This window comes from Diprion similis, chromosome 13 (assembly GCF_021155765.1).
Source record: "Diprion similis isolate iyDipSimi1 chromosome 13, iyDipSimi1.1, whole genome shotgun sequence".
In the NCBI taxonomy this organism is placed as follows: Eukaryota; Metazoa; Arthropoda; class Insecta; order Hymenoptera; family Diprionidae; genus Diprion; species Diprion similis.
Genome location: NC_060117.1, coordinates 3,091,951 through 3,163,334, shown reverse-complemented (window position 1 = coordinate 3,163,334; position 71,384 = coordinate 3,091,951). Strand labels below are relative to the sequence as shown.

The following is a 71,384-nucleotide window of genomic DNA, read 5'->3' as shown; positions in this document are numbered from 1 at the left end:
ACTCAGAAAACACATGAAAAATAGCCTAGGACCAGCAGCAGAGAAATAACGACAGAAATCTGCAGTTTTTCGGCTGTAACTTTGCAGGTGTTGCTCGCAGCGTATCGGGACTGCGATCAATCGATTCCTCTCGCAAAATCACGTCGGAATAGTACCCTAAAGAATTAATTGCAGCACTTTTCAAAGTCGTCGAAATTTTCGCCAAAAATGCAAAGGGGTTAGCCTTGGATTTTTTTTGGCCGAAAAATCTTTTGTCTGGGAATCGATCCGTATGACGCTTTTTAGACTAATTCGACGCCCAGGAACTCAGAAAACACATGAAAAATAGCCTAGGACCAGCAGCAGAGAAATGACGATGAAAATCTGCAGTTTTTCGGCTGTAACTTTGCAGGTGTTGCTCGCAGCGTATCGGGACTGCGATTAATCGATTCCTCTCGCGAAATCACGTCGGAATAGTACCCTAAAGAATTAATTGCAGCACTTTTCAAAGTCGTCGAAATTTTCGCCAAAAATGCAAAGGGGTTAGCCTTGGATTTTTTTTGGCCGAAAAATCTTTTGTCTGGGAATCGATCCGTATGACGCTTTTTAGACTAATTCGACGCCCAGGAACTCAAAAAACACATGAAAAATAGCCTAGAACCAGCAGCAGAGAAATGACGATAGAAATCTGCAGTTTTTCGGCTGTAACTTTGCAGGTGTTGCTCGCAGCGTATCGGGACTGCGATCAATCGATTCCTCTCGCAAAATCACGTCGGTATAGTACTCTAAAGAATTAATTGCAGCACTTTTCAAAGTCGTCGAAATTTTCGCCAAAAATGCAAAGGGGTTAGCCTTGGATTTTTTTCGGCCGAAAAATCTTTTGTCTGGAAATCGATCCGTATGACGCTTTTTAGACTAATTCGACGCCCAGGAACTCAAAAAACACATGAAAAATAGCCTAGGACCAGCAGCAGAGAAATGACGACAGAAATCTGCAGTTTTTCGGCTGTAACTTTGCAGGTGTTGCTCGCAGCGTATCGGGACTGCGATCAATCGATTCCTCTCGCAAAATCACGTCGGAATAGTACCCTAAAGAATTAATTGCAGCACTTTTCAAAGTCGTCGAAATTTTCGCCAAAAATGCAAAGGGGTTAGCCTTGGATTTTTTTTGGCCGAAAAATCTTTTGTCTGGGAATCGATCCGTATGACGCTTTTTAGACCAATTCGACGCCCAGGAACTCAGAAAACACATGAAAAATAGCCTAGGACCAGCAGCAGAGAAATGACGATGAAAATCTGCAGTTTTTCGGCTGTAACTTTGCAGGTGTTGCTCGCAGCGTATCGGGACTGCGATTAATCGATTCCTCTCGCAAAATCACGTCGGAATAGTACCCTAAAGAAATAATTGCAGCACTTTTCAAAGTCGTCGAAATTTTCGCCAAAAATGCAAAGGGGTTAGCCTTGGATTTTTTTTGGCCGAAAAATCTTTTGTCTGGGAATCGATCCGTATGACGCTTTTCAGACTAATTCGACGCCCAGGAACTCAAAAAACACATGAAAAATAGCCTAGGACCAGCAGCAGAGAAATGACGACAGAAGTCTGCAGTTTTTCGGCTGTAACTTTGCAGGTGTTGCTCGCAGCGTATCGGGACTGCGATCAATCGATTCCTCTCGCAAAATCACGTCGGAATAGTACCCTAAAGAATTAATTGCTGCACTTTTCAAAGTCGTCGAAATTTTCGCCAAAAATGCAAAGGGGTTAGCCTTGGATTTTTTTTGGCCGAAAAATCTTTTGTCTGGGAATCGATCCGTATGACGCTTTTTAGACCAATTCGACGCCCAGGAACTCAGAAAACACATGAAAAATAGCCTAGGACCAGCAGCAGAGAAATGACGATGAAAATCTGCAGTTTTTCGGCTGTAACTTTGCAGGTGTTGCTCGCAGCGTATCGGGACTGCGATTAATCGATTCCTCTCGCAAAATCACGTCGGAATAGTACCCTAAAGAAATAATTGCAGGACTTTTCAAAGTCGTCGAAATTTTCGCCAAAAATGCAAAGGGGTTAGCCTTGGATTTTTTTTGGCCGAAAAATCTTTTGTCTGGGAATCGATCCGTATGACGCTTTTTAGACTAATTCGACGCCCAGGAACTCAGAAAACACATGAAAAATAGCCTAGGACCAGCAGCAGAGAAATGACGATGAAAATCTGCAGTTTTTCGGCTGTAACTTTGCAGGTGTTGCTCGCAGCGTATCGGGACTGCGATCAATCGATTCCTCTCGCAAAATCACGTCGGAATAGTACCCTAAAGAATTAATTGCAGCACTTTCCAAAGTCGTCGAAATTTTCGCCAAAAATGCAAAGGGGTTAGCCTTGGATTTTTTTTGGCCGAAAAATCTTTTGTCTGGGAATCGATCCGTATGACGCTTTTTAGACTAATTCGACGCCCAGGAACTCAGAAAACACATGAAAAATAGCCTAGGACCAGCAGCAGAGAAATGACGATGAAAATCTGCAGTTTTTCGGCTGTAACTTTGCAGGTGTTGCTCGCAGCGTATCGGGACTGCGATTAATCGATTCCTCTCGCAAAATCACGTCGAAATAGTACCCTAAAGAATTAATTGCAGCACTTTTCAAAGTCGTCAAAATTTTCGCCAAAAATGCTAAGGGGTTAGCCTTGGATTTTTTTTGGCCGAAAAATCTTTTGTCTGGGAATCGATCCGTATGACGCTTTTTAGACTAATTCGACGCCCAGGAACTCAGAAAACACATGAAAAATAGCCTAGGACCAGCAGCAGAGAAATGACGATGAAAATCTGCAGTTTTTCGGCTGTAACTTTGCAGGTGTTGCTCGCAGCGTATCGGGACTGCGATTAATCGATTCCTCTCGCGAAATCACGTCGGAATAGTACCCTAAAGAATTAATTGCATCACTTTTCAAAGTCGTCAAAATTTTCGCCAAAAATGCAAAGGGGTTAGCCTTGGATTTTTTTTGGCCGAAAAATCTTTTGTCTGGGAATCGATCCGTATGACGCTTTTTAGACTAATTCGACGCCCAGGAACTCAGAAAACACATGAAAAATAGCCTAGGACCAGCAGCAGAGAAATGACGATGAAAATCTGCAGTTTTTCGGCTGTAACTTTGCAGGTGTTGCTCGCAGCGTATCGGGACTGCGATTAATCGATTCCTCTCGCAATATCACGTCGGAATAGTACCCTAAAGAATTAATTGCAGCACTTTTCAAAGTCGTCAAAATTTTCGCCAAAAATGCAAAGGGGTTAGCCTTGGATTTTTTTTGGCCGAAAAATCTTTTGTCTGGGAATCGATCCGTATGACGCTTTTTAGACTAATTCGACGCCCAGGAACTCAAAAAACACATGAAAAATAGCCTAGGACCAGCAGCAGAGAAATGACGACAGAAATCTGCAGTTTTTCGGCTGTAACTTTGCAGGTGTTGCTCGCAGCGTATCGGGACTGCGATTAATCAATTCCTCTCGCAAAATCACGTCGGAATAGTACCCTAAAGAAATAATTGCAGCACTTTTCAAAGTCGTCGAAATTTTCGCCAAAAATGCAAAGGGGTTAGCCTTGGATTTTTTTTGGCCGAAAAATCTTTTGTCTGGGAATCGATCCGTATGACGCTTTTTAGACTAATTCGACGCCCAGGAACTCAGAAAACACATGAAAAATAGCCTAGGACCAGCAGCAGAGAAATGACGATGAAAATCTGCAGTTTTTCGGCTGTAACTTTGCAGGTGTTGCTCGCAGCGTATCGGGACTGCGATCAATCGATTCCTCTCGCAAAATCACGTCGGAATAGTACCCTAAAGAATTAATTGCAGCACTTTTCGAAGTCGTCGAAATTTTCGCCAAAAATGCAAAGGGGTTAGCCTTGGATTTTTTTTGGCCGAAAAATCTTTTGTCTGGGAATCGATCCGTATGACGCTTTTTAGACTAATTCGACGCCCAGGAACTCAGAAAACACATGAAAAATAGCCTAGGACCAGCAGCAGAGAAATGACGATGAAAATCTGCAGTTTTTCGGCTGTAACTTTGCAGGTGTTGCTCGCAGCGTATCGGGACTGCGATTAATCGATTCCTCTCGCAAAATCACGTCGGAACAGTACCCTAAAGAATCAATTGCAGCACTTTTCAAAGTCGTCGAAATTTTCGCCAAAATGCAAAGGGGTTAGCCTTGGATTTTTTTTGGCCGAAAAATCTTTTGTCTGGGAATCGATCCGTATGACGCTTTTTAGACTAATTCGACGCCCAGGAACTCAAAAAACACATGAAAAATAGCCTAGGACCAGCAGCAGAGAAATGACGACAGAAATCTGCAGTTTTTCGGCTGTAACTTTGCAGGTGTTGCTCGCAGCGTATCGGGACTGCGATCAATCGATTCCTCTCGCAAAATCACGTCGGAATAGTACCCTAAAGAATTAATTGCAGCACTTTCCAAAGTCGTCGAAATTTTCGCCAAAAATGCAAAGGGGTTAGCCTTGGATTTTTTTTGGCCGAAAAATCTTTTGTCTGGGAATCGATCCGTATGACGCTTTTTAGACTAATTCGACGCCCAGGAACTCAGAAAACACATGAAAAATAGCCTAGGACCAGCAGCAGAGAAATGACGATGAAAATCTGCAGTTTTTCGGCTGTAACTTTGCAGGTGTTGCTCGCAGCGTATCGGGACTGCGATTAATCGATTCCTCTCGCAAAATCACGTCGGAATAGTACCCTAAAGAATTAATTGCAGCACTTTTCAAAGTCGTCGAAATTTTCGCCAAAAATGCAAAGGGGTTAGCCTTGGATTTCTTTTGGCCGAAAAATCTTTTGTCTGGGAATCGATCCGTATGACGCTTTTTAGACTAATTCGACGCCCAGGAACTCAAAAAACACATGAAAAATAGCCTAGGACCAGCAGCAGAGAAATGACGACAGAAATCTGCAGTTTTTCGGCTGTAACTTTGCAGGTGTTGCTCGCAGCGTATCGGGACTGCGATCAATCGATTCCTCTCGCAAAATCACGTCGGAATAGTACCCTAAAGAATTAATTGCAGCACTTTCCAAAGTCGTCGAAATTTTCGCCAAAAATGCAAAGGGGTTAGCCTTGGATTTTTTTTGGCCGAAAAATCTTTTGTCTGGGAATCGATCCGTATGACGCTTTTTAGACTAATTCGACGCCCAGGAACTCAAAAAACACATGAAAAATAGCCTAGGACCAGCAGCAGAGAAATGACGATGAAAATCTGCAGTTTTTCGGCTGTAACTTTGCAGGTGTTGCTCGCAGCGTATCGGGACTGCGATTAATCGATTCCTCTCGCAAAATCACGTCGGAATAGTACCCTAAAGAATTAATTGCAGCACTTTTCAAAGTCGTCGAAATTTTCGCCAAAAATGCAAAGGGGTTAGCCTTGGATTTCTTTTGGCCGAAAAATCTTTTGTCTGGGAATCGATCCGTATGACGCTTTTTAGACTAATTCGACGCCCAGGAACTCAAAAAACACATGAAAAATAGCCTAGGACCAGCAGCAGAGAAATGACGACAGAAATCTGCAGTTTTTCGGCTGTAACTTTGCAGGTGTTGCTCGCAGCGTATCTGGACTGCGATCAATCGATTCCTCTCGCAAAATCACGTCGGAATAGTACCCTAAAGAATTAATTGCAGCACTTTTCAAAGTCGTCGAAATTTTCGCCAAAAATGCAAATGGGTTAGCCTTGGATTTTTTTTGGCCGAAAAATCTTTTGTCTGGGAATCGATCCGTATGACGCTTTTTAGACTAATTCGACGCCCAGGAAATCAGAAAACACATGAAAAATAGCCTAGGACCAGCAGCAGAGAAATGACGATGAAAATCTGCAGTTTTTCGGCTGTAACTTTGCAGGTGTTGCTCGCAGCGTATCAGAACTGCGATCAATCGATTCCTCTCGCAAAATCACGTCGGAATAGTACCCTAAAGAATTGATTGCAGCACTTTTCATAGTCGTCGAAATTTTCGCCAAAAATGCAAATGGGTTAGCCTTGGATTTTTTTTGGCCGAAAAATCTTTTGTCTGGGAATCGATCCGTATGACGCTTTTTAGACTAATTCGACGCGCAGGAACTCAGAAAACACATGAAAAATAGCCTAGGACCAGCAGCAGAGAAATGACGATGAAAATCTGCAGTTTTTCGGCTGTAACTTTGCAGGTGTTGCTCGCAGCGTATCGGGACTGCGATTAATCGATTCCTCTCGCAAAATCACGTCGGAACAGTACCCTAAAGAATCAATTGCAGCACTTTTCAAAGTCGTCGAAATTTTCGCCAAAATCCAAAGGGGTTAGCCTTGGATTTTTTTTGGCCGAAAAATCTTTTGTCTGGGAATCGATCCGTATGACGCTTTTTAGACTAATTCGACGCCCAGGAACTCAAAAAACACATGAAAAATAGCCTAGGACCAGCAGCAGAGAAATGACGACAGAAATCTGCAGTTTTTCGGCTGTAACTTTGCAGGTGTTGCTCGCAGCGTATCGGGACTGCGATCAATCGATTCCTCTCGCAAAATCACGTCGGAATAGTACCCTAAAGAATTAATTGCAGCACTTTCCAAAGTCGTCGAAATTTTCGCCAAAAATGCAAAGGGGTTAGCCTTGGATTTTTTTTGGCCGAAAAATCTTTTGTCTGGGAATCGATCCGTATGACGCTTTTTAGACTAATTCGACGCCCAGGAACTCAGAAAACACATGAAAAATAGCCTAGGACCAGCAGCAGAGAAATGACGATGAAAATCTGCAGTTTTTCGGCTGTAACTTTGCAGGTGTTGCTCGCAGCGTATCGGGACTGCGATCCATCGATTCCTCTCGCAAAATCACGTCGGAATAGTACCCTAAAGAATTAATTGCAGCACTTTTCAAAGTCGTCGAAATTTTCGCCAAAAATGCAAAGGGGTTAGCCTTGGATTTTTTTTGGCCGAAAAATCTTTTGTCTGGGAATCGATCCGTATGACGCTTTTTAGACTAATTCGACGCCCAGGAACTCAGAAAACACATGAAAAATAGCCTAGGACCAGCAGCAGAGAAATGACGATGAAAATCTGCAGTTTTTCGGCTGTAACTTTGCAGGTGTTGCTCGCAGCGTATCGGGACTGCGATTAATCGATTCCTCTCGCAAAATCACGTCGGAACAGTACCCTAAAGAATCAATTGCAGCACTTTTCAAAGTCGTCGAAATTTTCGCCAAAATGCAAAGGGGTTAGCCTTGGATTTTTTTTGGCCGAAAAATCTTTTGTCTGGGAATCGATCCGTATGACGCTTTTTAGACTAATTCGACGCCCAGGAACTCAAAAAACACATGAAAAATAGCCTAGGACCAGCAGCAGAGAAATGACGACAGAAATCTGCAGTTTTTCGGCTGTAACTTTGCAGGTGTTGCTCGCAGCGTATCGGGACTGCGATCAATCGATTCCTCTCGCAAAATCACGTCGGAATAGTACCCTAAAGAATTAATTGCAGCACTTTCCAAAGTCGTCGAAATTTTCGCCAAAAATGCAAAGGGGTTAGCCTTGGATTTTTTTTGGCCGAAAAATCTTTTGTCTGGGAATCGATCCGTATGACGCTTTTTAGACTAATTCGACGCCCAGGAACTCAGAAAACACATGAAAAATAGCCTAGGACCAGCAGCAGAGAAATGACGATGAAAATCTGCAGTTTTTCGGCTGTAACTTTGCAGGTGTTGCTCGCAGCGTATCGGGACTGCGATCCATCGATTCCTCTCGCAAAATCACGTCGGAATAGTACCCTAAAGAATTAATTGCAGCACTTTTCAAAGTCGTCGAAATTTTCGCCAAAAATGCAAAGGGGTTAGCCTTGGATTTTTTTTGGCCGAAAAATCTTTTGTCTGGGAATCGATCCGTATGACGCTTTTTAGACTAATTCGACGCCCAGGAACTCAGAAAACACATGAAAAATAGCCTAGGACCAGCAGCAGAGAAATGACGATGAAAATCTGCAGTTTTTCGGCTGTAACTTTGCAGGTGTTGCTCGCAGCGTATCGGAACTGCGATCAATCGATTCCTCTCGCAAAATCACGTCGGAATAGTACCCTAAAGAATTAATTGCAGCACTTTTCAAAGTCGTCGAAATTTTCGCCAAAAATGCAAAGGGGTTAGCCTTGGATTTTTTTTGGCCGAAAAATCTTTTGTCTGGGAATCGATCCGTATGACGCTTTTCAGACTAATTCGACGCCCAGGAACTCAGAAAACACATGAAAAATAGCCTAGGACCAGCAGCAGAGAAATGACGATGAAAATCTGCAGTTTTTCGGCTGTAACTTTGCAGGTGTTGCTCGCAGCGTATCGGGACTGCGATTAATCGATTCCTCTCGCAAAATCACGTCGGAATAGTACCCTAACGAATTAATTGCAGCACTTTTCAAAGTCGTCGAAATTTTCGCCAAAAATGCAAAGGGGTTAGCCTTGGATTTTTTTTGGCCGAAAAATCTTTTGTCTGGGAATCGATCCGTATGACGCTTTTTAGACTAATTCGACGCCCAGGAACTCAGAAAACACATGAAAAATAGCCTAGGACCAGCAGCAGAGAAATGACGATGAAAATCTGCAGTTTTTCGGCTGTAACTTTGCAGGTGTTGCTCGCAGCGTATCGGGACTGCGATCAATCGATTCCTCTCCCAAAATCACGTCGGAATAGTACCCTAAAGAATTAATTGCAGCACTTTTCAAAGTCGTCGAAATTTTCGCCAAAAATGCAAAGGGGTTAGCCTTGGATTTCTTTTGGCCGAAAAATCTTTTGTCTGGGAATCGATCCGTATGACGCTTTTTAGACTAATTCGACGCCCAGGAACTCAGAAAACACATGAAAAATAGCCTAGGACCAGCAGCAGAGAAATGACGATGAAAATCTGCAGTTTTTCGGCTGTAACTTTGCAGGTGTTGCTCGCAGCGTATCGGGACTGCGATTAATCGATTCCTCTCGCGAAATCACGTCGGAATAGTACCCTAAAGAATTAATTGCAGCACTTTTCAAAGTCGTCGAAATTTTCGCCAAAAATGCAAAGGGGTTAGCCTTGGATTTTTTTCGGCCGAAAAATCTTTTGTCTGGAAATCGATCCGTATGACGCTTTTTAGACTAATTCGACGCCCAGGAACTCAAAAAACACATGAAAAATAGCCTAGGACCAGCAGCAGAGAAATGACGACAGAAATCTGCAGTTTTTCGGCTGTAACTTTGCAGGTGTTGCTCGCAGCGTATCGGGACTGCGATCAATCGATTCCTCTCGCAAAATCACGTCGGAATAGTACCCTAAAGAATTAATTGCAGCACTTTTCAAAGTCGTCGAAATTTTCGCCAAAAATGCAAAGGGGTTAGCCTTGGATTTTTTTCAGCCGAAAAATCTTTTGTCTGGGAATCGATCCGTATCATCCTTTTTAGACTAATTCGACGCCCAGGAACTCAGAAAACACATGAAAAATAGCCTAGGACCAGCAGCAGAGAAATGACGATGAAAATCTGCAGTTTTTCGGCTGTAACTTTGCAGGTGTTGCTCGCAGCGTATCGGGACTGCGATTAATCGATTCCTCTCGCAAAATCACGTCGGAATAGTACCCTAAAGAATTAATTGCAGCACTTTTCAAAGTCGTCGAAATTTTCGCCAAAAATGCAAAGGGGTTAGCCTTGGATTTTTTTTGGCCGAAAAATCTTTTGTCTGGGAATCGATCCGTATGACGCTTTTTAGACTAATTCGACGCCCAGGAACTCAAAAAACACATGAAAAATAGCCTAGGACCAGCAGCAGAGAAATGACGATGAAAATCTGCAGTTTTTCGGCTGTAACTTTGCAGGTGTTGCTCGCAGCGTATCGGGACTGCGATTAATCGATTCCTCTCGCAAAATCACGTCGAAATAGTACCCTAAAGAATTAATTGCAGCACTTTTCAAAGTCGTCAAAGTTTTTGCCAAAAATGCTAAGGGGTTAGCCTTGGATTTTTTTTGGCCGAAAAATCTTTTGTCTGGGAATCGATCCGTATGACGCTTTTTAGACTAATTCGACGCCCAGAAACTCAGAAAACACATGAAAAATAGCCTAGGACCAGCAGCAGAGAAATGACGATGAAAATCTGCAGTTTTTCGGCTGTAACTTTGCAGGTGTTGCTCGCAGCGTATCGGGACTGCGAATAATTGATTCCTCTCGCAAAATCACGTCGGAATAGTACCCTAATGAAATAATTGCAGCACTTTTCAAAGTCGTCGAAATTTTCGCCAAAAATGCAAAGGGGTTAGCCTTGGATTTTTTTCAGCCGAAAAATCTTTTGTCTGGGAATCGATCCGTATCACGCTTTTCAGACTAATTCGACGCCCAGAAACTCAGAAAACACATGAAAAATAGCCTAGGACCAGCAGCAGAGAAATGACGATGAAAATCTGCAGTTTTTCGGCTGTAACTTTGCAGGTGTTGCTCGCAGCGTATCGGGACTGCGATTAATCGATTCCTTTCGCAAAATCACGTCGGAATAGTACCCTAATGAATTAATTGCAGCACTTTTCAAAGTCGTCGAAATTTTCGCCAAAAATGCAAAGGGGTTAGCCTTGGATTTTTTTTGGCCGAAAAACCTTCTGTCTGGGAATCGATCCGTATGAAGCTTTTCAGAATCATTCGACGCCCAGGAACTCAGAAAACACATGAAAAATAGCCTAGGACCAGCAGCAGAGAAATGACGATGAAAATCTGCAGTTTTTCGGCTGTAACTTTGCAGGTGTTGCTCGCAGCGTATCGGGACTGCGTTTAATCGATTCCTCTCGCAAAATCACGTCGGAATAGTACCCTAAAGAATTAATTGCAGCACTTTTCAAAGTCGTCGAAATTTTCGCCAAAAATGCAAAGGGGTTAGCCTTGGATTTCTTTTGGCCGAAAAATCTTTTGTCTGGGAATCGATCCGTATGACGCTTTTTAGACTAATTCGACGCCCAGGAACTCAGAAAACACATGAAAAATAGCCTAGGACCAGCAGCAGAGAAATGACGATGAAAATCTGCAGTTTTTCGGCTGTAACTTTGCAGGTGTTGCTCGCAGCGTATCGGGACTGCGATTAATCGATTCCTCTCGCGAAATCACGTCGGAATAGTACCCTAAAGAGCTAATTGCAGCACTTTTCAAAGTCGTCGAAATTTTTGCCAAAAATGCAAAGGGGTTAGCCTTGGATTTTTTTTGGCCGAAAAATCTTTTGTCTGGGAATCGATCCGTATGACGCTTTGTAGACTAATTCGACGCCCAGGAACTCAGAAAACACATGATAAATAGCCTAGGACCAGCAGCAGAGAAATGACGATGAAAATCTGCAGTTTTTCGGCTGTAACTTTGCAGGTGTTGCTCGCAGCGTATCGGGACTGCGATTAATCGATTCCTCTCGCGAAATCACGTCGGAATAGTACCCTAAAGAATTAATTGCAGCACTTTTCAAAGTCGTCGAAATTTTCGCTAAAAATGCAAAGGGGTTAGCCTTGGATTTTTTTCGGCCGAAAAATCTTTTGTCTGGAAATCGATCCGTATGACGCTTTTTAGACTAATTCGACGCCCAGGAACTCAAAAAACACATGAAAAATAGCCTAGGACCAGCAGCAGAGAAATGACGACAGAAATCTGCAGTTTTTCGGCTGTAACTTTGCAGGTGTTGCTCGCAGCGTATCGGGACTGCGATCAATCGATTCCTCTCGCAAAATCACGTCGGAATAGTACCCTAAAGAATTAATTGCAGCACTTTTCAAAGTCGTCGAAATTTTCGCCAAAAATGCAAAGGGGTTAGCCTTGGATTTTTTTCAGCCGAAAAATCTTTTGTCTGGGAATCGATCCGTATCATCCTTTTTAGACTAATTCGACGCCCAGGAACTCAGAAAACACATGAAAAATAGCCTAGGACCAGCAGCAGAGAAATGACGATGAAAATCTGCAGTTTTTCGGCTGTAACTTTGCAGGTGTTGCTCGCAGCGTATCGGGACTGCGATTAATCGATTCCTCTCGCAAAATCACGTCGGAATAGTACCCTAAAGAATTAATTGCAGCACTTTTCAAAGTCGTCGAAATTTTCGCCAAAAATGCAAAGGGGTTAGCCTTGGATTTTTTTTGGCCGAAAAATCTTTTGTCTGGGAATCGATCCGTATGACGCTTTTTAGACTAATTCGACGCCCAGGAACTCAAAAAACACATGAAAAATAGCCTAGGACCAGCAGCAGAGAAATGACGATGAAAATCTGCAGTTTTTCGGCTGTAACGTTGCAGGTGTTGCTCGCAGCGTATCGGGACTGCGATTAATCGATTCCTCTCGCAAAATCACGTCGAAATAGTACCCTAAAGAATTAATTGCAGCACTTTTCAAAGTCGTCAAAGTTTTTGCCAAAAATGCTAAGGGGTTAGCCTTGGATTTTTTTCAGCCGAAAAATCTTTTGTCTGGGAATCGATCCGTATCACGCTTTTTAGACTAATTCGACGCCCAGGAACTCAGAAAACACATGAAAAATAGCCTAGGACCAGCAGCAGAGAAATGACGATGAAAATCTGCAGTTTTTCGGCTGTAACTTTGCAGGTGTTGCTCGCAGCGTATCGGGACTGCGATTAATCGATTCCTTTCGCAAAATCACGTCGGAATAGTACCCTAATGAATTAATTGCAGCACTTTTCAAAGTCGTCGAAATTTTCGCCAAAAATGCAAAGGGGTTAGCCTTGGATTTTTTTTGGCCGAAAAACCTTCTGTCTGGGAATCGATCCGTATGAAGCTTTTCAGAATCATTCGACGCCCAGGAACTCAGAAAACACATGAAAAATAGCCTAGGACCAGCAGCAGAGAAATGACGATGAAAATCTGCAGTTTTTCGGCTGTAACTTTGCAGGTGTTGCTCGCAGCGTATCGGGACTGCGTTTAATCGATTCCTCTCGCAAAATCACGTCGGAATAGTACCCTAAAGAATTAATTGCAGCACTTTTCAAAGTCGTCGAAATTTTCGCCAAAAATGCTAAGGGGTTAGCCTTGGATTTTTTTTGGCCGAAAAATCTTTTGTCTGGGAATCGATCCGTATGACGCTTTTTAGACTAATTCGACGCCCAGGAACTCAGAAAACACATGAAAAATAGCCTAGGACCAGCAGCAGAGAAATGACGATGAAAATCTGCAGTTTTTCGGCTGTAACTTTGCAGGTGTTGCTCGCAGCGTATCGGGACTGCGATTAATCGATTCCTCTCGCAAAATTACGTCAGAATAGTGCTCCAAGGGATTAATTGCAGCACTCCTCAAAGTCGTCGAATCTTGTGCCCAAAATCCAAAGGGTCCTTCTTCTTTGCTCATTTTTGGAGCCGAAAATTTCTACTTTCGTAATCGATTTTTATGACCAATCCTGGATTGATTGGACGCTAATGAACTCAGAAAACTTAGAATAGTTTCCACGGTAGCTCCGAATGATATACATAAGGGACAGGGAAGTCATGATCCATAAATCTCACGTGTATTTTCGTGTTTATTTAGAAGGTTTTGTCTGTTATTCATCATTGAATATTGATCTCCCTTGTCGTTCCCACATTCTATCCCTATCTCCAGTATTGTAATTATTCCCATCTCAATCCATTTTGTCACCTTTTACAGCGAAAAAAATATCTTCTTATGGAGTTTTTTCCATTGCTCTTCATTCCAATAATTAATCTTCAGTTACACGCAAAAAAGATTCGGAATACCTGAAGAAGAACAGCTGAGGAAATGCGAAAAAAATTGTACAAAATATCTCGAATTTTCGGATAAATTTTTTTCACCTAGTGTTTACCTCAACTTTAGTTATTGTTTTTCTTGGTAAAGTTACATCACTATAAGGCCTGAATCAACTTATAAGTCAGTGTCAGATTTGGCGACAAAAATTTTAACGGAACCTCTTTTTTTTCACGGGTTTATGGGATCGATCATATGTCGTTTAGAAATCGATTTCACGAAGCGGGTTTCTACCAATAGAACACTTAAAATTACAACAAAGATATTTCAGATAATGTGTGATTACCCGATCATTAAATTCGACATATTTTTCTTCGTTTTCGTAGGATTTGATGCGTATTCACCGATATGATAGACGCCTTTATTTATCTTTTATACGTTTCTGTACGTTTCCATGCCTTTTCTCTACATACTTTCAGATACACAGTCCTTAAGAAACTTTATAGCTTGTGTTGAAGACGTATACAAACATTTTCATACAAAACTTTGTCAAATAAGTATGTAAGATTAGCTTCATTCAGATCTTCATGTGGTCCTCAAGTAAGTCACCGAATCTCAGCAACCGGGTTGATTGTATTCCACTCCCACCGTTTCGACATCCGTTTCTGAAACCAATGCGTTTTTCATTTCATTTTCTTATAAATCGATGCAATTAAAAGCTGTCATAGGGATAAGAAATCGGAATACACCTACAAAATAAAATTTTCCCATAAAATCATGCCCCATTCTCAAATCATCAATAAGATAAATACTTATTAAGAAATTATTTTTTGTAATTCCGTTGTCAACTACATTTAAATTGATATCAAACTTTATCCTTGCACACGCAAGTTCAAAGTTTACCGAAAAATTATAATATTAATATCCAATTCGAGTTTAGAATTTTGAACTATAAATTCACACTCTCTTTCACCCCGTGAAAGGTTTTGTTTCCGTTTTAGTCCTTGGTTCCATGGTTTGCAATTTTACACTTGCCTCGTGACGTGTCAAAAGGATCTGCAGTGAAACAAAGTGCATTCTTGGCAAATCCACGGGAACTCGACAAACGTCTGATCCTCACCATTTTCGATTTTGTGTCATCCCCGTTATTATATAATACTCTGATTATCGTTTTCCGACGCACCTTCACACACGGGAACTTAACGAGCGTGTCATGGGAGCGTGTGATGATCACAATAGGCGGCTGCAGTGAGTTCTCGGGGGTGTAGGTGTCCTCGGTTTTCCCTAGCATTCTCTAATTGCGACGATTTAGAACAATTAAAGTCCAGTTACGAGCACGTGTGGGTTTGGAGGATCCACACAAAGCTCGTGGGTCAGCACGTTTCGGCGTCAGGCTCGCCTCTTTGCAATTTCACATTATTTTGTTTAATTTTTTTCACCATGCTTTCTACGTTTTTACGTCCGTCTCGTTCGCGTATATTTTTCTCTACCTGCTCGGTGGAATTTTTTACGACTTGGCATTCTTTTATACCTCTTCTACTACCATACACAACAATTATCCCCGGCTTTTGCGACGCGTCTGGACGTGCTTCGAAACGAAAACTCGTTACACTTTTGTTCAGGCGCAGGTTATAATAAGGCGGCAGACGCGCTCTGCGAAAATGACACGACTTTGAGCTCAGAATTGCACAAATTATTTTAGCAAACGTAATTTTTACACAATATTTTTTCACCCTATTATTGAGATCCAATGAATCGCAGAACGATGGCCAGCCGGAGATTATTGCTTCGCATATATCATGCTTCATTATATAAATCAACCAATTTCATTCTTCTCCTTGTTTATCAATTTTATCTTGTTAATAAAAAAGCTACAGTTTACATCTTGCTTTTGGTCTGTGGATATTTTTTCTTAATTTACTTGATTCAAATACAGTCATGGCCACACCTTGGATCACAATTTAGGATAAACAATTAAAGTTGCGATTGACAAAAATCAACGTTTGCTTAATTTTCGTGAAAAGAGGAAAGACAAAAATAATAATCAAAGTACGTTAGAAACTCGATTTTAATTAGAATACCAGCATATTTTTCTTCTTTAATACTTTTTAACGATAATGTAGTTTAAAAATAATAACAGTAAGACAGCCTAAAAATAATTAATAAAACTTCCTACAACAAAAAATCTGAAAGAGCGGATTAGAAATAATATATGGACTGAAATTTAAATGTTGAAATTCTGTCTTTGAGATTGACTGAAATACTTGAAGTTTTTGTCTCTTCTCTTTTAATTTCAATCAACAGAATTTAGTAAAATTTTCTGGTTAATAAATATCAATATCAATATTAGACTAGTATTTCGATATGTTCTAGGCTCCAGAAATTCCGAGGTTCACTTTAAACTTGCGTTCTAAAATCATACTCGCAATATTCGCTCTTATTTTCAAATCACGATATTCAATTATCCTGGAAGAGTAGTTTTTTCACGCACCTGGCAACGCTGTCCCAGCAACTCCTGCGAGTTCTTCTTTCCACTAGTTGAAGGAAGATTAATTTCCTTTCAAAATGAGCCATCCTGAAGGTATCCATAGTTATACCACACCAGCTAACGCTGATCGCAGATACGAAGTCGAGAGGGTCGACGTGGTCTGAGGCGATTAAACGGAGTGACTACGTCGGTTTTATTTCCTTTCATTACAACGCTGAACTCCTGATGCAAGATAGATCGTATCAAATTCTAAAACATGTAGTACATCGCTATTATATTCCTTACATGCAACACGACTCGCAATCGGAGCTGGATCAAAACCGAAGATTTAAATAAACAGAGAACATCTGCAGCGATGATTTTGAAACGGAATAAATAGCTATTTATGTGGCATGCCCGTAAGCCGCCTGTTTTTTTGGCAAGAATAAAGATTTCAGGACGAGCTGAAGGCGAGCCGGAAGCGAGCCGGAAGCGAGTACTGAAATTATTCGAGGCAAAAAACGGTTTACGGCCATGCCACATACAATATTTTTTAGGGTATGGGCATTGAAAAGCAAAACGAAGAGTGAGGTTATGTCGCGATCTGTTCGACGAAGCTACCTTATTCGGCAGTTTGGGATGCGCACTTCGAACTGCACATCGAAACTGCGGAATAAAGACTTTATTCCGCAACTTTGTTCGCTGACGTATAAAGCGTCACTTTATGGAACAAAAACTGCCACGAAAAGTGGACTTTTCAATGCCCTTACCGTAAAAAAAAACTTCTTTCTAATGTTCTGCAAATCCTATTGTCAGAATTTTTCTTTTCACATCGTTGGCAAGAAATAAGTTGGCTCCAAACTCAATTTTTTACTTTGTACATCTCGGATGTTATCTCATTTAAAAATCTATTCAGGCTAGACTAATTTCAGTTAACCGTAAAACGATTCTTCTTCTCAACCTTGCAAAAACATCAAGAACTTGACCGGTTAGTTTTTCTTTTTGCAAGACCGTTGGATACGTTAAGCTCTGGAGCATTTTAGCCGATGTTTAGTGCTCCGAATTGAGAAAATCGATCCAAGTTACGTACCGACGTTGTTTAAAAATAAAAAGCTGAATAGCTCGGCGCTACTTCATTCACGTCAAGTAGAACATGATAGATGAGCCAGTCGCTCGACCCCTCAACTATGCGAACCGAAATGACCACTTTTTGCTGGGAAATACGTACGAGCACATAATTGCACTAGCAAACCAACAGCCGCGCGATTTTACGGGGTTCTCCGTTTTTCGCCGTTGTTGTGTTTACAAGCCGTGTGTACCCTAATTGAACGCGTTAATTAATAACCCTCTTTGTGATAAACATAACGAATTACATGTCAGTCAAATTTTAATTATCTTTCAGAAATTTACGTGAATTTAGAAAAAGATTGCAATAATTTTTTGTTGAATTCCGGTTCATCTTATCATTTAGCAAACAGAATTGAAAATTGAAAAAAAGTAACTCTACTCGATATTTATCGTTCATCACTTGGAGCCGGTGGGAAATCGAGTCGAATAGAAGAAGACGAAAAAGAAAAAAAAAATTATTCAATTCAATTCAATTCCCTTTTACATAGATTTTCACTTACTGATGAATGGACTGTCCATTCGCGAGGAGAAAGGCTGTGGAGAGTTTTCCGTTTTTCCAATCACATCCGCCCCTTCTAGAAGAGCACAGAGCACGTTTGCATTCCGTTGCACTACGCCGGGTTGTTTTAATCCAGTGAGTGTGTTAGTCGATTCGTTTTGATGCAAGATTTCCTCTCAAATGATGGAAGAAGCAGGTGAGTGAACACCACGAGGTGAACCTCTGTCCGCAATCTCCATTAGCCGCGTTCGTTCTTGCCGCATGGTTTCTCGCATTTCGATAAGCTGAAAGAAGTTCAAACGCGTTGTGAGTATACGACATGTATATATATATATATATACATATATATATATATATATATATACAGATAGACACGAGGCTTTGATCAATTGATTGATGACGGGGCGAAAAGTGGGATAAAAAAGAACCGCCGAAGTCGATAAGAAAGGATGAAAAAAATATGGTCAAACGTGTCATATATTTCTTCCTTCAACATCCCTTAGACGAGAAGATAACAAAGAAATAAGACGTTCCCCACTTTTCTGTTTGAATTTATTTCTAGCAAAGGAACAAGGCTGTCTGAAGGGATGACAAAGACCACAAACCCTCGCCGCAGCTTCTCGTTGTTTCGCCTTAATCTCCCTCTGGAGGTCCGATATTCGATTATTTATAGTGCAGAATTTTTCGTCCGTGTAATCCGGAAGCACCTCGCTTTCGAAGGTTGGATAAAGCTGGTGCTCAGAATTTTGGCACAATTGTAAGCTCGCCGTGATCTGGGGGATGTTATTGCGCGACTAGGAAGAATAAAATTCCTAGTTACGAATTGTCAGATACTTTTTTTTTTATATAAGTAATTTATTTGATTCGAAAAAATCTTGAACAATTTTATTGAATTCAAAGGGACTTTTGTCTGAACTTTGAAAATTTGGAAAGAAAATGCGATACTGACTTTTGACCAGCACTGATCCATGTCGCTGTCGGAAGGTGTGCAAAACGCAACACGACGATGATCAGGTGACTGCATCAAGACGTTTTGACCCAGTTTCTGCAATGATAAAAAAATGCTGAGTGAAGTTAGATTTTTGGGTAAGTGGAAATTGAATATTGGAAAGGAGTCAACGTACGCTCAGCATGCTGTTGAGTTTCTCAATTCCGTTATTTAGGCAGTCGCGTTCCTTTCTAAGGTGATCAGCCTCGTTCCGAAGAGTCTCAAGGCGCTGGACCCTAATCTCAGCGTTGAAAATCATCTCCGAAAGTTTCTGCGACATCCTGAAGGTTGTCCTCACATTTTCGTCGACGTTAAGGATCATCACGTTGGTGAAGGTCGGTTCTAGGAACGTCGCCATCGCAGGCCTCAGGCTGGTCTGGCCTTCTACATAGCTGATGAAATCTGCGACTCGTTTTACTGCCAAACTTTGAAGGTGGATAAAGTACTTCATCTCTCTGTCAGCTCGCACGTAATCCCCGCAGTCCATAACCACGGTTCCCTCGTCCCATTCCTTCGCGCGAATGGATTCCTGCTCTTCCTTAGACGCTTCTTCAGCTTCGGTATACAGTTTTTTCACCTCTGCTACCAGCACCTCATTCCGCGCCTTTAGATCGTCGAATTCGCCTTTTACGCGGTCAGCGCTGATCTTCAGGGATTCGATTTCTTCCTTAGCTTCACGAAGATCCCCTTCAACCACTGCTAACTTTTCTATAAGGATTTCACAGTCCCTGGAATTGAGCTTCAGCCGCTCCTCGAGCTCATCAATCCTCGTTCTTCGATCGTTGAGCTCGATCTTCAACGTCTCGTTGACCAATACCAGTTTTCTGTACTCAGTTTTAAGCGCTTCACGTTCGGTCCTCAGCTTTCTGAGCTCATTATCGAGCTCTTGAATTCTCTTTTCAACAGAATCCTTCGACTTTAGTCCGTCCATGTCTTGTTTAAGCAGTTGATTCTCGCCTTCCATTATATCCAGCTTTTTCTTCAGCCTAGCTTCATTCTCCGCAACGTTCTTGAGCTCATCAATCTCCATCGTTAGTTGTTGATTTTTTTCCACCAGCCGATTAAGCTCTCTCCTTAGCTCGGTATTCTCCGCTTCAAATTCCTCCAATTTTATATCGAGCTCATTTTTCTCACACCTTAGACGACTGTTCTCCACTCTCAAGCTCTCCGATTCTTTGATGACACTTTCCTTGGTCGATCTTTCGACCGCGAGCTCATTCTCAAGCCTGACTGTCGAACGCAGATCTTTTATCAACGGATCCATCGAGAGCTCCTTCAGTTTAACCAGCTCCCCTTCAAGTGCTCTTATTTTTTTTTCAAGAGGCTTAGAGTCGCCGCTAGCTTCACCGATTCTACCTGTCGTTTCAGCTTCGCCGTTACCACAGCCGGAAACAAGCTTTTCCTTCTCAGCCAACGCGATTCTGAGCTTTGTTCTCACGCCTTCGATCTCAGACTTTCTAGCTCTGTCTCGCTGCTCATTTTCTTCCAAGATTCTCGCTATTTGTTCATTTCGGTCCGAAATGATGTTTCGCATCTGTTCAATATCCTCGACAAGCGCATCGCGTTCAATTTCAAGGCTAACTAGCTCGGGTTTGACTCGATTGAGCTCATTTCTAACGTCCTCCGCGTCTCTGGCGACCGAATCCGCCTCCCTTACGCGTTGCTGGAGTTCTCCAATTCGTTTCTCGAGTTGTTCACGCTCCTCGTTAACCCTCCGCACCTCCGCCTTCTCGAATTCAATATCATCCAATTCCCCTGCCTTAATTTTGTACGCGATTTTAGCGCCAAGAAGTTCGTTTCTCAGAGCGTTAATCGATGCCTCCCGATCCTCGAGCTCTTCTCGTTTAATATTCAGCTCGTCCTCGAGTTCCCCGAGCCGTTTAACGAGCCGGGAATCGTCCTCCAATTCTTTGATCCTTCGCTCGAGTTCCTTGACGCGAAAACCGAGTCGTTCGATGGTCTCCAGGTGGCCGGAGCAGCCGGTCTCGGCGTCCGATTCGAGGGCGGCAATCAGCCTTCGGCTCTCGGCACGCAGCCGGATGTTTTCGTCGATCGATTGGTCGAGCGTCTCCTTCACCCTGGTCGCCTCCCCCAGGAGGTCGACAACAGTTACGCAGCCCCTGGTAGCAACGTCGGCAATAAACCGTTCCACGATCTTGTCACCCTTCAGGATCTCCCTCAGCTTCGAACGCAGACGGCCCAACGCCGCGCAGGACGATTCCTCCTCCGCCTCCCTGACGCGCATCTTCAGGTACTCGACTTCTTCGCTGAGCCTTCGCCGCTCCTCCACCCCCGCTTCTCTCACCCGCGCCATCTTGTCCTTCAGCCGCTTCGCCCCTGAACAGGTGATGGCCTCCTCGGCCTCGACGAGCGCCTCCCTAAGTCGCTTGATCTCCTCCTCTAGTCGATCCTCGGACAATCTTAATCTTCCTATCTCTTCTCTTTGACGAATAACCACCGGGTCTGGCTTCAGCGTGTCTTCGACGTTTCCGCCGAGGCTCTGCAGCGCTGATTTCAGTCGCATCACTTTGCTCTCGAGCGCCAAACGCTCGTCCTGCCAATCGGTCACCTGGCGCATCAGCGAATTTAGCCGCCCCAGCGTCGCCGATGCCGCCATCGCCACCGCCTCACTGCTCGTCATCGTCAAGCCAGGGTGCAGCCCGCATTCACCAGACATTTTTCGTATCCTAGCTTCTTTCAAGTTTCAACCTTCGACGACGGGACGAGCTTCTTTGATTTCGGTCGAGCTTCATTTAATAGTTCCATTTAACGGATTTGTTACATATGGGCAGTGTTCACTTAGAATTTTGATGATTATTTACGGTTAAAATATTATCCTAGTTTTTGGTCAACGGAGAATTTCTCTATTATTTTTTTTTTTTTTTAGTTTATTTTTTGGTTACGTTTATCAAATGTCAAAGTTTGCCATGTTTGTTTCGCGATCCAGGGACTGAAACAAAGGAGAATGCGAGGTGTGGGAAAAGGGTAAAAAAAAAAAAAAAAAATTCAACAAGACTTCAACCTATAAAACAACAGTGATAAAAATCTATTATCTGGCGATTAATAAAAACATAAATATGATAAATTGACAAGTCGGTGATGGAACGATACTGAAAATGATATGAAAAACCAAAAACAAGAATATTCGAAACATCTTTACTCTTCACGCGAAGCTGAAGGCCAAGGATATACAAACGACTAACCTGTAAGGACTAGAAACGAGATGATGGCGGGTCGCACATGTCAGTGCGGATGCACCGACCCACCAAAAATGACGGGAAGCGATCCTCCGAACGAAGGATCCTGCGGGTGCAGTTACAATCCACTGGGAGAGGGTGGGAGGGATGCGGAAATAACGGACCTGTCTTACGCTCTGCGTAAACTGACCTCGATGAAATGCCAGATGAAGAAATGGAGGATGGAACGTCTGCAGCTTGAGAGTGAGGCGAGGGCGTTGAAGCAGGTGCTGCAGGCCCACGGTGGGCTGATGTTTCCAATTTCATAAATCTGTTGAGGTTTTGAATTTCTCCCAGAGAAATTTCCAGGATTTTATTACCACGCTTGCAGGTCTTAACGATGACATGGTGAGGCCTGATCCTCTGCTGGCTCATCTTCGAGAGGAGAATGCCAGGCTGGAAAACGAGAATGAAGAACTTCAGGACAAGGTCAAAGGACTCGAGGACACCATAACCGAGTACGAGTATGTCGAGTCACCCTGCGAACTCGTCAGCAAACTTCGCGAAAAGATGAAGAACATGAAGGAGGCTCATGCTGGTGAAAAACGGAGGCAGGTTTTTCACAAATGGAAATGACATGCTAAACGGTTTCACGAAGAGATCTTCAATTAGATTCAATTTTACAATTTAGAATTTATATAAGTCAGAAAACGTTGGAAATGAAAAGCTCTTCTAGAAACAAGCAAAGATCTTTTGGTATTGGATTACTCGTCCAATATTCATAATCACAAATCAGTAGGAAAATTTTAAAGCTCAAAAATCCGACGCCTTTCTTCTTCTACAGATTGAGAGAGATCATTTCCGGGCTCAAGATCCGACTCCAAGAGGCTGAGGCCGAGTCCTCTTGTGCAGCGTTGAATCGTCTGCGAGCCAAGCTTCGGGAGCTAACGGAAGGTGGTCAAGAGGCAGACCAGCGGGTGTCAAAAGTGGTCCAGCGTTCGATAGAGACGTTGGTCGAGCTGACGGATAACGTTGATGATCTAAAAGCAGAGATCGAGAGACTTCGTGCGGAGGTGAAGCGGCTACAGGACCTGCTGAACGCCTGCGAAGAACGGCGAAAAATGGCGACTGATGTCGCTGTTGAAACGACCCTAGCGGAAGTGAAACCGCCGGAAAAACCGCTGGGGGAAATGGACGTTTCAGAGTTGCTAAACAGAATCAAAGAGCTCGAAGCGCTCATAGCTCAGCTCAGGAAGCAGCTCGTGGACAAGGATGCCGCCATTAATGACCTCCAAAGTAAACTGTTCAACGTCACGTCGGACAATAAGAGGCTCAGCACTGACCTCGACCAAATGACGGTGAGCTACAGAGCCATCATGGACGAGGTGAAAGCTATGAAGGATGAGCTCAAAAAGAGGGACGCGAAGGTGAGACGAATTTGTGATTTGACTAGTGTTTAACGGTAGCTAGTGGTTGGTATAAAGCTGACTTCGAACTTTTGTAGGTTTCGGACCTCTTGCGTGAGCTCCAGACGTCGGCGATTGATATGCTGGGGTTGAACAGGCTGCAGAGTGAGATTGAATCGGTCAAGCCACAATTGTATAACCTTGAACTTGAGAGGGAACAACTGTTGTCAGAACTCGGTAAAGTTCGGGGCGTAGTTTCGGAGAGGAACGATCAGATAATAAAGATCCTGGAGGAAAGAGACAAGCATTCTCGAGCTCTGAGTAAAGTCGCGAGCACGATGCAGGCGGCGGCCGAAAGGGAGGCGGCGCTGAAACGCGAGATTGACGGGCTGAAGGATCGCATAGCTGAGCTGGAGAAGGAGATAGCTGAGCTAAGGAAAAAGCTGGCCGAGCTCGCGGCGGAGAACGAAAAGATTCCTGGGCTTGAGAGAAAAATTAAAGAGCTCGAAGACGAGCTGGCAAAGCTCAAAGGCGACCTGGCCGCTGCTAACGCGAAGATGAACGACCTTGAAAATGAAATAGCTCGGCTGAAGGCAGAAAAAGATGAATTGGCAAGGGTGCTAGCAAGGGCAAAGGAGGAGGTGGAGAAACTGAAACAGGAGCTTGCTGCTGAGAGATCTGCAAAAGAAGCGGCCATGAAAGAGCTCGAAGTCTGTAGAGCTGAGAACCAGAAACTGAGAGGAGACAACGAGCGAATGAGCAACGAACTAAACGCGGCAAAAGGCGAAATTGAGAGATTGAAAAACGAGCTTGACAAGGTTAAGGGCGAGTTGGATAAATCGAGAGCGGAGAACAGCGAGCTCAAGGATCTGCTCGCTGCAGCCAAGGCGGAAATCGATAAGCTCAGAAGCGAGGTCGAAGGGTGCAAGGCTGAAAATATGAAGCTCAAAGGTGAGATAGAGCGGCTAAATGAGGAAGTACAAAAGTTGAAGGCAGAGAATAGCGAGCTCAAGAAAGAGAGAGACGCGCTGCAGGCTGAGGTGGAAAAGCTGAAAGAAAAGATCGACGGAATGCAAGCTGAAATTGATAAGCTGAAGAACGATCTTGCCGCGTCTAAAAACGAGGTTGAAAAGCTCAAGAGCGAATTGGATGCTTTGAAATCAGAGAATGAGAAGCTGAAGAACAGTCTGGGCGAAGCCGAGGCGAAGATAAAGGCATTGCAAGCGGAGAACTCTGATCTTGCAAATAAGTTAGCGGAGCTGAAGAGCAAGATGGAAAATCTTGAGAAACAGCTTGCAGATGAAAAAGCTGCGAAAGAAGCGGCGCTGAAGGAGTTGGCAGCGCTAAAGTCCGACCTAAAAGCTTTACTCGGAGAAATGGACAAGCTCAAAGCAGAGCGGGACAAACTAAAAGCGGAAGTGGATGACCTGACGAAGCAGATGGCAGACTTGACGAATGAGCTCAATCAGATGAAATCAAAGTGCGCTGCCCTCACGGCAGAGAACGAGAAGTTAAAGGCAGAAGTTAACGGTCTTAAAACAGAGAATGAGAGGCTGAAGAACGATCTGGAGAAGCTCAAGGCTGAGCTTGAGGCAGTGAAATCAGAGAACGTGAAGTTGAAAGCGGAAAATGAGAAGCTGAAGAAAGATTTGAGCGATGCTGAGGCCAAGGTCAAGGTGCTAGAGGATAAGGTCAAGGCCCTCGAAGACAAGGTGAAGACGCTTGAAGACAAGGTGAAAACACTTGAAGACAAGGTCAAGGCATGTGAGGACGAAAAGGCGAAGCTTCGTCAGGAGATCGAGGGGCTCAAAAGCCAGATTGACAAACTCAACGGTGAGCTCGCAGCAGAGAAAGCGGCGAAAGAGGCGGCTTTGAAAGAACTAGCAGCGACCAAAGCTGAGCTAGCTGCGCTCAGAAGTGAGCTGGATAAAGTGAGAGCCGAGAACGCAAGGCTGACTGGTGAGCTCGAAAAGTTGAAGTCGGAGAATGAGAAGATGAAGGGAGAGCTTGACCGACTGAAAGCGGAAAACGCAAAGCTACAAGGCGACCTTGATGCACTAAAAGCGGAGAACTCGAAGCTCAAAGGAGACCTGGACAAGTTGAATTCCGAGCTCAGTGCGTTGCGAGCTGAGAACGACAAGCTGAAGGCTGAAAATTCGAAACTGAAGGACGATTTGGCGGCCGCGAAAGAGGAAGTTGCACGGCTGAAGAGTGATTTGGAAAAACTGAAATCCGAGAACGATGCTCTGAGAGCTGAGAACGACAAGATGAAGGGAGAGCTTGACCGATTGAAAGCGGAAAACGCGAAGCTACAAGGCGACCTTGACGCCCTAAAGGCGGAGAATTCGAAGCTCAAAGGAGACCTGGACAAGCTGAATTCCGAGCTAAGTGCGTTGCGAGCTGAGAACGAGAAGCTAAAGGCTGAAAATTCAAAATTGAAGGACGATTTGGCGGCCGCGAAAGAGGAGGTTGCACGGCTGAAGAGTGATTTGGAAAAACTGAAATCCGAGAACGACGCTCTGAGAGCTGAGAACGACAAGATGAAGGGAGAACTTGAAGAGCTCAAAGCAGAGGTTAACAAACTACGCGGGGAATTAGACGCCATGAAGGACGAGAATGCGAGGCTCAAGTCTGAGGTTGACAAACTAAAAAGCGATAATGAGAATCTAAAGAACGAGCTTGCGAAGGCCAACGCTGAGTTGGAAAATTCTAAGAAAGCAATTGACAAACCAAAAGGTTCCAAACTGTTTCCCAATCAGAATTACACTTACGCGTTTATCTTGTTGTCCCGTTGACCGAAACCCTTCGATGTTTCAGCTTCGGAAGCTGTTGGTCCTGTTCCTGAGAAACTCATACAATCTGTGCCAACGAAAGGTAACAATATAGACAAAGTAGAATACAGATAGTCCTTATTTTGGAACTCACGATAATGTCGAAAATCTGTTTTAGTCGCAGCTGCTGTTGGCAAGCCTGCAGTGAAGAAGGAACCGACCAGAACTCCAAAAGTCGAACGGCGAACTCCGGTTGCAAAGAGAGACCAAGGATCCCAAGGTCAGGGCTACGGTGATTACGCAAGCGCGAATGAACAGCTCAGAAAGAACATAAACAATCAAGACAGAGGTAAGGATGAAGATTTTGTTAAGAAAAAGAAGTGAGACTTCATGTAAGACGAAATTGGCTGAGTTGAAACTGAACAGAGAGAAATTTGAAGTCAAGTAATCGACTGGAGTGAGAAAGTTCCATTCACGTTTATTGAAAATTCATGTTCATTTTACTCACGTGTTAACCAATCAGCTGTTCAGCGGATACGAAACTTCGTGAAGTACGTGCTGGGAGAGAGAGAATCGCCTCCGGAGATGGCAGAGTCACAAACTCATCGTCTGTCATCGGTGATGAGGAACAAATTTGCGGAAGACATAATGGAGCTGCTTAAGGAGTCACAGTATCTCTCAGAGACTATATTCAACGCTGAAACGGACGTTCAGAGGCTTCTTAAGATCCTTGAAGAGCTGGAAAAGTTGAGAGAGGAGAACGCCGCTCTCCGAGATAAACTCGAAGTGAGTATTACACAGAGCTCAAGGACTCACCAGTCGCCTTATTCTTCGATTTCCCTTTTTCTTCAGGAGGCATCCGAGCAGCCCGAAGGCTTCGGAGACGCTTTCGACGCCGAATCATGGCTTAAGGTGAGAACCACCTTCCAATTGATGTTCTTCATCATCCCCTTCTAACTCCCCGATTCCATTTTCCAGACGCTGACGTTGACCGAGCTCGCCGAGTTGCACGACAGGATCTGCCTCGTGACGTCAAGCATGGTCCAGCAGGACATAAACCCTGAAGACTACGTCGACGACTCGACGTCACCCGACGGAGTCTGCAGACCATGTTCAAGTCTGCAGGACGCGGACGATGAGACGATCGGCGGTGACTATGACGCGTTGAATAAGAGGATAGCTGCACTTCAGATGCAGATTAACGAGAAGCAGAACGAGGCAGCAGCCAAGGTCCAGGAGATGCGGAAGGCCATGTGGCGCGAGCAGGACCGGCTGATACGACTCTCGGAGGAGATGAATACCCAGAAAAGGAACAACCTGACGATGAAGATGAAGATCGGTGGTGAGCTCGACCCTTTCGGAGTTCCCGAAGGAGTCAACGTCCTTTGCGGTGCGAGTCAGAGCTCCGGAGAGCGGAGCAATTATCCTGGGACGAAAAGGATCCAGCGGTCCTTCACCATCGGCGAGAAAGATAACGAAGATTCGAATTCCGGCTACGTTAGGTCGAAGAGAAAAAGCTCTCTCCAAGCTCCGCCACCATGCGCTCTTCCGGTTAAACATGCAGCCATCCCTTGCTGCCAGAAGCCGTGCTGTCCCTCTTCCCTGAACCCGAAGACTCTCTTCCCAAAGAAGAGGAAGCAGGATGATAACGATGATGTGCAGGAGGTCGCGGTTCTTTGTGGGGAAAATCGACAGGCCATGAATACTTAGAACGAAGGGTTTTCCATTGTTCTTCGCGTGGGGTAAATTAAGAAATCAACTGAAATAGGTACAACAAAAAAACAAACAAAAAAAATTGAAAAATTGTATCAAATGAGTGATTGAATAAAATGTAAATTAATAATTAATAATGTATCCAATTTTTTTTTCAAACCATTGTTTGAAATTGAAAAAAAAAGTCCTCAACCACGTACGTCAAGTCGTTTTTCAAACAGAAAATTCTTAATCTTGTTAAAAGTTTTTGTTATTCTATTCGCAGTTGCGAAATATAAATGAATCAGTGATATTCTGCTAACTTCTGCAATTTTTTTTTAATGCGATTATCACACAATGAAAGCCAAATGTGGCGTGAAAAAAGAGTGAGAGAAGAACGAAAAATCGAGAAGAGATGAAAAAAAAAACCAAAGGTAAAAAAAAATAACTAAAGAAATAAACAAACGACCGCGAATGGTGGTCGGATTTGGATTGTTAGGTATACACTATACGTAAAACGGAAAGGGCAGTTTTACACTAAAATCAGGAGCTTAAAATAGACTTTGGTGGTAATCCGGTGGCGTTGCAGAACATGCAGCAAATGCGCAAGCGAGCATTTGGTCCACACCGCGAATGGTATTATACCATGTACCCTGCACTATACACATACATATATATGGAATACATGTACAGGGTGATTCAATTGAAACGGTGAGAATGGGAGGAGCTTAGTTGATGAACTAGACCGTATCCCTCAGCAAGTCAATTGCAACTCCAATACTGTGAGGATCTTGGTTATGTTGGCTTCGAAGTAAGGTTCGAAGTCCACATACCTGAGGTTTTGAGTGGTAATGAGAAATAAAGTGACGATATGACGACGATTGAGGGATGAAGACATTTGGATTGTTGACATTTCGTGCTTTCGTCTTTTCTTTGTTGTCAAATCTTAATTATTGTTTCTCATTCGCAGTGGTTCCGTACATGTAGGCTTCAAGCCTTACTTTGATCAAGACAATCGAGCTCCTTCCATTCTCAGCGCTGCAATTGACTCACTCTGTATATATATATATATTATATACTGTATATATGTACACACAATGCGTGTTATCCGGTTGATTTCGTGCGGGATTTCGAATTTTCCGTGGTTAAATTCGGAAAAGCTCCCCGCAGCGAGGTCGGAACGGCGTTTTGCCACCGATTAAATGGACGAACGAATGCTCTTCGTGCAGATGAGACTGTGTGCCGGGTACTATTGTACCTCTGCGTCTGTGTATTATCACATATCGATCTACGTGTGAGTACGACGGATATCCATATATTGTCCAAACAAATTGATCGCTCACCAATTATAGCCGCAAACGTCGCATATACATATACCTACATGGATAGATGATATTATCTCTGCCCACCTAATGTCCATACATTTTATACGAGGAGGAATTTGCGAAAAGTCAACGAGCCGCGTTTAACCGAGTAGGTAATCGGTGAATTTTTGGTCACTCAATTTTCTGGGGCTATTCGATCAATCTATGAGCAATAAATATGGCCAAATTAATTCAAGTATCGATTTATTATTGTAAACTTGATAAAGTTTTCATTGTGATGTTTTTTTTTTGCGGTTGTTTTGTTGTCTTTCTTTTTTCATTTTCTTCATTTTCTTCTTGCGTAATTGTAATTATACAATCGCAAGATTCGAATCTAAATAACTGCGAGAGTTCGAGTTTGGAGAGTTGTTAAATTTCCAAGTGCGGAAGTTTAAATATAGCAGAACAACCAAAATTTTCCAGATTAAAAACCGCAAGATCGTTAGATCGTAAATCGGAAGAATAGAAAAATTGCGAGCTAGTCAAAAAATCGCGTAATTCTAAAAGTGCAAAATTACAGAACAACTAAACTGCAAAACATCGGATCATCGAAGGATCTCAAAAAATATAAAATCCTGAAATTCGCACAATTCGAAAACTTCTTTAAATCTTACAACTGAAATCGACTTAAATTACAAGGAAAAATATTTATTCAAAAATTTGCAAAATCTGTACATAAGAAGTAAAAATTGAACCACGCCCAAAACTATATACGATAAATAAATTTTTGATCATACCATTTGTACGAAAATATATATTGACCTGCAGGTACGTGTTTGTACTCATATAATAATATACATATACATATATATATATATATATATACATTCAACGCGATGATTTAATCGTTTTAATTTGAAATGACGCGGCGCGTCGCGACGGTACAAGATTAATTAGATCAACCCCGAAAAACCCAACTAGATTCACCCTCGTATTATATGGATGGGTGAATGTGTGCAGGCACGTGTGGGTGTTTATATGAGTTTTACCTGAACGAGGAAAAGCAGCCAACGGCCAGTGGCCACCGGCAGCAGGTCGTAAAAGTTAAATATGTTCGACGCGTGCATCCAGCTGCAGCTGCACAACGATGAAATGTGTTCATTTGGATTCATAATTTCTGCCCGATATCCGCCTCCGCTCCAGCGACGTGTCGCGATTGGTAATCCGTTGAAATACGATTTGCAACGTCCTGCAGTGATAAACTAACTCGAACCAACCAACGGCGAAAAATCGAGATCCGGGGAATCGAAAAGTAAAAATAATATTTTTCATCGAGTTTACGATCAATTTTAGCGGATTGTATATGGCGATGATAAAATTAAAAGTAAAATAATGCCTGGAATATATATTTTTCACACTGATTGGGGTGATTTTGGGAAACGTGTTTTTTTTTTTTTTTTTTTGTTTTTTTTTTTCTGCCGGAGAAGAAGACTAGAGTGGAATAAAAAAATTTAATGCCACTTTACCCCAAAATTTTTCCAAATATCAAGAATTTGAAGGTGCCCACTTTGCCCCCAGGGGCCCACTTTTACCCAAAATTTTTTAAGATATTAATCATTTTAAGATGCCCACTTTGCCCCACCTTTCCCTATTAGGTAGTATGTGATTCAGAGCAACGTGAATATTTTTTTATCAAATTGAAACGAAAAACCACACCGATGTGGAAAGAAAAAAAAAAAATTAGGAACAGATTTTGAAAAAATGAAAAATAGGAAAAAATAAGAGTGAAACAAATCCTGCATCGCAATCGTGACACGTGATCAGTATTTTCGTTGCATAATCTCGTCGTTCCCACGATGTAAAAAACAAGCGTGTGTGTAACGAGATGGAGAATCTGATTTAAACTAATTTCCCATGGAACACACGCTTCACATGAGTATACATAATATACGTAAAGAAAATAAGAGGGGGGGGGGGGGGGGGGGGGGGAATGATTTGCCATGCAGGATTATTATTCGTGACAAATGTAAATGGAAAATGACGTAACGGATCACATAGACATCGAAGGTGTTGCGGAGAAACCGAAAGTAATTATTTCGTGTCATTTTATTTAGGTCTGCCTGTATTTTTTATTCGCATGTCGGGAAATGATTCACGATTTTTCCAGAAAAAGTCCGTAATAATCACGCCCACGGTGTATAAAAACGTACGCCTACACGGCGAGCCTTCATCTAGACTTTGTCATCGTACGAAATACCTGCGCCTACGACGAATTCGACGGTTTATTGAAGCGGGGTTTTGTTGAGTCAAGTGCGAAAATAATTACGGTGTATAGATATATAAGTTTTTTTATTTTTTCGATATCTGTGGGAGAGGATTCCGTGCTTGAATGCTTCAGGGGCCAATTTTCAAGTATTAGGTAGAGATTTTGCCATGCTTAAAATAAATTTTTTTTCTCCTAATTTAAGGCGGTTTCGGTTGTAAGATTTAAGACAGTTTTGGAATTGGGCGAATTTCTGGTTTTTATATTTTTTTTGATCCTTTGATGATCCGATGTTTTGTTGTTTAGTTGTTTTGTAATTTTGCGCTTTTAGGATTGCGCGATTTTGGCTAGCTCGCAATTTTTCTATTCTTACGATTTACGATCTAACGATCTTGCGATTTTTAATCTGAAAAATTTTTGTTGTTCTGCTCTCTTTAAACTTTCGCTATTTTTTAGTTTCGAATCTTGCTACTCTCGAAATTCTATGATTAAGTTGTAATGCAATCTTGTGATTGTGTAATTACAATTACGCATTCATATTGAAGACAAAGAAAAATTGAAGTCTTCAGAAAAATAGGCAAAATATGAAAAATCAATGAAACGTTGATAGACAGAAGCGATTTGAATATCGTCAGCAAATTTGCAGCTAAACTGTGTTAAAAACTAGTTTATAAAAATACAATTTCATTTGTTGCTACAACGAGAAAGAATAAAAAACAATATCACAGTCAATGTTTAGGACAATTCATTGTTTAACAATTACCCAAAACCAGATAAAAATTCTATAACTCTGATCGATCACAAAAATCGACCCTAAGAGGTAAAAGAATATTTCTCTGCAGGAATATCGAAACTTCAATGCAAATATATTTCACGAAAAATTTTCTAACGACACAAAAATCTGGAAAAATTCTCCGAAAAGAAATTAATTAAAGTAAATAAATTAACAGCAAAGGTAAAATAAATACAGCGAGCAGGAATGATCCTGTTTGGATTAATCATCTTTTCAACCCTGAGCTGGGAAAGTCAGGTAAGCTGAAAGCAGTAATAAATTAATGAGTAAATCAACGATTTCTCTCAAATGTTTATCACACTTATTTACTAACTTGTTTAATTATCATCATTATTAATGTTTCTTCCGTTGCAATAATTATTCTTGCCACACACGAACAGGGTATATTCTACCACATTCAAGATTGCGAGATTGAAGTAATCGACGAGGAATGGTTCGACGTTGATGCGACCTCTTGTGAGCTGGAGCTTTTGAACGATACGTTTAATGCCATAAAACTGGATTTCAGGGTAATCAAGGACCTTCCAGAGGATACGTATGTGAGTGAAATTTATTCTGGATTTAGTGCAAGGATTAATTTAATTAATTGGGATAACTGATAATTTTTTTTAACTTCCTCAATCTCGTTATAAAAATAAAAATAATATTTAGGGAGTAAAAAAATGAAACAATAATTTTTTTTTTTTTTTTGTATTCAACGATTCTCATCTTTCCCTTTGTACTCAGGGAGAATTTGACGTGTTCATACGTAGAGCTGGAAATTATAAGACGAGCACAGGTATTTACGTTAAAGAAAATCTTTGCAATTTTGTCAACGAGGAAGTAATGTTAGGGGATTTGTTTAAAACGGTTGGTATAACCGAGAATACTTGCCCCTTGAAAAAGGTGAGTTTATATATTATAATTATTATTTGATAATTTTAAAAAAATTTGCTCTAAATCCTGTACAAATTCAAATTCAAGTTGGAAAAATTTATACAATATTTGTATCAAGTTCAGAATCGAAATATTGACATTAAAATAAAAATGAAATTTCCAATTCGATCCCGATTTCGATATCAAAATATTGAAAGTGAAACTAATTTTTTTCCGCAGGGTAATTATAAAACGGAGGACTCGTGGTACCCGTCGAGAAAACTTATGCCAAAGACGGTGGATGGAATTGACTACAAAACGATGTTCGCGATTTCTGCAAACGGAAAGCGCATATTTATTCTCGCGGTATACGCTGAGATAGCTTCATCGGAATGGGAAACCGACGATGATGACGAAGAATAGATCAAAGATCAAATTAACCAATCGATCGCACGTAAATAGTAATAAAAGGAAAGTTTGTTGAACTTCAATTTAAAATTTTTTAATATTATTATATAGAGTATGAGAAAATTGTCGTGAAAATATGCAATTTTTTAAATTTCACTTTTACGTAATTCTGCAATTATTTTTATCTCATCAATAAATTGTAAAACAATTTGTGAATATTTCTTCTGTTCCTTTTTTTAGTTTAATTTACAAAACTGGTTGATTATCTGTTTTTAATAATTAATTACGTAAAGAAACTTGCAATTATCCTAAAAATAATTATTAATTATTATGAGTATAATTACAATTTTATTTTGTATTTAACAATTATTTCGATTATGAATACAATATTCTGTTGTAATTATTAATTAATTTCAATGTAATTACAATTAAACTACACAATCATTAATTACTCTAGTAATGTAATTACAAATTTAATTAATTAGTTGCAACGCTGATATAAATACGTTTAAGAGAAAACATGAAAATAAAAATAAATTAATAGCAAAAAAAAAAAAAAAAAAAAAAAAATCTTTACAGATTCAAAGTAAAAGAAAAATACAAAATGCAATAACAATCGGTTGTTAATTGAATAAAAAGATTCCTACTTTTTGTATAATTCGTGTAACGAAATATCCACTATAATATACGATTAAAGGGATGACAGAGAAGGTGGCGGAAGTGGGGGTTGGGGGTTGGATTCGGAGGGTGCAAGGATGGTTAAAACTTCCTCGATTTGTAATATCGGCGTCCCCCTTCCTCCTCCTCCTCCTCCTCCTCTTCTCCGTTTCTCTCATACGCGTTATTCCACATCGAACGAACAAACGAACAAACAAACCGTTCCATTTCCCCGGTGGAATTTGGCGCGGCAGTTATCACGGATCGTTCCAAAACGGAAGAGGAGAGAAACGGGGGTGAGAGAGACGGAGGGAGGGAGGGAGGGAGGGAGGGAGGGAGGGAAGCAGAAGAGCAGAAACTGTTCGGGGATTTCCGTCCCCCGTTTCTACCACACGAGAGGCTTACATGGGATTCGTATGTGGTGCGGACACATATGTAAAGGCATCGTGTAAACGTACGCAAGTATGCTGCACGCACCGTAACGTAAAATTATTCAGAAATACGAGCCCCGAAATCTCAAGGGAGACTCTTTGGTTCCCGAGGAACACGAGGATCGTCTCCAGGTTGTCCATAGAAATGAGAGGTAAAAACGAGGAAGAGTTAAAAAGAGAAAATTATCGACGAAAATTTCCGGTAATTACGTCAAGGGGTTACGTACAGTTGAAATTTTTAAAAAGTTGATTTTTCTTCTATTTCGTTTTTGTAATTTTGCACATATTTAAGTACAGATACAGAAAATTTCTTGTCGATTCGGCAAATATTGAAAAGTCGATGTAAGTTGAAAGAGAAAAACTTTTTTTTTACTGTGTGTAAAGTGCTTTTGAAATTTTAAACGCGTTTTTCTGAAAAATATGTTTTCAAAATCGGTGAGCAGGATTTATCGGTAATGGCTTTTTAAATATATTTTTTGAGTAATGGAGAGAAAGATTTTTTCTCACCGATAAATATTTTTTTTTTTTTTTCATTTTGTAAATAATTTAAGGTCTGAATTCTTGTCAAAAATCGATTTCTTTCTTTGAAAAATGGCCATTTTGTCAAAAATTATTATTTTACTTATTCCTTCGAGCAGCTTTGAAAATAATTATATTTACAAATAAAAAAATGTTAAAACACAGTCAAAAGTTACACAATAATTTGTGTAAAAGTTTTTATTTCGATAAATTAAAAGGTCTTCTCATTTCTCAATTCAGTTGGAAAAATTGTTGGGAAAATTTAGTAAAATTTGGACGTAATAAAGAGAAATATTAGAGATAAGAAAAGAACGAAAGAAAGAAAAAAAAAAAACAAAATACGAAACAACAAACGAATTACGATTTGTATATAGAGATAGAAAATATATTTTAAAATTGGACAAATTGAGTTGACCGGAAGCCGGAGAATTTCTTTTTTTTCAACGTAACTGTGTTACGAGTGAACGAAATTAAAAATAAATGAAACAATGATGATTCGAAATTGAGTTTTGTAGGGTAAAAAAAAAAAAAATGAGATAAAAAAAAAAAGGAAAGAAAGAAAATGCGACTTTTCTTGCCATCAAGAAGGGTTCGTTAAGTCAGGGTTGAGATGAATATAAGAGGAGTGAAAATGACAGAGAGGAATCGGGGAGAAAGATGAAAGTGAAATGAATTTGTGTATATAGATATATAACACGTCCATTGACAGGTGTAATATAACGAACGAAGTGAAGAGACAAAGAGAAATCTTCAACGAATAATGAAAATCCGTCGCACGATTCTCGCTCTTCGCTTTTCGAACCATGCTGCTTTCGCGAAGTAGAAGTACGTTTCTCGCAATGTCATGTATATATATATATATATAACTCAGAGGGTACAATTAAGCTTTCGCCCCCTCTTAAATACATCGAAAGTCAGCCGGAATGAGGGTTGAAAAGGTATTTATTAAGGTTTCTTTTTACGTAATATAAATCGGTCAGATTTAGTTATATATATTACAATAAAGACAGGGCTCGAGAAATTGATTGCAAAAGTATTTGAACCGTGATACGATTTTCCCAAATCACCGTATAGAAGGCGGAGATTGTTTTTTTTTTTTTTTTCTTTCTATAATCTTGTCAAAAATTAAAAGAATCAATGACGTGAACGAAAAAATTGCTTCGAGTTGTGAAAGATTAAAAATTACTACAAAAATGACGAATTGAAATGGAACAATTTGGAGAAAAAAATGTTTTTTTTTATGTTTTATAGAGACGAATTCTTTTAGATTACTCGTTTCTACAGAATTGCGATCTGAAGTTCGTTTCTACAGAATTCGACCGTAGAAGTTCGTTTCTTATACATTTAATTGTCAATTTCGACATTTTGATTTGATTCGATTTAATCTACTTTAATTTAATTTAAATCATTTGACCGCCACTTGTAAAAACGAACTTGTGGAAGTAAAACGGACTTACAGACTCAAATTCTGTAGAAATTAATGATTGGAAATAATATCTCGGTAGAAACAGACTTTTAGTAATTGGAGGCCAAAAATTATTATGTAGAAATGAATTTTGTTGCAAAATGTCTTCTGTAGAAACGATCCTGCCCGTAAAAAAGCATCATCGTCCGGATATATCCTGGGTTTTGTAATATTATGATTATCATCGTCGTCGGTATAGGAAGGCAGAAAGAAAATGTAAAACAAAGTAGATATAGGTATAAAAAGAACGACGACGAAGAAGCAAGAAAAAGAAGGAAAAAGAAGAGAAAGAAAAACTTCAACATCCGCGGTGGGATATTCCCTCGATTGTATATAAAATAGGACCTGGGATCTCTCACTTGGGTCAATTTGTTTTTGTATTAATAAAACATCGGCGAGCTTTATGAGTCGCGTTTAAGCTTATATATATATACTGTCCTAAGTACGCACAGACATCAGGGTGAATTTTAGGTGGATGCTGGGAAAAGGGTCTCTTAAGAGAGGCGATCGTCGCTGAAGAATGATGAAAAAAAAAAAAAGATAAGAAGAAGAAGAAGGAGGAGGAGGAGGAGGAAGATGAGAAAAACAGACAAACAAGAACTAGAAAGTAAAACAAAACGGAAGTGAAACGAATGCTTTCTTTCCTTTGTCGATATAAATTCGGAAAAAAAATTTTCTTCCATTACTGTTACTAAGATAATAATTTATTTTTTAATCATTAGTTGTTTAATGTTTTGGATTTTATTGTACAATTATTTCTTCGTAGTGTCTGATATTCTACGTTTGCTGGTGTTATTTTCATAAAAGCAGCGGGATAAGATTTATTCAAAAAATTATTAGGCAAAAACGAATTATCAAGGATGAGAAAAAAAATTTTTACAATTTTTTATACTTGTTTCTTTACAAAAATTTATCAATTATTTCTATTGCAAAACGAATCTTACCTGTATAGGTTATAAACATTTGAAAATATAACTCGTTCAGTCACATAATTTTCAACTAAATATTTTCGCCTGAATTTTGTTCCTCTAAGAATTTTGGGATCGCTGAACAAGAATCTAAAGTCAAAATTTAAAAATTTCTAAATACAAGATGGTGGATCCAAAATAGCGAATATAAAATCTAAAAAAACCATCAAAAAAATCGTTGATTCTGGAACTAAAACCTGCTACTCGAGGGTTTTTTGAGTCACTGATCACGAATCTGAGGTCAGAATTTCACAATTTTTAAATCAAAAATGCAAAGTCGCACTGTGACTGAAAGGGTTAAAAAAAAAAACAAATTTTGATATTATATTCCAGGGAAAAAGAGTGGGTGGCGGCGGAGGAAAGGGGGGGAGGGAGGGGGGGGGGAGGGGCAAGAACTATTCAGCTGCGCGTAATGAGCCCATGAAATAGCGACGGGACAGGTGAAAGGGGTTGGCATAAGAGGAAGCGATCGTCAGGGAGAGGGAAAGTGAGCGTTAACCAGCCGGAGGGTGACGGAAAGGCTCGAAATGCCCCGAGGAAAACCGAAACACGAACAAACCCCCTCAGTTTGCTTGCCGCTACGCAGCAGCAGCAGCCGCAGCAGCAGCAGCAGCAGCAGCAGCAGCAACAGTAGCAGCAGCTTGGAATTTCGGTGCCGGATATATTAGCGTTGCGAATTTTGAATACGCGAGTGTTGACGGTAAAAATAAAAAAAAAAAAAAAAAGAATCAACCATTTTTTGCACAGAAGATAAAAATTGTTTTTATCTTTTTCATCAGCCTTTTCTCCGTTCCGTTATACACTTGAAAAAACTTTACAAGAACACGAAAATAAGGGATGAATAAATTGAAATAAATGGTAGAGAGAAGTTGTGTGAATATATATATATATATATATGGGTATAAAAAAAAAAATAAAAGTAAATAAATAAATAATACACATATTCGTACGGGAATGAATTGGATGAATTTAATATACAAAGTTTTTTTTATTAATCTGTGCGTGTTGTGAGAAACGTATAAGTTGGTGTTAAAAACAACCGGGGTAAAAAAATAAAAAAATAAATAAATATAAAGAATGAAAAATTAGTGATAAATTGAAAGATCGTCGACGTGTGAAATTGACGTCGTGTTCCGTTTTTTTCGTAACTTTTTTTTCTTCTTAGTCTTCTTTGAGAAATTTAAAGAATTCTTTTTACAAAGACACAGAGCAGCTGAATTTATAACCCATGAAAACTGAGCTTAAGTGTTATTTTTCACAGATCTAAGATCACGGTGACAAATAGATCGTTTGAACAGCAGCGGTGAAAAGCCGGCCTGTCAGCCAGTCAAGTTTGCTTAATTGATGGTTGATTAGATCGCCCGAATAATGACGGCAAGAACAGCGATAATAATAGTAATAATAACAGCGACGGAAATAGCGATGTTATGATAACGAGCAAAGTCTAATTAATAATTTCCCCGTACGCACGGTCAATTAGTTATTTTTTCCCGTATCTTACATCGAAAGAAAGAGAGAATCGATAAAGAAAAACATTATTCAACATGCAGTGGAGAATTTTTTTTTTTTTTTTTTTCCTAAACAATAATTATTAAAATAAATATGATAGTTCATTAATAATAATAAGTTAGCAATAATTAACGATGTGTGAATATACTTCGTAAAATATACGTCGTGTGCGTGCGAATTACGCGAGTGTGCAGAGTGAATGAAGGTGTTAATTTATTCTCGTCATTATTATCCTCGTCGTCGTCGTCGTTGTTCTTAGTTGTGATATTGATATGAAGAAGCTTTTATTAGTGAGCATATTTTTTTTTGCAAATGCCGAAGTTCTCATAACCGACGTCGACCAACCGAGTGAGTATTGATTGCTATATTCGTTTAATCTATCGAAATCAATCGTTTTTTGCCAATTCAGAAATAGAGAAATAAAGTGAAGTTTCAGTGCAAAAATAGAAAAAAAAAAAAAAATGAAAAGAATAATGGTTAATTGGTCGAAGTATATACCGTAGATTATTGCTCAGTTTTTAACGAATACGATTTATCGATTTTCACCTACGCTTTAGCGTTCTTTAACTTTCGGATATTGTTTTATTTTTATTATTATTATTGTTTTTCTTTTTTCTTTTTTTTTTTTCACTTCATTTCGATTGAATTTATTCGGTCAAATTTTTGCAGATTATAATTAATTGTTGTTTTTGCGCTTGGATAGAATTGTATGAAATTTTCGAAAGATTATTATGAATAATAAGAATATATTTGGCAAAACGTTATTTTCGCGAATTTGTCGACTCGCGAAATTCCCTGCGATTCTCCGTAGGAATTTCAGACCCGACGGTTTTCCCTCTCGTCCGAAGAATCTTGGAATTTCTCTAGGACGTTAAAGGATAGTTAAAATACTTTCGCTGAGGAATTCGCGAATACAGAAACGGTTTGGAATAAAAAAGAAACGATTTTCAAAGCCGCAAGAAAAATTACAAAAGAATGAAAGAAAATAGAAAAAATAAAAAAAAAAACACTCGAGTTTCATTTTTTTTTTTTGGTTTCAAAACTTTGAAATGCGCTTACAGTTTCACGTTTGAAAAATTTCTTTTTTTTTTTGTTACATATTATTATTCAATCAATATTCATAGATATAGGCAGATTTTTTTTCTTTCTCTTTTTCCGCATTTTGAACAGACTTTTTTTGGAGAAATAATTTCACAGATTTGTTCATAGGGTGAAAAAAAAAGAGCAATCTAAAGACGGTGTTTGATAAGAAAAACACATGAATGAAATAAAAACGAAATCTATGCAGCGAATTAAGCCATATAACCAAATTTTGCATTTTTTTTTTTCTCTTACAATCAATATTCTAGACCTTGATAAAGTACTTGATTTTATTTTCCTCAAGATTCAATCTGACAGCCCGGCGTAAGTTTTTCTTTTCCCTCGATTCGCGCAAGCTGAGATGAAATTTAAACTCAAGACTTTTGATATATTTTTACAATCACAAAGATTTTTGATTTCCAAATATCTATATATATTAGGGTGGCGCAAAAAAACAGACTACGTTTTTTTTTTTGAGTCTCGTGTGACACAAAATTAGTTTTTGATGTTTTAAGAGCCCACTCCAAAGGACAGCTCAAAAAAATTTAGGAGGTCGCTCCAAATTTTTTAAAATGTCAAAAATCGTCAAAAAATTAAATTAACAAAATTGTATTTTCAGTATTTTGTTTGATTTTTAATTCATGTCGTGGTGTATTGTTATCGATTCTTTCTTACTAGATTAAAGAAAAAAAATTTATGAAATTTTAATATGAATATTAAAAGGTCGCTCGAAAAGATCTAAAGAAATGTACCAAAAAATTGAAAAAAAATCATCAGCGTCCTTTCAAAATTCAAATTTTGAACTGAAACTTTGGGAAACTTATTTTTTTTCGTCTATAAAATTATACCGTAACGAGAAAAAAAAAAAATCAATTTTTAACGATTTCTGAGGTTTGAAAAAATGTGGAGCGACCTCTTAAAAATTTTTTTTTGAACTGTCCTTTGGAGTGGGTTCTTAAAACATCAAAAACGAACATTTTGTCACACGAGACTCAAAAAAAAAAAAAAAAAACATAGTCGGTTTTTTTGCGCCACCCTAATATATATATATATATAATACATACACACGTGTGCGAAGGCTAAAGTATAGAAAAGGATCAAGCGGTGAAAGAAAGCAGGGTTGAAAAAAAGGGTGAGAAAAAGTTTGGGCGGAAAACGAAGAAAAAGGAAAAAAAATTTAAAAAAAAAATGCCATTTTTCCATAATAGATGGTAGCGATTGTTCAAATAACAATTTCCTTGCTCCACCTTTATATGTACGTACCTGCTTTATATATAAACTATATATCGAGGATATATAGGGGTAAAGTTCGTGCAGGGGATCCGAGTGGCAACTGCGCTGCAGAAGGTGTTCGAAAACTTGGCGGTTTGGTAAAAGCTGTTGTGTAGCCGCAGCATGAACACTCGAAACTTTAGGAAACCCCCCACCCCCTGTACATACATCTCTCTCTCTCTCTCTCTCTCTCTGTCTTTATTTTTCTCTATTCTGTTGATTTGTATTCTTATACCGGTAGCTTAATCGATGTCTTATTATAACAAATGTTTTAACGTATATATTTTTATCAATCGTTTTATTTCTCTTCATTTCTCTTATCTCACTTTGTTTAATTCATTTCTACATTTCTTATATATTTCTATTTATTTATTTTTCTTTTGAAATTTCTGCATTTTTATTATATTTATTCACTTTTTTACTATAGTTATTTACTCGTTATCAATTATAATTTGATTTTCTATTCTCTCCTTTATTATCTTACTTTAGTGCTGATTTTAATTTTTTTTGCTTTTTTACTACAAGCATTCAACTCACGAGTTACTTAATTTTTATTTTTTCTGCTTTGATTATTTACTGTTCATATTACCGTCTATCACCTCTATATCTCTCTCCCTCTCTCTTTCTCTCCTTTACTTTTTCATTTTTTTTTATTTTTTATTTTTCTACCCCTTTTAATTTAGACTCTGTTGTTCTCTCTCTGTTATTATTAAAATCAATTCAGAGCGCACAACAATTGGGTGGCGCAGAAACCGATGCGTATCGTACGCGGACCGACTCACTTCTGATCTATTCGACTGATAACAGCTCGGTTTTATTAGCATCAAACTACTAGCGCCATCTGTCAGCTCGTAATGGTTTGCCGAATCAATCTAGTGTATGTTCGTTCGTATAATCGTAATGAGGTTATGTGACGACAGTGCTTGAGGCTCTTCTTGTCTCACTATCGCGCCCACATATATAAACAAACTTTCTCTCTCTCTCTCTCTCTCTCTCTCGTTTTTTCTCTCTCTCTTTTCTTCTTAACATTTGCGAGTGAATTTATTCGTGGTTTTTTTTTTTTTTTTTAATTTTTGTGAAAATTTTTCCAGTTTTTTAAACTTCTTGTAAAATTTACTGCAATTTTTATTTTTCTTCATCTTCTATCTCTCTCTCTCTCTCGTTTTTAATCTCTCTTTTCTTAACATTTGCGAGTGAATTTATTTGTGGTTTTGTTTTTTTTTTTTGAAATTTTTTTGTGAAAATTTACTGTAATTGTTATTTTTCTTCTTCTTCTCTCTCTCTCTCTCTCTCACTCACTCTTTCCAATCCGTTTCCCCTCGTCGGAACAATTTAATAATTCTTACAATTTTCCCCTATTATACAAGATTTCATTATCAGATTTTTGAGACTATTTATACATTGCATGAAGAAATTTTCTTTTTTTTTTTTTTCGTTTCTCTCTCTCTTCTTTTTCCACTTTACGCTTTGTTTTTACTCCAAAACTTAGAAAATTCTTTTAAAACCTTCTTCTCTTCCGACAAGTAAAAGCAAAACGCTCTTGACACCGATTCCTGTCCATATGCTTGATGTACTTCGGACTGAATGGAGACAAAATAGAAAAAAAAAATAAATAAAAAAAATAAGGGAAAAAACAAAACTAAATCTAAAAAAATCACCTGCCGCATGATACAGCAGCAGCCAGCAAAAACCCTCTGCAGTGGCCAGAGAATGTTTGCGCTGCTCACGAAACCGGAAACTATACTGTATATTCGTAACCCCTTTTCCTGTACGTATACTTCAACCCCGATCAATATATCACCCTATATATATATATATAAACAATTTTTTTTTTTCACACACAGTGAAGGGGAGGGGGGGGGGCAAAACGGGTACTTAAGGAAATACTTAGTTTTTGAGGACTCGAATACGCTGAAGCATTTTTTTTTTTTTTTTTTTTTTTTTTTTTTTTTTTTTTTTTTTCTTACATCGTTCAGATGTCAGGAAAATGAAAAATTTTTTGAAAATTTTCGAAAATTCTAAAACAATGCTCCGTAATGATTATATAAGTCATATTTGACTAATTGGAAAAGAGAAAATGTGGTAAAAAAAAATGGGAGGTTCAGTTTGAAAAACAAAAATTGGGTCTCAATGGGCCTGGCGAAGGTCCCAGTTTCAAAGAATGATGTTCATCTGATACCTCTTTTTATATACAACAACTTTTTTTCGATACTTTTTTAATTCAATATCCTCAGTTTTCGATATATATGAGGATATTTTTTTTAAAACGAGACACCCTGTATGTATATATTATATATACATATATATATATATATATATATATATATTAGTATAGTAGTACGAATATCTGTGCAGAATACTTGAGAACTGAGGGGGTTTAATTAGGTCGAGTAGTGTGGAAGTCCCGGGGATAAAACTGAAAGTTTCGAACCGTCACCTCGGTGAGGGATGATGTCGTCTACGGCCGCATGTCCTATCAAATATCAAATTTCACCCTCGTTCTGCGCAGAGTGCCGAGTGCCAGAGTCGCGAGGAGCACATCTCGAGAGTCGAGATTAAGGCGAAGACAAAGAGAGAAAGAGAGAGAAGTAAGAAGAAGAGATAGAAAATAAGAAATAACGGATCTATTATGTAATTAGTCCAGTATTCATGGAAATTATATGGAATCAGGGAATTTTCAGGGAATTTCATATCTCATAAAAAAAAAAGCTTGAAATCTCTGGGAATTTCGTGCCGTATCTGGAATATAATTAATTTTTATCCTAGGTTCGTAAAAATTTAGCCATTTGGTGGGATAAAAAAAAAAAAAAATTTCTTTCAACTTTCAGGAAATTGTCATGAACCGAGTCCTGATTTCTTAAAAATTTTACTTGCTAGCGAATTCTTCACAATCAGCTGTGATCTAGTCAAATATAGAATATTCTTGATCGTATGACTTTTGCACGTTTTTCATTTTTTTTTTGTACACGAGAACAGACTGAATAAATAATGATTCTTGTCTGGAAAAGCTGGAATTCACAGGGTATTACGTTTTCACAAATAACTGGACACCCTGTAGTGTCCTGCGTCGTGTTTTATCATACTTCTCAAAATTGAGGCTACAACAAATTTTTTAGTTATATCGTTAAATTTCACCTGTTTTTTTATTTTTGCGTTGACTCTTATTTGCGCGTCAGTTTTTTTTTTTTTTTTTTGATGTTGTTTTGTTTCCGAAACAATTAAATCCTCAGAGAAAAAAAAACAAAAAAATTAATAAATGTCCTCTCTAATTTCACTGAATTATTCAGAAGGTTCTTCGTATCCGAATAAATAATCTTTCTCTCGTTAAATCACACAGCGTGCCATGAGAAAAAAAACAACAAAAAAAACACTGATATTAACAAATATTGTATAATATACATAATATATTAATATGTATGAATAATTCTGAGGATTAGAAGCACGTGAAAATTCTCTCTCTCTCTTAGAAAAAAAAAAAAAAAAATGTGAAACCGATCGTTAAATTAAAAAGAAATGGCGATGAAAAATCGCGAAATTTTTCAAAAAATTTTTTCCAAATATCGATCGAACGTCAGATCTTACTTACAGCTCGCATATAGTTGACAAATTTCTTTCCGCACGATGTAGATATAACGATCATTTATTCACACACACATAAAACGATACACATAGATTACACGCGTAACTGTATTTACCTGCATATCGCGTGATGCGAACCTTGTTACGTGCTTTTATTACCCAATTTGGGAGGAATTGAGGTAAACATTGCGATGAAAATCGTTGTTCCATTCCAAACCCAATGCGTGTTTGTTTATTATCATTGATGTTGTCATCGCTATTATTGTTATTATTATTATTATTATTATTATTAAATTTTTTTATCTACAAAACGCTGTATTTTATCGTACTTCTCAAACTTGAGGTTATTACGATTTTTTTTATCATTGTTATAATTGTTATTGTTATTATTATCATTGCTATTGTATACAGTATAACACAAATTCGTCAATTTATTGTGTAGCTGTAAAAGATGTGTGTTAAAAATTAGATCGAAAGTCTGAGGAATGAGAGTGTAAATTTAAAATTTGCCTTTTACTTGTTGACTAGAAAGAGAAATGAAAATAAAAATAATCTGTATTAAGTTATATTTGTCGTAACGTTTTACAATTTTTATTTACTCAGTCGTTAATCACTCTACGATTCCTTTTTTTCGACCATCGTCATCAGAAAATTTGCAAAAATTGACGGATAGGATTTTATTTTTGAAATATGAAATTTCGATTCTCAAATATTTTTTTTAATGCTTGAAATATCTAAAAAATACAAATTGTAGGCTTGGAGTAGAAGAAAGTGACACAAAAAAGAAATGCTTCAATGATTTACTCGCATGAATATATAACATTATTATAATCACTGCATTAAAAATTATTATAAACAATCTTTTAGTTAAATAAAATGCTAAAAATAATTCTTTACACTTGATTAGAAATAGTTACTTTTTTTCAGATTCTATTTTGAATTTCGATAAAAACTAAAAATACGATTAAATAAAACAAAAGCCGTGGGTTATCGGTTTGGGAAATTGTAAGCTCGAGTAAAGTTGAGAAATCGTTCGGAGCAGAAAGTTGGAAAGAAAAAAGGGCACGAATGAAAAATCATTACAACAGCGTTGGGGAAATTGAGTCTCGATTTTCCACGAGTTCGAGGGAATCGGTGGGGTTCATTGTAATCGCGGCAGAGTGGATACGGCAATATAGCAATAATGATGTTGGTTGAAAAGAAAAATAAACAAAGAATGAGGAAAAAAACCCTAGAGAGATGAGGGAAAAAATTGGAGTGCAGGGACTCGCGTGACCGCGACTTCGTTTATTATATACCTATATACATAGATAGGTACATAGCGTATATATATTGTATATTGCAGCAAATGTTACCCAGAAAGCCGCGATCCTTGATATATATTGAAGTAGTTCCTCGTATAATTTTTAAAACTTCCCTGTTGCTGGCTGCATATCGAATATGAGTTCACGCCATTCGCGTACATATTAGTAGGGGAGGGGGGCAAAGTGGGCACCTTAACATTTTTTTTGTCTCAAGAAATTTGGGGGCAAAGTGGGCACCTTAACATTTTTTATGTCTCAAGAAATTTGGGGGCAAAGTGGGCACCTTAACATTTTTTATGTCTCAAGAAATTTGGGGGCAAAGTGGGCACCTTAACATTTTTTATGTCTCAAGAAATTTGGGGGCAAAGTGGGCACCTTAACATTTTTTATGTTTCAAGAAATTTGGGGGCAAAGTGGGCACCTTAAAATTTTTGATATCTCGAGAAATTTGGGGGCAAAGTGGGCACCTTAACATTTTTTATGTCTCAAGAAATTTGGGGGCAAAGTGGGCACCTTAACATTTTTTATGTTTCAAGAAATTTGGGGGCAAAGTGGGCACCTTAACATTTTTTATGTTTCAAGAAATTTGGGGGCAAAGTGGGCACCTTAAAATTTTTGATATCTCGAGAAATTTGGGGGCAAAGTGGGCACCTTAACATTTTTTATGTCTCAAGAAATTTGGGGGCAAAGTGGGCACCTTAACATTTTTTATGTTTCAAGAAATTTGGGGGCAAAGTGGGCACCTTAAAATTTTTGATATCTCGAGAAATTTGGGGGCAAAGTGGGCACCTTAACATTTTTGATGTCTCAAAAAATTTGTAAATTTTTTTTTTTCTCTCATGTCTTTGATTTTTTGATTTTCTTGACTGTTTTTTTGCAAAATTTTTGTCAAATTTACACCGTTGATGATAAAAAAAAAAGAAAAAAAAAAATTGTCAAATTTAGTTACAGAAATGTAAGCGATATTCCCGTGATTGAAATTTACGTTTGAAAATGTAAAATTTGAAAATTTACAATTTTTTCTTACCGTCATTAAACATTTTCTAAACTTCTCGTATCGCACGGTACTAAATTATAATCAAACACACAAAGATAAAAAGAGAGAAAGAGCGAGGAGACAGAGATTAGATATGAAAAGAAGAAAATGAATATAATCTCGCTTGATCAAAGAGAAGCGGAGGTTGTATAAAACGAGAGAAGCCAAGATGTTTAATTAATGCCGATTGCAAGACGAGCTTCAGAAGAGATCGAGAATCTTGCCGAGCATTTCGCGCTCCGTATAAAATAATTTATTCCCTCCGTCTCGGGGGGGGGGGGGGCGTAAAGAAAATGTGATATAAAGTGGATCTCATTCTTTCTCCCTTAAACTCGTCTGATTATTCGCGTCCGGCTTTTCACCCTCTGCCTCCTCCCCCCCCCCCCGCCCGCCCCCTGCTCGAACTAATCACAACAACAACAACGATGGTAATTATTTTTACTGTTGTTTTTCGTTAATTATTCTACAACCCCCTCTTCACACATATTATTACTCCTTAACTCAATTCTCTCTTTCTCTCTGTTTCTCCTGCTAGTATAAATTTTAACCCATCGCGAAATTACTCCTTCTTCTTCATGATATGTATGCTTTTGCATTAATTGCGATTGCGTATGTGTGTGGCGGTGGGGGTGTAGAGGGGGTGGTATAATAGTGGCGTCGGAACGAGGCTTAAAGTTCCTCGAGTATATGAAGTACAAGACACCGCCGTTAGCAATTAAGACGCTGCTTCCCGAGGCGGTTGGCTCCCCCTCCTCTTTCGAAATGAACCTCGACTCGCTCTGCGACGACCAACATCCTCTTACCTCACCTTCCCTTACCTCAAACCCCTCCCTTTTCAAAGTTACGAACAAGTTTAATTTATTTGCCCGCCTCATAAATTTGCAACTTGACCCTTAATACCTCTTCCTTCTCCTTCTCCTCCTCCTCCTCCTCCTTATCTTCCTCCTCTTTCTCTAGCACCTTAACAAAGTCTTACACCGTTGCATCGCACCTCCATCTTTCATTCTCTCGTTTATTACATTTATCTTATTTATTAAGACCGGTCAACAGGAATTTTCAATCTGGTTTTATAATTCTGAATCATATTTTGATTTCTTTTATACGTGAATAATAAATGAAAAAATTGTTTTCATTAGAGAAATTTTTTCTTTTTTCTTTTTTTTCTGCATAAACCGGAACGATATTTCGAACTTTGAAAGAAAAAAACAAAAAACAAAAAATATTTATTGCAAATAAGAATTCTGCTTTCTACAAAAGTAAACTTTCTCTGATAATAAGAATTTTTTTCTTTTATTGGTCACGTGGGAGAAATTAAAATTTCAAATCTAGAACCCAGACTCAAAATTCTTGTTTACTGGTGATTATTTATCAAACTTTATAAGCAATGAATAAAGATTTTTGGTTATTATTCGACGTATGAAATCAAAATTTATTAGTTTGAATATAAATTCCAGAAAAAAAAAAAAAAAAACATTTTATTTGTCGACTCGTGTAATAATATCAAGAGAATCAAGTTTCCTGATAAATTTTCTAAAACTCCAAATCCCTTTTGCTGGAGTAGCTTTTGTCGAAAAGTCTAGTTTAAGACCGTGGCAAAATGAATTTTCCGCTTTTACTACGAACTGTAATTCTGAAACGGAATATCCTTATACGGTCTAACAATATTTAAACCGTAGCTCGGAGCTCAAGTTGTGCTTTCAACGCGATATTCCAACGAAAGATAGAAAGAAAAAAAAAAAAAAAATCTTTTTACTTTACTTGGGAACGAAACACGCTGTTAAGCGTTTTTAACAAAGCTTGAAATAAAGCTTGGAAGTTTAGTCTGCAACTTCAGTTTTTCGTCTCAGGTATCAAGCATATTCTTGTCTGCATTTATTCGCATAAAAAGAGAATCTCGCGAAAAAAAAAAGCTCCATCGTTTTTCAAAGATTTGTAACTTGAATTTTCTTCTTTTTTTTTTTACCTTTATAATTAAGCTTCGCAACAAGTCGGTTTTTAAAGATTTGTAACTTGGATTTTCCTTTTATGAACTTTTTTTGCAACTTCTTAGCAGTTTTGTTTTACGATTAATTCAGTTTTTAATTAAACTTCGCAGCAAACAATATATTTTAATAGGCTTTAACTCGGATATAAAAAATTCTAGGAAAAGCAAAATAGTTGAACTGTGTGATTTAAGATTTGAAATAAATTTTTAAGTCTGTTTCGAATCCTTATCGCAGTAAGCTTCCAAGTTGTAATCAATCGAAAACCGTCGATAAACTGATTTTCTAATATGCAAATCAGTGATTGTAAAAACAGCAGACTATCCATGAAATTTTGAAAATAACCTTTTTTACACTGTCCTAAAATAAGTTAATTAGAAAATCGTACATTGTTCAATATTTGACAATTTTTTATCGCTGATACGTGCTTTATTATATATCATTCTGTGAAAAATTTCTTCTTCAGTTTGTTGCTTTACCTTATAGTTTTCGCCCAATTTTTTTCCTCACCAAATAAATATATAAATCCTTATCTTTCTTAACGAAACTGTCACAAGGAAAAATAAGGATTTTTACCGCGACATTTTTTCTCATCTGTAGAAGAAATTTTCGGCCAATGTTTTGTTACCTTTCGGAGACTTCTTTTTCCCGCTTTCCCTAAGATACTTGAGACAATCGACTTTGGTAACCGTCGAGATCCGAAGACAATCGAGAACCGTCTAGCAATCAGTCGAGCATTGAACGGTCACCTTAACGTTCCGGTAGGCGAAAGAAAAAAAGGCGGAGGTGATATAAAGGAACGTTGAAAGGAGAGAGAGAGAAAGAAAGAAAGAAAGAAAGAAAGAAAGAAAGGAGGATCAGGATCCTCTTTTGGAAATAAAGAATCCCTCCTTTTCTCCAGTTTCCCGCACCTTTTCGCATCGCTGAGAAGAAAGTCATCGCACCATTCGCGTGCGATCAACGTCTTTTAATCTGAGACGCGCGCAGACAGACGAAGGAATCGCGACCTGTAAAAGGAAACTGAAAATTGTGTAGGAGGAGAGTTGAAGAATAGCTGCGGGATATTGCAGATTAAATTGCAAATATTCCCTCCTTGGGACGTCGCGTTTTCATCCGTTTAATTTCCTTGCGATATTTGACAGGATTACATTAGCTCGTGTTCCTTTTTCAATAACGTATATAGTTACGTACAAAGTTGGATTTTGTGTAGCGCGATTTAGGAGGGAAAACGAGAATTTAGAAAGGATCGAAAATTTCTTTTTTTCCACTAAATTTTTTAATAACGTTTACTTACACAAACTTTTTTGATTTCGTATCGCGCGATTTAGGAGAGAAAACGAGAAATTGATCGATCCTGCTTTTCGTTCTAAATGTTTCTAATTTTTTCTTCTGTCTTTGTCTTTTGAAACGAAAAGAGAAACGTCCAATTTTCGATCCCCCGTAGAACAGAAGATAAAAAGATATACTCAAAACGAAATACAAGCAATGTTATGAATAACTTAATTTGTTGATTTAAAAAGAAAAAGAAATTTGACAAAATGTCGTTTTTAATAAAGTCTTTATCTGTTTTTCTCTCACCACAATAAGTACCAAAAATTAATCAAAATATAATGCTTCAGAATACCATATTTTGTTTTTCCTTCGATCCAGAAGAAGACCGAAGTACAAAAACCAAGAATTCTGCGTCTCGAATCTAAATCACCGGAGCAAAACAAAAAAAAAACTTTTTTCGCGATACTTTTCATCATCGTGAAAAGGAAAGAATAAGAAAAGCGAAACAAAAAACCATTCATCGTAATATCGCAATCACCGACAAAAGTCTGTCTTGACAAAAAACCTAAAAAAAAACAAAAAAACAAAAACCAAAAACCTAAAAAAAAAAACCAATTCCGTTATTGAATCGTTTTTTTTTCAAGCATTCGGAGAAAGATTCTCATTTTCGCGAGTTTCTTTCTGTCTGTTTGCGGACTTGTTTGCAGAAGGTAGATTTCGCCGGTTTTATCACCTCGGTCCTCGACCCCCTCCCCTTCCTCCACCGCCCCTCGTCTCACATGCTTGATCGTTATATTACGGTGCTTTTTGTCTGGCGACCAAGCACTCGAGAAAACTGGCCCGCATCTCCGAGCTGCAAAACCGCGGGTCGCTTCATGCGGATGAAGGAACAGGGTGGAGGCCTGGTGTCCCTTATTTCTTTTCACAAAATAGCTGATACCGCGTTTCGACATCGACCCCCGTATTTTTCGCGAGTAGATTATATTCTTTGCTCTTCCGTTCTTCGAGTTTACGGATCATTTAGCTTTTCGATTCGTTTAATAATATTTTTTTTTTTTTTTTTGGGGGAGGTTTTTTTTTAAATCTTGTTTTTTTTTTTTTTTAATCCTCTTTTATATATCGTTATGGATCAGCGTCGACGCGATGAAAAGAGAGATGAGAAAAAAAAATTATTCGTTTCTAGATTCTAATATACTTATGGGGTATATTTCAACGCTAACTCGACCAGTGTTAATACACCCCGACCATCTCAAAATTGTTTCATGTTTTTTTCTAACATTCTACTCGGTAAGTAACGCGACTTAAATTTTTTTCAAATTTTTCTTATCATACCGTTTATTTTTTATAAATATTTCATATCGATTGCGAGGTAATGCTCATTTTTTGAAATCTTAAAAAAATTCTCAAAAATTCAGTCAATGACACAAAACACCCTCCGGTATGGAAAACGTGGGCCGAATGTTTTTTCTATTTTTTTTTTTGATCATCTAATTCGGAATTTTGAAATTTTTAAACGTTTTTCAAAACGTGGAAGGGGGGGGGGGGGGTTTATGCAATTCACTGGATTTTTGAGAATTTGTTCAGCTGTTCAAAAATGGGCATTCGCAACCGACTTGAAATATTTATAAAAAATACACGGTTCAGAAAAAAAAAAAAAAATTTTCCAAAATTCGGATCGCGCTTTTTATCGCGCTATTATTAAAAAAATATTCTAGATTTGTTTATGTCCGATGGAATATTGGCGTCTTATTCCACAAAATAATCGCCAGTTGGTGATAAATTTTCTCTCTCTTCCTCGTCGATTTTTCATTTATATTGTTGATCCTACGCCGAAGGTTCAATAAGTCAAAAATCGTTGGTGTATAGGAAGAAAAGAGGCTGAAGTATCGTGATTAATCGGTCCATCGTGTGGTTTTATATTTATTTTTTTTTCACACACGAATACAGGCTTTGTTTCTTGTAAAAGAAAAACGAAGGTGATTTCGAAATAAGGAGAAATCACGCGATCGTTGATACGTAATCGTTTATACGATTGCAGCAATCGGAGACTCTCTTCCTTTTTCTCCTTCCTCTACGTCTTTCCATTATTATTATCATTATTACTATCAACAACGTTATACGATCAATATATTCCGAATAACGAATGATGTAAGTAGGGAAGAAGAACGAAGATTAAAAAAAATTAACTAATGAATAAAAAATGAGTCGGCGTCTCGTATTTTTACAGATTTATTTTACGATCTGTGCACACCGGACGCAGTACGATCATTTGTAATGATTTAAAACAGTTTTTGGTACCGTTTGAATTTTACATACACACACATTCATATGTATGGGGCGTTCCGGGCCAAATTGGACGGTGTGAAAAATTTTGATTTTTGATTTCCTTAATTTTTTGATATTTTTTAGTAACTCTCAAAAAAAGTTTTCTGGAAAATTTTGAGATTTTTTTGATTACTCGTTAAAAAAATATCAGTTTTTCAAAAAAATCGGTTTTGAGTTTTAAATATTAAATCGTGTGAGTATATCTTTCGATTCTTTTGAAAATTTCTTATTTCAAACCACTATTCCTTTAACAACTTTTGAGACCAGTTCGGACGTGGGCTCTCCATAATGACAATTTTGTTTGATTTTTTGAAATTTGAAAAAAATCTGTCCAACTTGGCGTGGGATGCCCCATATATGTATATACTCAAGCCATACAAGCAACAGACATTCAAGAAAATCTATCGGTCTTTTTTCGGTTTGATCGATTTCGGATAATCGATAATTAATTACCGATATTAAATACGGTTTTCTACGTCTTCGAAAAATTACCCAATTTTCTTGTATCGTATTCACAATAATTTGTTATATCTACTTAAAAATTATAGCTAATTAGCTGATTGTGAGCATCGAGAATCGACGGAGACATCTGTTTCTTTCTCATTTATAACTCTGATCTCTCTAGGATTGTTTATTTTATATTTTTGAGTCTATATATATACATTAGGGTGGCGCAAAAAAACCGACTATTTTTTTTTTTGAGTCTCGTGTGACAAAATGTTAGTTTTTGATGTTTTAAGAGCCCACTCCAAAAGACAGCTAAACAAAAAAATTTTAAGAGATCGCTCCAAATTTTTTAAAATGTCAAAAATCGTCAAAAAATTAAATTAAAAAAATTATATTTTCAGTATTTTGTTTGATTTTTAATTCGTGTCGTGGTGTATTCTTATCGATTCTTTCTTACTAAATTAAAGAAAAAAAATTTATGAAATTTGAATATGAATATTAAAAGGTCGCTCGAAAAGATCTAAAAAAATGCAGCAAAAGATTGAAAAAAAATTATGAGCGACCTTTCAAAATTCAAATTTTGAACCGAAACTTTCGGAAACTTATTTTTTTTTTGTCTATAAAATTATACCGTAACAAGAAAAAAAATAAAAATAAAAAAATCGATTTTCGACGATTTTTGACGTTTTAAAACATGTGGAGCGACCTCTTAAAAAAAAATTTCTGAACTGTCCTTTGGAATGGGCTCTTAAAACATCAAAAACTAAAATTTTGTCACACGAGACTCAAAATAAAAAAAATAGTCGATTTTTTTGCGCCACCCTAATATATATGTATATATATATATATATGTATATGCACATTTTTTATTTCATTACGTTTTTAGTTCATATTAATTTTACTGGTGATAAATGTAAGTATAGTGTTTTTTTTTTATTTATTTTCTTTTTAACAGTGATAAATAATTCTTCTTCCCAACCATCCAGGTCGTAAAAATTGGCAAAAACAGATGTTGATCATAAAAATTGATTACCACACGTGGTAGATAGTGTATTTAACATAACTTCACATACTTCGTGAGAGGAAAATATTTCGCGACTGTAAGATGTTGCGACGATGAGAACAGGTGCGACGAAAACCGGTCCTCAGGAATCTCGCGCGAATTAATTTATCGAGTGTTTATTTGTTACGTGAATATTCATCGCGGTTCCTTTGATTTTTCGATAATAACCTCGGCACGTTGCGTTAGTCGAAGAATTTCGTCCCGATCAGCAATTCGATAATGTTAAAATTTGGGGGAGGAGAAATGAAAAAAAAAATGGCATAAATTAAAATCGTAAAATCAACGTAGTTCGGAGCACTTTGTAAAGAAAAATTTTATTTAATGCCCTACAAGAATATCCCTGGGAAAATTTTTTTGAAATTGATCTAAAAAATTTTCCCAACGGGGGAATTTTGCTCTCAGTAAATAGTTATAAAATTAGTGTAATTATGAATTTATAGTCTATTTGCACTACTTCCACATTTTTTAATCACGTAATTTCTAAGCCCAAGCTTATAAAATTCATTGCCAATAAATACAAAAAAAAAAAAAAAAAAAAATACACACATCGTCAAATTATACTGTAATTATAATGTTTACGAATTTTTTGAAATTTCCAATTAATCCTGAAGACTTATAATATACAAACACTCATCGAATATTCGAATTACGTATATGGTTGAAAAAATGAACAGCTATCTCGCAATAAACTCGAGTAGGTACACGAATCGTATTTGATCTTTATTTATCCTGTATAAATTGTCAGCAAGATTAGAAAATAATTTTTAAAATGATGTCATATTTTTTAAATAATCCAAATCGTGAAGTTTAGTTTTGGGACAGGAAATGACAGCGTAGCGAATGTTACGAATAAATTAATAATTCAATGCTTATATATATATGTATTGTACGGTGCGTATTATACATAGATATATATGTATATAAGCGAATCGGCGAGCACATGAATTGCGAGCAAACGACTGACTGAGCGATCATTATCTCTCTTCGCAAATTCAACCCCTTTCACAGAATTACGGTTTCGGCTGCTCCGGAAATCCGTAGGCGAAATAAGCAGCGCGTTATCGTGTAGCCGGCTGATTTTACTGAATAACAATAATTAGGCACCGGGGAAACAGAGAATTGTACCGGCACCTGTAGGTAATTGTAGGACAAAACAACAAAATATTGGATTTGTTATAAACCAGAGTAAAATGAAAAACTGACGAAACGATGGGTTAATAAAAATAACGAAAAGGCAAAAAAAAAAAAAAGAAAAGAGTACAGAAGTAGAAGATTTTTTATGTTGTTCCACTTACGAAGAAAAAAGAGAAAAAAAATGTGTCTGGATTGTTTTCAGATTTTTTTTAAAATCGTCTCATTTACTTATGATTTTTTAAAATGAGCAAATTTTTAATGTCCCAATTGAAGAATCTGATATAATTCTGAAAAATCCTGATTTATTAAAAAAAAAAAAAAATTTAAACCTTGACCCAGAGTGAGCAGACGTTTGTTGCAAGTTATTTTCGTTTTTTTTTCGTGAGCAACGTTGGCTAAGAGTTTAAAAATTTTGATGAATAAAGCAGGATTTTTCAGAATTTTTTCAGATTCTTCAATTGGGTCTATCGTTTTGCTCATTTCCAAAAATCATAAGTAAATGAGATGATTTTCAAAAGATCTAAAAAAAAATCCAGTATTTTTTTTTTTGTAAGGTGCAACAACATAAAAAAATCATGACTCGAATCGGAATCGAGGTTAGGGTCAGACGTTGGTCGGTTTGGGGTGGACTGCCCGATATAAATATAACTGCTTTGAAAAACCTTTTTGAATTTTTAAATTTTTTGTTAACGTAACTCAAAGAATTTATCCTCCAGCAATTCAACCCTAATCATCAATTCTTATATATTATCCCTCTTTCCCTTTTTTTTTTAGATTTTTTTCTTTCTTTTTACTCCAATGAAGGAAATTCCGGGAAGGGTGGTCGTGCGTTGGTGGAATTGGACTCTTTCTTCTAGCAATTCAATTAAATGGAATCACCGTCGGGTAATTAGTCTCTGTCGAGGTTAGCGCGAGAAGAAGAGAGCGGAAAGAGAGAGAGATACAAAGAGAGAAAAGCGGAACTCCTGAACAGCGGTAAAACGGTGTCGGGACCGAAGACGGGGCGATCAGAGCTTGTAGAATAGCCCGAGTATAATCACTCGCAAAGGATTTACCTCAGGTTGATTCTCGTTGGCCGTGCGATTCGGACCAATAAAATTCTCCATCGATGCTCCAGTCTGGCGAGCATAAATAGACCGGCAGAACCAATCAATCGAGTCCTCCCCCCCCTCCTTCGATTCGAAATCACTCTCGGAATGTTTTCCTCAAGTTTTTTTTTTTTTTTTCCACTCCTTATCTGTCTGTCTATATACCTGACTATTAGGGTAGCGCAAAAAGAACCGACTATTTTTTTTCTTTGAGTCTCGCGTGACAAAATGTTAGTTTTTGATGTTTTAAGAGCTCACTCGAAAAGGCAGCTCAAAAAAAAAAATTTTCAGAGGTCGCTCGAAATTTTTTAAAATGTCAAAAATCGTCAAAAAATTAAATTAAAAAAATTATATTTTCAGTATTTTGTTCGATTTTTAATTCATGTCGTGGTGTATTGTTATCTATTCTTTCTTACTGAATTGAAGGAAAAAAATTTATGAAATTTTAATATGAATATTAAAAGTCCGCTCGAAAAGATCTGAAGAAACGCACCAAAAAATTGAAAAAAAAATTATGAGCGATCTTTCGAAATTCAAATTTTGAACTGAAACTTTCGGAATCTTAATTTTTTTTTTGTCTTTGAAATTATACCGTAACGAGAAAAAAAAATTAAAAAAAAAAAAAAACGATTCTTGACGATTTCTGACGATTTAAAAAATGTGGAGCGACCTCTTCAAAATTTTTTTTTTTGAACTGTTCTTTGGAGTGGGCGCATAAAACATCAAAAACTATCATTTTGTCACACGAGACTCAAAAAAAAAAAAATCGTCGTTTTTTTTGCGCCACCCTACTGTCTACGTATCTATCTATATATCTATCTATCTATCTATCTATCCACCTACCTACCTACCTACCTATATACCGAAATGTATTACATATACATGTACGTACCGAACTTTTTAAACAGTCCGTTGGGACGCGCGTTCGAAGCCTGATTTCAAACCGTTGTAATACCGTCGGAGTTCAGGTCAGACCCCAAGGGATTTCGTTCGGCGGGACGGTTTCCCGCTATTGAAATTTTCAGGCATATAACCAATCCGGCTGTGTGCGTTTTCAGATCGGTTCAATAAATTCTTGACCAACTATTATTGATAGTTGATCAGGTCTTTTCAAACGTCCTGTTCATCGGGTATTACTAGGACTTCCACTTGAACTATAGACGAATAGTGATTTGGGGGGATATATAAAATTTTTTCGAGGTTGCGTTGTTCGTTCTTTGCAATTGTTAGAGTTTTTTATTCGCCATGGATATGATAGGATGCATTTTTAGACCATTTATCAAATATGCAAAATCCTTTGACATTCTTTTACGTCAATAAGAAATTTATATTTCGATGTCAGTTGGGGGGAATTTTATCGAATCACTATAAATTTATTCAATCGGTGTTCGATCATGAGTCAACTTATTGAAACTAATTATCATTGAATTCAAAAAATTATATTCAAACAAAAAATAATGGTAAATTTTATAAACTATGATTGAAATTATTCAAACCTTTTTGAAGTAATGACGTCCTCTTGGCTTCTGCGAAAATCTTCGTACCATATAAGAGTCTCTTTGAAAGATTTCTTGAAAGATCTCAGATTTCGTAAAAATTTTTTTGACAACCCTTGGAAACGCTAATTAGTTAAAAAAAAAAAAAGAACTATCCAAAGTATAATTTGAAAATTTTGTCGATACTCAACGCCGTTGAAAAAGTAAAAAAATTTCAAAATTAAAACTATAAAAAAAAATCAGCCAATTTCGCAACCTTTTTTGAATTTGACGACCCAACGTTTCTCTTTCCTTTTTCAGTACCCATCACCGAGGTTTCAGCGGTGGCGGGGTTCAAGGCCCGGCTACCGTGCCATGTGACCCCATCTTCCAGAGGCGACGTTCTCTTCATGGTTCTCTGGTACAATGAGAAGGTCGACGGCGAGCCTGTTTACAGCCTCGATGTACGAGGGCGAGGCTTCGATCAAGCCAAGTTATGGTCCGATCCAAACGGCTTCGGCAGACGTGCCCTGATGAATGTCAACGCCAGTCCAGCCGAGCTGGTCATCGACGATCTGCTGGTCTCTGACGCAGGCGTCTACAGATGCAGGGTGGACTTCAAGAACAGTCCGACCAGAAACGTGAAGATCAAATTGAACGTGATCGGTAAGATGGTGTGGATTAAATGCGGTCAAGGAAAAGGAATTGCGAGGATTTTTTTTTTTTTTTTTTTTGGACGCAGAATAGAAATTTGGCTTTAGAGAGTTTCGAAGCTTTCCAAGATTTTTTAATATTAAGTTTTTCAGCGACGAAAATAACTCTGGATATTTTACGACTGACTGTACCTCGAAAATGTAATTCTTTAGAGACTCAAAACAGGACTTTAATCGTAGCTTTAAGCTAATTTTGTTTAAGACAATTTGTTTGAACTGGTTAGCTCCTTTTCTTTCAGACTTACGATATCTCTGAAGAAAAATGTTTAAAAATGGAAAAGATAATCTTATCTTTTAGCTTCTAGTTTACAATGAATGAGATAAGAACGAATCGTGAGGGAAATTTCAAACGAAATTTAAAACTGTGTATCAAGCTTTGTTTCAGATTCTTAGCACATTCCGTTCTCGAGCTATATATCCTGTTGAAAAAAAAAGGAGAAACAATTTTTCATTCCCTTGACGTATTGAAAATATCAAATAAAGCGCAAATTTTAGTCTTCAATCTCGTGTGGAATTTTTTTTGGTATGCTTATGGAAAAGCTCAAATAACGTCAAATTCAGATTCGGTGTCTACAACGATCTATGAAAAAATCAGTTGGTTTCATTTCCGATAAAACCGATCGTTACTTTCTTCGATCCGATCAATATCTGACGGAAGTCTTATCTCTCAGTCCAGCCAGATCAGCCAGTGGTGTTGGACGCGAATCGGCGAACGATCGAGAAAGTATCACCGATATACAACGAGGGTTCAAATTTGACCCTGTTCTGTGAGACGTGGGGTGGAAGTCCACCTCCAAGGCTGACATGGTACCTTGGTAACGAAGTGATGGACGACACCTATTACAGGGAGAAAGACGAGGTCACTGTGAACCGTCTGGACATTCACAGGATAACAAGGACGTTCTTTGGAGCTCGATTGGTGTGCTTGGCCAGTAACAACAAGCTGGTTCCACCGCTGATGACGGAGATAGTGATGAACGTGAACCGTAAGTCGATGGTGAAATGGCTGGTCCATGATGGTTCGAGGGATGATTCGTTCCGGTTTTTACCTTCCAGTGAAGCCGTTTGCCGTCAACATAACCAGCAAGGAGCCGTCCCTTTCGGCGTTCAGGACATACGAGATAAACTGCACGAGCTTTGGGTCGAGGCCGAAGGCTGTGATAACGTGGTGGAAGGGTGATCACCAGGTGAAGCACATGGCAAGAAACGTGAGTAGATGAGCCAAGGAAAGCAAAGTTTTTGATGTGAAAACAGAATGGTAGTCAAGTTTTGAGGGGGGAGGTGGTTGAATGGGATGTTAAAGTTTGCAGAGTTTCCAAACGTGACGAAAAGCATCCTGAGCTACGTGCCGACTATCGAGGATGATGGGAAGTATCTGACATGTCGAGCGGAGAACCCGGAAGTGCCTAACAGCGCTCTAGAGGACAGATGGCATTTGGTTATCCATTGTGAGTTTAATTCCCGACAATTGAACCTGCCCGGCCGAGCCCTGCAAACTCGATCCGTTGTTCGATCCGAGAGCTCATTCACTCCTCGAACCATTAACCCTCAACTTGATGGGAGACATTCGGGACTCCTAATTTAGCCGCTCCCGCTTCCAGCCGCTTGGAATGCAGACTTCGATTTTCATTCCTCTTTTTCACTCCACCTGATTGCAGACCTGCCAATCGTCACGATAAGGATAGGCTCGAGCATAAACGCTCGTGATATAAAGGAAGGCGACGACGTTTACTTCGAGTGCAACGTCAAGGCTAATCCAAAGGCCTACAAGCTTTCCTGGTTCAAGAACGGGAAAGAACTACATCAAAACGTCTCGATCGGTATCATATTTAGCGATCGTTCTCTGGTTCTTCAAAGTCTGACTCGCCATTCGTCAGGCGACTATACTTGCCTCGCAGCAAACACTGAGGGCAAGTCTTCCAGCGAGCCTGTCACCCTTGAGGTCATGTGTAAGTCCATAAACCATAAACCCCTGTGAAGACCTACTTACCGATGGTTTCCACGGCGATGTTCTCGCCTTCGAATCTCTCGAATTCCATTTTTCCAGACGCACCGATTTGCAAGGAAGGATCGGTGATGCAGGTCGTCGGGGCGTTGAAACACGAAACCATATCCTTGTTCTGTGGCATCCAATCGCGGCCACCGCCGACCAATTTTCACTGGACATTCAACAATTCTGGAGAACTTGTCGACGTACCATCGACTCGTTATTCGCAGGTAGAGACTGTCAGACTGTTTACCAACCAGTGGCATGGCTCTCGTCTCAACTACACACCGTCCTCCGAAATGGACTATGGGACCATCGCCTGCTGGGCCAGGAACCAGGTTGGCAGACAGAAGAACCCTTGCCTCTTCCAGATCATTGTTGCTGGTCGACCTTATCCACTTCACAACTGCACTGCTGTTCAGTCCACTGGACCCTACGCCTACAGGATGGGTAAGGAACGTTGTAAAAATATGTCGAAGACCTTCTTTTCTCGCAGTCGTTATTCTGCAAACAAGGTTCACAGTTTTTAGCTAGTCAGTGGAGTCCATTAGATCATTTGAACTGATCTAACAAAACATCAGTGCAGATCATCATACTTTTTAGTCTTTTGATAGATCAATGAATTATTCCCGATACAAAGTGTTTTTCCCAAGGAATTCCGAACCCTTGAAGCAATAATGATTTGATCGAATGGATCCGAAATCTTCTGAAATCAATTTGACACCGGTTGAACCGTATGAAAATCTTCTTGAACTATTCACAAAGCTTCGGATCCTTTCCCGGTCTTCGACGTCCCAGGATCCCTTGCGGGTTAAACTGACCACTGTTTTCCCTTGCCACGTCGCTTGACCATATCCAGGACTAGACGAGGGTAGAGTTACGGATTCGCGTGAGGCTGATTGGCTGATAGTGAGATGCACCGAGGGTTTCGACGGCGGTTTACCAGTCACGAGTTTCGAGCTAGAGGTTTACAGCGAGGAGACAGTTTCCAGGGCGAACACGATATTCTCCTCGAACCAGACGGACCGACTAGGGTCCCAAGGTCCGATATTCGAGGTTCCGGGCTTGGAACCAGGTCGAAACTACAGACTGCTGCTCTACGCAGTGAACGCCAAGGGGAAGAGCGACCCGGTTGTCCTGGAGCCGATAACGCTGAAAGGGGTGGCGATGTACACGACGGGTGAGTGTCTGTCTGTGTGTGTGTCTCTCAATTTCGTGTTACCATTACTCGTCAAAGGGTCCATGGAGTTAAAGTCTGAGGAAACGAGGTGGCCATGTGACGTCACTGTGTTTTGCTTTTATTTCCCGACAACGTTGTACCCACTTCGCAGAGTCCTCCTCGTCCTCGTCCTTCTCCACCTCCTTCGGGGTACATTTATCCTCTTTAATTTCCATCCTCATGAGTTATTCATGCTCGCCATGCTCACCGAGTGGCTCGAGTGGGTCGCCCAACGTCCGCCAGATACACTCTCGAGTCTCGCAAAAAGCCCTGCAGGCCACCAGCTGCTCGCCTCTCGTCCTCGTCCTTAGCCTTCTTCCTGCTCCTGGATCGTGTGCACAGTATCCTATCCTCTCGTCTCTTCTTCTCCTCCTCCTCCTACCTCCTTTAAGCCTGCTAACGAACCTAGACGCGCCTCCTGAATCTCAAGGGCCTCTTCCTCCTCTTCACCAATTTTGCTAACCTCGTCTGCTCCTCGATACTCTCTGCATCCTGCAGGACCAACCTCTGTTGCAGACTCGTTAGCTATTATCCGATGAATCTGTAACGAACAAAGTGCACGAGGATTAGTCAAACTAGGTATATCGAATTTTTGTTCTACCGCAGCGGAGGCTGGCAGTGGTTTTGTCACCGAAAGCCATTCCTTGCGTTTCAAAACGAAACAACGTTAATTCGTTGCTTGTTAGTATTTTTCAATTCAATTTTTACTCCACGTCAAGAAATGTGCCAAGTAATGAAGTCCTGATATCAATGAATTAATTTGTCTGACACACTTTTATTCAAGTATCTATTTAGAAATATTTACAATTTGTATTCAACACAATTTGAATTTGTAGTGATATTCAGTCTTCAGATAAAGTATAAGAACAAAAATTCATTTTTTCTTTGTTTCAAATATTCACGTCGTATTTTGCTATGATAGATCAAAAAGCTGTTGTTTGAACTATGATAACATTCATACTAAAATAATCATCACCATAAATAACAATGAATTAATGTTTTCAGATAGATTTTCAATCCGTTTGATCCTTGGTGTCTCATAAAAATCTGTTTTACTCATTTCTTCATTTATTGGTTCCTGAACGTTCAATAGTTAGCAAAACTGTTGATAATTTCGATGTTTTTATTTCACTTTCCGGAAATTCGATATTTCGATTCTTCTATCACGTAGGACACTCTACTTTTTGCCAACGATCAGATATTTCGACTTTTCAATATTCCGACATTCTCTTCACTCGCGTTTTTGAAAATCCGTCACTTTGACCCATCAACTTTCTAACTTTATAAAACCATCCAAAAAATCTCTCATTTTTCGAGTTTGAGGTTAAAAATACAGAACGATCAAAAACTAAAAAACTAGTCAAGTAGGGGTCAAAATTTGAAAGACTTCAAATATTTCGATTTCCGATACATCGATGTATCATCAAGTGTCACTGACGAAAACGAATTAAGCTACCAATCAGTGGTAGAAACATTTTAAAAAATCACCCTTTCTTCATATTATTTTCTCACATTTAAAGCTTCAAAGTTTTGACTTCTACGTTTTTGCAACTCCGTCACTCCAACCTTCGTTTCTCGATCCATTCCAAGTCTTGACTGTTTCCTTATCTGTTTCCCCTACGGCAGGACGAGATTCCTCTGAAAACAAAAAGGACTACAGCCTGCTGGTGGCGTGTTTCGCCGGGGGTGTAACGGCAGTGTGCATCCTGGTCGTGGGTGTGACGTTGACACTGTACCGTCGTAGCCACCCTTCGCGTCAGGGGAAGGTCCCGGAGGGTGTTGATAGGGATGTCCGTGAATACAGCGAGTTGCGTGAAAAGGATGAGAAGCGAGAGCCGCAGGACCTCCAGGAACCGTCGCAGGACGAAGAGCCCGACGTTATCCCGATAAAGGTCGACCGTCGGCCGGACATCTTCGAGCCAACGTACGCGGCGAAACCGGAACGGATAAAAAACTTGCCCTCGAACATGGAGCGTTTCGGTTATCCCTCATCGCCATCCTCCGTCCTCCACGGCAAGGACTCCTGGATATACTCGGAGGGTTTCACGGAGCGTCCTTCGCCCCCTTCGCCCCCGGAAAACCCCGTAATCAGCCCCCTGCGCCCCAACACCCTTCCCGTCGTCCGCAATCACGATAACATCTACACGAGGAGTTCCCGCGTTCAGGAAAGTTGTATATAATCCTATCGTTATATCAAATCACCTCCCTTATATATAATATATATATATATATTACAAAATTTCAATACCGTCTCATGACTTATATTATTATTATTATTTGTAATAACAAACCTATTACAAGGCTTTTAAAAGCAGATTAAAACTGTATACGTGTGTTGGAATTTTATATTGTTTCAAAAATATTTCGATATGTCGATATCGTTGACACATATTACGTTGATTTGAATGTGTAATAATAATAATAAAGGTAATAATAATAAATGGGAATAATCAGAAAAACGCAAAAAGAAAACAAAAAAAAAAAAAAAAAATTATACACGACAAGCTATTGTTGAAGAAAAATTATAAATACGAAAAATGTATATCAATGTTTGTACATAGACAATAATGAAAATAATAATAATAATAATAACAAGATTAAAGTAATCAATAAATCGTATAATGTTGAGATAACTAAAAACAATCATTCAAATATATTATAACAATTAATTTTTTATTCCTTTTTAACCTCTAATGGAATATTAATTAATTTTGTATTCATTCACGAAGCGAAAACAGCAGAAAGGTTTAAACATTGGAATCAGATGCTTGAGGGATAAATCAAAGACGGCTCGGCAGTAAAGTTTAATCTATTTGAATGGAAATTCATCAAGGTAAGTGAAGACAAGTATTAAAGTATAATTGACGTTCAGCTAAACGATTCAAATTACTCGAATTTTATTGCAAATTTTTTGCTACCGAAGTAAAAATTCGAAAAAACTAATTTTTTGATATAACAATGTAGCAAAAATTTTGCATGTAAATTTTTTGAAAATTTAACCTTAGATCCAACATCAGCGATGAAAAAAATCTTACGTTATCAATTTTCAGTCGAATCCATTCATCGATTCTCAAGATATCATCGTTTTTATATGATTTTTTTTTGAAATTCTGTTATTTCATCAATTCAAAAATCTAATCTGTTCCAAATTTGGGAAACATCCGCGTCGATTGCGACCAAAATAATTGAATAACTTCCTTTTTTCTCTGCAGACGGAAAAATGAGAAGTCTAAAAGTAAAAAAAAAAAAAAAAAAAAAAAAAGCGCTTCAAAATACAGAAAAAAGACACAAAATGTGCAAAAGTACAGGAAGAAAATAGCAGAAATCCAATTGCTGAGCAAAATAAAAATACGTTCTGCCTTATTATCAGGCTGGTGGAGATGAAAAACGTTTCGCGGTTAGAATTTCACCCCTTGATGGGGTATTTATCCGTTGAGTAGAAGGTACCGTTCGTTCGTTCGTTCGTTCGTTCGTTCGTTCGTTCGTTCATTCGTAGCAACGAAGGCTGCACAATGGCTGTAGGTACGTATGTATAAATACACCCACACATCCGCGTACAAAACGTAGCAGGTTTCGGAATTGGGCCATTCATATCCATCCGGGTTTCGGCGGCGTGCCCGCGTTGTTTTGCATACCATTTAAAAGCGCCATTTTCCTCTCTTGAAAGCCGCTATGTAAAGGCCAAGAGAGAGAGAGAGAGAGAGAGAGAAGAAGAGAGGAAGAGAGCCACAAATATCCATTTCATCGTTCCGCTATTCGAAATTTCGACCGGAAACGATTGCTACCTACGTTGCGATACCTTGATTTTAAAATTACACATTGAAACAAAAAAAGTTTACGAAAAAAGCTTCATCGGCTTTCATAATTTCGAAAAAAAAAAACAAAAAAAAAATAAACTTTTCAAAAGAGTGTATTATTTTTAAAATTACTCTACTACAGTATTCGACGAACAGTTAAAACAAAAAAAGTTTAACACCAAAAAAGCTTCATCGGCTCTCATAATTTCGAAAAAAACAAAGAAAAAACTTTTCAAAAGAGTGTATTGTAATAATTTTTTCACCCTAGGTCGTAAATTTTATTCCGCTCACCTGCCTCTTCATCTTTATTTCAACTTTTTCTTCTTCCCGAAGAAGTTTTTTTCCCAGTTTCCGTTTCCGTTTCCGTTTCCATCGCCGTGCGTCCTGTATAAAGTACAGCCACTCTGTTCTCCTTCTCTCTATTTTTCTCTCAGTGAAAGCAGAAGACAAAAAAAAAAAAAACAAAAAAAAAAAATAAAATAAAATAAAATAATCGTAGAAAAATAATGATGCAAATAAATAAAAAGAAAAGGTATTGTTTGAAGAAATTCAGACGCATGGCGAAAATTTAACGAGGAATTTTAGTTTGAGAACTTGATTACTTATAGTCTGAAAAATATTATATAATATTTTTCATCGAAATTAATAACAAAATGACAGCATGGCGCATATCGTTCGCTACTTATATGCGTGATGCCACCATTTTGTCATTAATTTCAGTAAAAATTTTTGAAAATATTGCTGAAAGTATAAGTAATAAAGCCCCCGAATTCGAATTACTTTGAACGTTTTGATTTTCTTAAAAAAAAAAAAAAAAAAAAAAATAAAAAAATCTCCTAAAAATGTGAAATTCTAAATTTTGAAGAATAAAAAAAATCATTCGTCACTTCGATATCTTCATTTCTATAATATTTTTGTTTAAAGGAGGATTTCGTTGACGAACCGTGATTCAGGAGAAAAAAAAAAAAAAAAAAAACACTGTAGTTCAAAATTTCTATCAGCTGTGACGTCAACGCAGCGAGTCATTATCTCCAACCCCTTTTCAACCCCCGCAATTTCCGATCCCCTGTGACTCTAGTTTGCCACTAATTATTATGCATTGGTATGCAAATGAATGAGCGTTTAATAGACCGGATGTTGTTCGACGCGCCTCTCTCTGCACCTGTGATTCTCTATTTTTGACTGCACAATATTCCGGCAACGTATTCCGCTCGGGATCACCGTAATCATAACATTATCATGATGATTATAATCCATAGCATGTATAACATACATACCTATCCGATAAAAAGTAAAACGAAAAATATTTAGCAGACGGAATTGCAATTATCGACAATTTTTTTTTTTTGTTTTCAAAAAACATACATTCATGAAGTCAGATTCTTGGGATATTTGAAAAATCTAAAAATCCTTGGGGATAAAAGAAAAAAAAAAAACAAATTACTAATCATCTGAAAATAAAAAATGCTTTGCTGTTTTTTTTTTTTTTTTTTTTTTTTCCACCTTTTTCTTTCACAATCGCGTCAAGTGATGAAATTTCTTTGCGACGTTGATTTTTTTCGTTTTATCAACAGGAGTAAAGATTCGCGCGAGACTGTTTTTTTTTCTTACTTAGTTAAAAATTTGTCAATATTTTCTTCATCATTTTCTATGCTGAGAATTGAACGAAGTTTTTTTTTTTGTTTCTGTTTTGTTCCATTCCACTCTTTGATAACTACACCTGATATTCCATGTTTCACGAATTTGGGGTGAAATGATGCAAAAAAAAAAAAAAAACCTTCAATGAGAGAAAGAAATTATGTCAACAATTTTTTTTACTTTCCTCGGTTAGTATAAAAAAAAAAAAAAAAAAAAAAGATTCAGCGTATTTGAATCCTCGAAAATTAAGTATTTTCTTGAGTACTTCGTTTTCCTCCTCCTCCCCCTTCCCCCCTATATAAAAACAATATAGATAAAATATTGCGAGATAATGGATGAAAATATCTATAAATTTAACGATAAGTCAGATAAAATTATGCGTATATACGAGCACAACATCTGGGATATTTTTAAATCGCTTGGTAATAACGAGACTTATACTGCAAGGGAAGTAAAGCTGGATTACAACATGGCGTAACATATAAGCGGTAATATTCGAAAAATTACAAGCGGCAAGCGGCTCAATGGAGTCGGATGAGTATTAATTTATTATTCCCTTTAAAACGTTTAATCTGCAGGTATTAGGTAAGTACATATACGTATTTTATATAATTCATACAAAAGTGTGTAAAAATAATTTTTCGATTCAAATGTATCAGCATATGTAGCAGATATTCGTGATAAAAAATGTAGAGATTTGAAAAAAAAAGAAAAAAAAATATCAAGTCTATGTAATATTTAATTAATTATCTCATCGGGTTTAATAAGTATGGAAAAAGTTTAAAATAAATTAAAGCAACAGATTTTTTGTTTAAAAAAAAATTGCACACATGTACGAAGAGGTTTTTCGTTTTGAAAGATTGAAAATTCGGTGGGAAAATGTCGATATTTGAATTTTTCGATTTCGTCATAAAATTCTCTCTCTTTTCTTTCAGCGTTCGATTCTTCGTCTTTCGGAAGCGATATTTTTTTTTTTTTTACCCCCCTGAGTTTTGGCGGTTATTCAAGATAATTCGACCGAGTTTGTTGGACCGGATCTCCATCGTATCGCGGCCCATATATTCGGCATTACTCGAGATGATTCACGTCTTGTCAAAAGTCGAATAAAATTGAGCCTTTCACGGTAGGCAGGCGCCTTTTTCTTCGAGAGATGGGAAAGAAAGAGGGAGAGAGAAAATAAGAGGGGGAGGAATCCGAATTGCGAAGGGAAGGGGGTAGAGGCGAGGAACTCCCAAGGGGCAGATAGAGTTAGCTTTAATACGTTCCAACCGGCAATTTTACGCTTCGAGCACCTTGAAAAGCCACGAATGAAAAAGATGGAGGGAGAAAGAGGTAGCGGAAGAAGAATAAGAAAAAGAAGAAGAAGAAGAAGAAGAAGAAGACGAAGACGAGAGTAAAAAAAAAAAAAAAAAAACGAAAAGAAAAAGAGCGGGGGAAAGAAGAAAAAACACAATAATACTGGGAAAGGGAAGAAGAAGGTGAGGAAAAAAATGAGACGAAGAAATGGTGGGGGAGGGGGTAGAAATTGGGGAACGAAAGGAAAAATACCTCGAGATCTGATCAACGTCTGTTTTACCCTCCCTTTCGCAGTAGCTTATATACATGCTCCGAGGGCTTTTCCAATTTTCATCCCCTGCGGAAGCTGCGCTCAGTGTTTACGTATCGGGTCTTCCATGACAATTCGATCAACGAGCGCTCCCCTCTTAATCGATCCTGACCATATGAAAATTTTATTCTATTTGAACGGCAATTAATTTAAAATTGTTCAACTTACATTCAAGCTTTCGGAACAATCGATGATCGCCGAACGTCATTCGGACTACCGAGACGTTGCAGGGGTTGGTTTTTTTTTTTTTTTTTTTTTTTATCTCTCTTTTTTTCTGTAATCGAGAATTTTTCTATTCTTTCGAAGATCGAAAAAACTTTTATATGTTTATTAAACTAATCCGAAATAATGTTTTCTCAAATATAAGATACATATATATATTAGGGTGGCGCAAAAAAACCGACTATTTTTTTTTTTTTTTTGAGTTTCGTGTGACAAAATGTTAGTTTTTGATGTTTTAAGAGCCTACTCCGAAGGTCTGTTCAAAAAAAAAAAAATTTCAAGAAGTCACTCCACATTCTTTAAAACGTCAGAAATCGTCAAAAATCGATTAATTTAAAAAAAAAAAATTTTCTCGTTACGGTATAATTTTATAGACAAAAAAAAAAATAAGTTTCCGAAAGTTTCAGTTCAAAATTTGAATTTTGAAAGGATCGCGCATAATTTTTTTTCAATTTCTTGGTCTATTTCCTTAGATCTTTTCGAGCGACCTTTTAATATTCATATTAAAATTTCATAAATTATTCTTCTTTAATTTAGTCAGAACGAATCGATAACAATACACCACGAAATGAATTAAAAATCAAACAAAATACTGAAAATATAATTCCTTTAATTTAATTTTTTGACGATTTTTGGCATTCTAAAAAATGTGGAGCGACCTCTTAAAATTTTTTTTCGAGCTGTCCTTTGGAGCGGGCTCTTAAAACATCAAAAACTAACATTTTGTCGCACGAGACTTAAAAAAAAAAAAAAAATAGTCAGTTTTTTCGCGCCACCCTAATATACACATATATGTATCCAAGAAAGCTTTAAGTAAGAAATTTTGAAAAGAAAAATTAACCCTTTCTATCGAAGTTAAAACATTTTTTCAACGCATTATATACACTATATAAATTTAAACAATCATGGCATTTTTCTTTTACTTGAATTATATCAAACTACACAAAAAAAAAAACCAATTCTGTAAAATGTTTTTTTATTTTCGAAACCGTAAACAGATAGGCAAAAAAGTTGGGGAATATTTAGCCCCTAAAACTTGTCCATTTCCGCCACTTATCGAGTTGGCTTTCCTGTTTGCGTATGTATTACACACACGCATATATATATATATATGTGTGTGTGTGTGTGTGTTTATATATACACGCGCAAGCAACTCTCGAAAGCTTTTGCAAGCTGGGTATAATGCTGCCGCTTGTATAGATCAGCGTTCCGTTGCGTAGCTGCGGGGCGCGGTTTTGTGCTAATTTTCTAAACTTGATTAAAACTTGTTCCCCATGCTTTATGCACGCGTGCGTGTGTGTGTGTGTGTGTGTGCGCGTGTGTGTAATACGATATATGTCGTGTAACAACGACGCTTACACAGCTGCGTAGAGCAGCCAGTAGGTACCTATAACGTTAGACAGGAAACCAAGTTTGCGAAACGAGGATGTTCCCGCAGAACTGGGTTGTGAAATTTGCGCTGTTATTGCAAGGCTTTGCAGTTATTTCAAGTAAGAAAAATAAAACGTCGTTTCAGAAGATTTAAAGTTAAAGAAGCAAATGAATCGGCAAAATTTGGTTCATGAATTACGAACGATCTAAAAGATCATTAATAAGACCGAGAAAACAATAATAATGATCATAAAGTATGAGATTTCCAAAAAATTGGTATCGCACATTTTTTGAAATGCAATTTTCACGTTAAATTTATTCATTTATTTTTTCTAACCTGCATTTCGTTATCCATATTTACAACAAAAGAAAATTGTTTCTCAGTAATTAACGTCCTTACTGTTTTTAATATTTTTTTTCTCTTGCAATTCATTTTCAGAGAAATAAAACCGTCCAGAATTATGTTCACAGAAGTGGTTGGAAGACAGAAAAGAAAGAAAAAGAAAAAAAAAAAAAAAAAAAAATCAGAGCAGAAGAAAAGGTCCGAGCAGCTAAAGTAAGTATTTACAGACGAAAATCGCGGTGAGTAAAAAATTTATTTTATAAATCTGGAAAATAATGTGAAAACGAAAACAATAAATAAATAAATAAATAAAATACAGTCTGAGAGAAAATTGGGAAGAAAAATATATATAACGTGTCGTTTGATGGGATTTCCACCCCTGCAGCTAAGAAGAGGGGGGAAGATTATAAGGGGGCGTAAACGGGGGAAACGTAAGGGGGGTTTAGTTGGGTAACATTTACCGACGTCGTTGAATCC

General features: G+C 38.2%; 4 protein-coding genes across 5 annotated transcripts; 3 read left to right on the top strand and 1 right to left on the bottom strand.

The window, feature by feature from the left end:
* Positions 1-14,232: 14,232 nt before the first annotated feature.
* LOC124414216 (spindle pole body component 110-like) lies at positions 14,233-21,461 on the bottom strand. The gene is given in 6 exon segments (XM_046895193.1): positions 14,233-14,320; positions 16,147-16,303; positions 17,751-18,033; positions 18,355-18,543; positions 18,699-18,794; positions 18,874-21,461. Coding segments are annotated over 6 exon segments (3,354 nt in total). The 5' UTR covers positions 21,415-21,461.
* A 502-nt stretch (positions 21,462-21,963) lies between these two features.
* Positions 21,964-26,225, top strand: LOC124414215 (flagellar attachment zone protein 1-like). The gene is made up of 5 exons (XM_046895192.1): positions 21,964-22,216; positions 22,305-22,524; positions 22,758-23,340; positions 23,418-26,055; positions 26,137-26,225. The coding sequence occupies exons 1-5, from the start codon at positions 21,964-21,966 to the stop codon at positions 26,223-26,225; spliced, it is 3,783 nt and encodes a 1,260-aa protein (XP_046751148.1).
* Positions 26,226-31,323: 5,098 nt separating this feature from the next.
* Positions 31,324-33,434, top strand: LOC124413965. Of its 2 annotated transcripts, XM_046894788.1 has the most exons (5): positions 31,324-31,505; positions 32,320-32,379; positions 32,523-32,681; positions 32,869-33,027; positions 33,238-33,434. In XM_046894788.1, the coding sequence occupies exons 2-5, from the start codon at positions 32,329-32,331 to the stop codon at positions 33,418-33,420; spliced, it is 552 nt and encodes a 183-aa protein (XP_046750744.1). In that variant the 5' UTR covers positions 31,324-31,505; positions 32,320-32,328; the 3' UTR covers positions 33,421-33,434. The 2 variants fall into 2 exon arrangements, with proteins under 2 accessions (XP_046750744.1, XP_046750743.1); XM_046894787.1 differs by lacking the exon at positions 31,324-31,505 and having other exon boundaries at positions 32,080-32,379.
* A 5,660-nt stretch (positions 33,435-39,094) lies between these two features.
* Positions 39,095-64,116, top strand: LOC124413964 (hemicentin-1-like). Its single transcript, XM_046894786.1, has 9 exons — positions 39,095-39,302; positions 58,333-58,677; positions 59,396-59,710; positions 59,781-59,932; positions 60,028-60,172; positions 60,383-60,673; positions 60,772-61,161; positions 61,571-61,891; positions 63,557-64,116. Exons 1-9 carry the CDS (start codon positions 39,227-39,229, stop codon positions 64,108-64,110), a joined length of 2,589 nt encoding a protein of 862 aa, XP_046750742.1. The 5' UTR covers positions 39,095-39,226; the 3' UTR covers positions 64,111-64,116.
* The last annotated feature ends 7,268 nt before the right edge of the window (positions 64,117-71,384 follow it).

Excerpts from the sequence above, each read along its gene's own strand:
- LOC124414215 (XM_046895192.1), top strand. The coding sequence starts at position 21,964 with ATGGCGGGTCGCACATGTCAGTGCGGATGCACCGACCCACCAAAAATG. Across the intron at positions 22,525-22,757 it reads CATGCTGGTGAAAAACGGAG|ATTGAGAGAGATCATTTCCG; the intron begins GCAGGTTTTTCA and ends CTTCTTCTACAG. Across the intron at positions 23,341-23,417 it reads TCAAAAAGAGGGACGCGAAG|GTTTCGGACCTCTTGCGTGA; the intron begins GTGAGACGAATT and ends GAACTTTTGTAG.
- LOC124413964 (XM_046894786.1), top strand. The coding sequence starts at position 39,227 with ATGAAGAAGCTTTTATTAGTGAGCATATTTTTTTTTGCAAATGCCGAA. Across the intron at positions 39,303-58,332 it reads AACCGACGTCGACCAACCGA|TACCCATCACCGAGGTTTCA; the intron begins GTGAGTATTGAT and ends TTCCTTTTTCAG. Across the intron at positions 60,173-60,382 it reads ATGGCATTTGGTTATCCATT|ACCTGCCAATCGTCACGATA; the intron begins GTGAGTTTAATT and ends ACCTGATTGCAG.
- LOC124413965 (XM_046894788.1), top strand. The coding sequence starts at position 32,329 with ATGATCCTGTTTGGATTAATCATCTTTTCAACCCTGAGCTGGGAAAGT. Across the intron at positions 32,380-32,522 it reads CCCTGAGCTGGGAAAGTCAG|GGTATATTCTACCACATTCA; the intron begins GTAAGCTGAAAG and ends ACACACGAACAG. Across the intron at positions 33,028-33,237 it reads ATACTTGCCCCTTGAAAAAG|GGTAATTATAAAACGGAGGA; the intron begins GTGAGTTTATAT and ends TTTTTTCCGCAG.